At 36.8% G+C, this 72,089-nt stretch overlaps 2 protein-coding genes across 2 annotated transcripts; both read left to right on the top strand.

Annotated features, from left to right (window-relative positions):
* The first annotated feature begins 10,375 nt into the window (after positions 1 to 10,375).
* LOC145987022 (uncharacterized) lies at positions 10,376 to 11,299 on the top strand. Its single transcript, XM_083121483.1, has one exon. It carries the CDS (start codon positions 10,376 to 10,378, stop codon positions 11,297 to 11,299), a length of 924 nt encoding a protein of 307 aa, XP_082977609.1.
* Positions 11,300 to 34,305: 23,006 nt separating this feature from the next.
* Positions 34,306 to 35,151, top strand: LOC145987021 (E3 ubiquitin-protein ligase sina-like). Its single transcript, XM_083121482.1, has one exon. It carries the CDS (start codon positions 34,306 to 34,308, stop codon positions 35,149 to 35,151), a length of 846 nt encoding a protein of 281 aa, XP_082977608.1.
* The last annotated feature ends 36,938 nt before the right edge of the window (positions 35,152 to 72,089 follow it).

Genomic DNA, 72,089 nt, shown 5'->3' with positions numbered 1-72,089 from the left:
GATTCTCAATTGAAAATTTTGAGCTTTTGTAAGAAAAAAATTCCCCATTTCACTGTTCGTGCAGTTGATCGACACCAACAATGAAATGATAGCTTATACTTGTATTTCTAAACGTTATTGACAAGGTTCATCGTACAACTGCTTCTGGTATGTTACATTTCTCCTGTCGCCATAAATGTAACGTTGATCAAATTACAAATTAATGTCTGATGTGTTTTCTCCAGAAATATTATATCACTTTACATCTGAAAATTACAACTATAAAGAAATTTTATAATACATGCGTGAGTAGAAGTTGAATTAGATAAGCTCGGTCGCTATTTAATATTCGCAGTTTATTTGCACGTACTTATAACTAATTTGCACGGGTTTTAATTAATTTGCGCGTACTTAGAACTTATTTGCATGTACTTAGAATATTTTACATTTATGTATTTGTTTGTTTATAACTTTTTATGAATATATAATTATTTATTTTATGAAAAATATGTATATAGAAGGTAATTAGAGGTACTAAATGCTATGCATATGGTTTTATATTCATTACTGCAAAGTATGTAATGTATAAATCGATAATATTAATGTTTATAATATTGAAAATAAGTTTTCTATGGTTTATGAACCGCTATGAACGGTGGTAATGGTTGTAGGTACAGGTCCAATTACGATTGGGGACGGTCCCGGTACTCGAACCCGCGATATGTAATATTATTAATTAGTACTATGTAATAATGTATGTTATTATGGTATGAAACACGATGATCTCAGACGCTAGACAGAATACTGTCTCAGAATCTGAACTCCGCGCAGGTAGAGGAGAAAGGAATTTGGGGAGTGTGCGTTCAAGGTCAAATGACGTCACAACGTCAGAACAAACAAAGAACCCGATTGACCAATCAGAACCGGTTTTTTCAAGGTTAACCAGTACGCAAGAACAGGGGAAAGCTATGCAATACTGTAGGGCAGGGGAGGGATTCAACCAGACAACAAAGGATGTCTGGAAATGCGCAGCAAGGGTCAAATCTCTGAAGCTATGCGTCGCTTGTAGAACCGGTTTCCGCCGCCAATTAATATTCCGCTCAGGTTTGCCTTCAAGGCACAGGACGCTTTAGCGCAGGTTTTTTTTATCTGTACTATGAAGAAGGGAGAGCTATTAGGGACGGGGCCTACAGTTTTCACCATTTGCTTTTATCACGGGGTAACGAACCTAGGACCCTTTGATTATTGAATTAGGTAGTAAATGTATGTTACTGTGTGCTATTTAACTTAATTTTGAGTTTATTTTTTACCAAACTTTGACTTTATGTCAAACATTTTCACAGCTTATCCTTATTTTTACAAAAATAACACTATTTGTACTATTCAGGCAACATTTTTTATTAAATTTTGGACTCGCAAAGATATTTTTACAACTTTTTAACTTATTATTTTACAATTTTATGTTAATTTTTTACCAAAATAACACTATTTGTACTATTCAGGCAACACTTTTATTAAATTTTGGACTCAAAGACATTTTTTCAACTTTTAACTTATTATTTTACAACTTTAAGTTAATTTTTTACCAAAATAACACTATTTGTACTATTCAAGCAACATTTTTTATTAAATTTTGGACTCACAAAGACATTTTTCTCTACGTTTAATTTATTATTTTACAACTTTATATTAATTTTTTACCAAAATAACACTATTTGTAGTAATCAGGCAACATTTTTTATTAAATTTTGGACTCACAAAGACATTTTTTCAACTTTTAACTTATTATTTTACAACTTTATGTTAATTTTTACCAAAATAACACTATTTGTACTATTCAGGCAACATTTTTTATTAAATTTTGTATTTACAAAGAGATTTTTTCAACTTTTAATTTATTATTTACAAGTTTATGCCTATTTTTTTACTCAAATAACACAATTCTATCTGTTCAGGAAAGACTTTTAGTTACATTTCCGACACACAAAGTGTGTGTTCTCAACTTCTATCTGGTTATTTCACAAGTTTAGGCTTATTATTACCAAAATAACACAATTCAATCTGTTCAGGAAAGACTTTTAGTTATATTTTCGACACACAGAGTGTGTGATCTCAATTTCTATCTGTTTATTTCACAAGTTTAGGCTTATTATTACCAAAATAATACAATTCAATCTGTTCAGGAAAGACTTTTAGTCGCATTTTCGACACACAGAGTGTGTGATCTCAACTTCTATCTGTTTATTTCACAAGTTTAGGCTTATTATTACCAAAATAATACAATTCAATCTGTTCAGGAAAGACTTTTAGTCGCATTTTCGACACACAAAGTGTGTGTTCTCAACTTCTATCTGTTTATTTCACAAGTTTAGGCTTATTATTACTCAAATAACACAATTCTATCTGTTCAGGAAAGATTTTTAGTTTCATTTTCGACACACAAAGTGTGTGTTCTCAACTTTTATTTGTTTATTTTACAAGTTTAGCCTAATATTTACTCAAATGACACTATTTATATTATTCAGGCACCATTTTTATTACATTTTGGACTCTCAAAGACACACACACACACACACACACACACACACACACACACACACACACACACACACAGAGAGAGAGAGAGAGAGAGAGAGAGAGATTTTTTCCAAGTTTACAGGATTATTCTCTAGTTTACTCAAATAACACAATTTAGATGTGTTTTGAATTATATTTTGGATGCAAAAGTATGTTTTGACAAGTTCTACCCTTTTATTTTACAAGTTTAGGCTTATTATTACTCAAATAACACAATTTAATCCAGTCAGGAAGGATTTGTTATTATATTTTGGATGCACAAAGAGAGGTTTTCAACTTTTTTATTGATTTTTTGCAGGATATGTATTAATTTTTATTTATTTTGTTTTGTATCATATATACATTTACAAATTTTTAATTTAGAGTTTAGTATTTATTTAATTTTTTCAAAAACACTAAAAAAAAAGTATATTTAGCTAAAATGTAAGCCACAGAATATATTATTATTATTATTATTATTATTAGGGTTTACTGATTTCCACTATGCTATTTTTGGTTCTGTATTTCTATATGTATTTATTTAGGGCAGGTTACGCCTGCCACGTAGGAAAGTTTTTTTTTTTTAGAGTTTGCTGAGTATTTTGTTACTGCTATACTAGGTAAAAGTTTTCTAAATATACCAGATAGAGCTCTATATACTTTTGTTTTTGCTATTTTGGAGATGATGCGATCAGCACCACTCTCCATCTGCTTTTTATTTTATGTACCCAATATTATTTTGAGGCTTAGTGAATTCTAGAGCCTATTTATGCAGGAGAGAGGAGAGAGGACTTGAAAATTTTGATCTCAGACAATCCACAACTATTTGTCAGAGTATTTTAAAGGATATTTTATACTTATTATGTGCCACTAGAATATCAAAGCTTGCTTAATTTTTATGTCTGTAACGCATTTATTGTATTTCTAGCTAAGGCTTACTGGATAAAGTACACGAAATGTTTAACATTTCAACTATTTGCTTTTATACGAGGGCAATTTTTTAGTGTAACGAAAATTATGATGTGTCTATGAGGTCTGAAACCCCTTTACCGAGGGTCCATATTTGGACGCTTACTAATATTGTTATTTCGCCTTACATATAACAATTTAACAATATAATTACAATACGAAGTTAACAGACGGCTTAGGGGCCTAGGTTTTCTTTCCAAACTTTTTTACTATTCTAGAAGAATTATTTAGCTTTATAGCCTTTTTCAAGGTATTTTTGAAGTATTACTGGCTTCTTTGGGTGCATCAACACTTGGGTTATTTCCATTTGGTTTATTATACGAGGTTTATTTTTTACTCTAAGATCAATATATGTCTCCGAGGACTAAAATACATTTATTGAAGCTAAAAGCTTAGGCTGTAACTAGGGACTTAGCATGTATATCGACAATTTATAGGACAACACGAACCTTACAAAGGATTATAGGTGACGTACGACCACACGCCAGAGCTTTGTTAATCTGCAAGAAGCAGTTGCAACTAATGCTATGAGGATATAATGTTAATTTTTCATTGTTTCACAAGGAGGCTATTTTTTACACAACCAATATTTGCTTTTTCAAGTAACTACATGTACCAGAAGCACACATGCCAACACTAACTAGATTTTGATTTATACTATCTCAGGTGCTAAATGTATCAAGAACACTGATTGTATATATTTTTGAGAATCCAACTATATCAGGATTTTTCTATGTAAGTATATTTTTATTGACTGGCTTATTTAACAGATCAAACAGAAAGACGGCAAAATTCACTAAATGTAGGTGATTGCATGAAAATAACTAGATCAAGGGGTGACCAACAGTGAGCTGAATGTATATATAGAGGGTTGCGCTCTATTATTCTCACCTTCGCTGGATTGGCGAAGGAACGCACTTGTGGGCGGTAGAACCTGAACGGGCTCCACCATGGCATCGGAGACTCGAAGCAGATGTTTTGGAGGATGAACCCAAGTAGGGTCATAGGCTCTACGACCAATTTGGTCATTGCTTTTTATATGAGGAACCAATTTGGCCCACTCCCAAAATTAACTTAGATTGCTTATAACTTATGAAATTTGAAGTCTGCACAAGATCCGATGACAAAATCTAAAATTGTAACAACCCTGCCAGGGACTTGAACCCTGGACAGATAGGTTAAAAGCCTAGCGCTATACAAACTAAGCTACCTGCATTTTTAAAAAGTTAGTTATGTTAAGAAATATATTGAAACACCTGAGAACACTCTTGGTCTGGTTCGACAGAGAAGGAGACAACATTTCCAAATTTTTACAGACTGGGTGTATTTTTCCACTATAGAGGCCTTCACTATATGTAATTCGAAACGCTAAAGTTCAGCTAGCTTCCAAAATTGAGGTAAAAATTGTGTTTGGCGAGATTAACAAGTTACAATTACATCCAGTTACGGACAAATAAAGCTAAAAGTCTAAGATTTGCTGTACTAGCCAAGTTTTAGTAACATTTTCTTCACTTTAGTACAAATATCAAAGAAATAGGTATATTTTATTTATAATTTGACAAAATGTACTAGTATTTAATTCACAAAGTTAGGTAAAAAACAGTATTTTTTTAAAATATTGTTACTGCCTTCAAATTTTATGTTATTTAGCCACTAACAACTGGTTTACACTGCTTGGCATTCTTTAAATAGGAAAAGAAGAAATTATTTGTTTAGTATTTTTACTACTTTATATTTATTTAAGAAAACAATTCTACACTTTAACTTAATTTTAACAAATTGTTACTAATTTATATATCAAAGTTATGTTATTTACAGTGCATAAAGGCGTATAAAGTTAATATTTGTACTTATCAGTTCAACTAACAATTATATTTTACACACAAAAGATACAGTTAAATTACTTGAATCAGAGAATAATATTTTACAGTAATTGATTCATTCAGCACTAGTCAGTACTTTTATGCATCAGAAAGTTTTCTTAATTTTCTATTACGCATGCTATTTTGGGCTATTCTTAAAATGTATTTCTAGGGCAAACTGGTTTAATTTTCTGCTTATAATGCAAAGTTGACAGTTTTCGCACAATGCATTGTACATTTGTTATATTCTCTACGTACAATCCAAATATTATGCTTATTTAATGTATAACTAACTAACTCTCTACCCTTCTTAAACCCGAAGTTTCATGGCTGCAGCAACACATGCCTTTCATCTGTACCTGTCCTGAGCAAGATCTATATACTCCTTTCCTTCCCCACCAATTTCCTTTAGGTCCATCTCTACATTATCCCTCCATCTTTGTTTTGGTCTTCCTATTGATCTTTTACCATCAGGTTTCCCAACAAGAATCCTGTATACTCTTCTTTCCTCTCCCATTCGTACCACATGATCTACACACCTAAGTCTTCTTGATTTAATCATTCTAATAATATCTGGACATGAATACAAATTATAACCTTCTCCACTCATTTGTCTTCTCATCTGTTTTAGGCCCAAATATTTTCCTAAGGATCTTATTTTCAAATAGTCTCAATTTATGTTCCTTTTTCAATCTAAGGGACCAGGTTTATTTACTGTATTTAACTTTTATTTTTTGTAATTAACAAAAATTAAAAGCTTATACTGTAGTTATTATATCTTTTTCTATCAGCTTATTTTGAAATTAATATTATTAGTTATAGTCTTTGATTTATAACTATATTGCTTTTTTATCAATTTATCTAAGAGTACACGCAGACAAACACATGTGTACACACTTTTATGTAAATAGATATGCCTTTTTTCAATATTTTAGTATGAAGATTGCACTTTAGCTATTTAAGCAAGGGTAGGAAAGGTAGGATTTCTGAGAATTTGTTGCAGGATTTTGTTGTCCAAGTATAGATGAGAACTGAGCTGGGAGACTGTTTTGAACATTTTCATGAGAGTTTGCATGTGAACTGTATGCAAATTGAGCACTATTGACTGTGCATGCATCTTGCAAAGGATTATTACTCCCTACATCTACAAGTCAATAACAATTATTCTAAATAATACGAACTTGGACAAAATATAGTCAAATACACAACACAAGAAGGAAAATAATTACAAGTAAAACAGCAGACACTCAATATCTCAAAACAATCCGGTAAAAATATTCTACAACAAACTGCCTCATAACATAAAACTGCTAAGTCCCCAAAACATATACAAATACAATCAATAAAAACTACTTGAAATAGGAAAACTGTCTACAGTCTCACAAAGTTGATGTGAAATAACAGCAAACTTAGAAGCATGCACAGTCAATAGTGCTCAATTTGCATACAGTTCACATGCAAACTCTCATGAAAATGTTCAAAACAGTCTCCCAGCTCAGTTCTCATCTATACTTGGACAACAAAATCCTGCAACAAATTCTCAGAAATCCTACCTTTCCTACCCTTGCTTAAATAGCTAAAGTGCAATCTTCATACTAAAATATTGAAAAAAGGCATATCTATTTACATAAAAGTGTGTACACATGTGTTTGTCTGCGTGTACTCTTAGATAAATTGATAAAAAAGCAATATAGTTATAAATCAAAGACTATAACTAATAATATTAATTTCAAAATAAGCTGATAGAAAAAGATATAATAACTACAGTATAAGCTTTTAATTTTTGATAATTACAAAAAATAAAAGTTAAATACAGTAAATAAACCTGGTCCCTTAGATTGAAAAAGGAACATAAATTGAGACTATTTGAAAATAAGATCCTTAGGAAAATATTTGGGCCTAAAACAGATGAGAAGACAAATGAGTGGAGAAGGTTATAATTTGTATTCATGTCCAGATATTATTAGAATGATTAAATCAAGAAGACTTAGGTGTGTAGATCATGTGGTACGAATGGGAGAGGAAAGAAGAGTATACAGGATTCTTGTTGGGAAACCTGATGGTAAAAGATCAATAGGAAGACCAAAACAAAGATGGAGGGATAATGTAGAGATGGACCTAAAGGAAATTGGTGGGGAAGGAAAGGAGTATATAGATCTTGCTCAGGACAGGTACAGATGAAAGGCATGTGTTGCTGCAGCCATGAAACTTCGGGTTTAAGAAGGGTAGAGAGTTAGTTAGTTATACATTAAATAAGCATAATATTTGGATTGTACGTAGAGAATATAACAAATGTACAATGCATTGTGCGAAAACTGTCAACTTTGCATTATAAGCAGAAAATTAAACCAGTTTGCCCTAGAAATACATTTTAAGAATAGCCCAAAATAGCATGCGTAATAGAAAATTAAGAAAACTTTCTGATGCATAAAAGTACTGACTAGTGCTGAATGAATCAATTACTGTAAAATATTATTCTCTGATTCAAGTAATTTAACTGTATCTTTTGTGTGTAAAATATAATTGTTAGTTGAACTGATAAGTACAAATATTAACTTTATACGCCTTTATGCACTGTAAATAACATAACTTTGATATATAAATTAGTAACAATTTGTTAAAATTAAGTTAAAGTGTAGAATTGTTTTCTTAAATAAATATAAAGTAGTAAAAATACTAAACAAATAATTTCTTCTTTTCCTATTTAAAGAATGCCAAGCAGTGTAAACCAGTTGTTAGTGGCTAAATAACATAAAATTTGAAGGCAGTAACAATATTTTAAAAAAATACTGTTTTTTACCTAACTTTGTGAATTAAATACTAGTACATTTTGTCAAATTATAAATAAAATATACCTATTTCTTTGATATTTGTACTAAAGTGAAGAAAATGTTACTAAAACTTGGCTAGTACAGCAAATCTTAGACTTTTAGCTTTATTTGTCCGTAACTGGATGTAATTGTAACTTGTTAATCTCGCCAAACACAATTTTTACCTCAATTTTGGAAGCTAGCTGAACTTTAGCGTTTCGAATTACATATAGTGAAGGCCTCTATAGTGGAAAAATACACCCAGTCTGTAAAAATTTGGAAATGTTGTCTCCTTCTCTGTCGAACCAGACCAAGAGTGTTCTCAGGTGTTTCAATATATTTCTTAACATAACTAACTTTTTAAAAATGCAGGTAGCTTAGTTTGTATAGCGCTAGGCTTTTAACCTATCTGTCCAGGGTTCAAGTCCCTGGCAGGGTTGTTACAATTTTAGATTTTGTCATCGGATCTTGTGCAGACTTCAAATTTCATAAGTTATAAGCAATCTAAGTTAATTTTGGGAGTGGGCCAAATTGGTTCCTCATATAAAAAGCAATGACCAAATTGGTCGTAGCGCCTATGACCCTACTTGGGTTCATCCTCCAAAACATCTGCTTCGAGTCTCCGATGCCATGGTGGAGCCCGTTCAGGTTCTACCGCCCACAAGTGCGTTCCTTCGCCAATCCAGCGAAGGTGAGAATAATAGAGCGCAACCCTCTATATATACATTCAGCTCACTGTTGGTCACCCCTTGATCTAGTTATTTTCATGCAATCACCTACATTTAGTGAATTTTGCCGTCTTTCTGTTTGATCTGTTAAATAAGCCAGTCAATAAAAATATACTTACATAGAAAAATCCTGATATAGTTGGATTCTCAAAAATATATACAATCAGTGTTCTTGATACATTTAGCACCTGAGATAGTATGAATCAAAATCTAGTTAGTGTTGGCATGTGTGCTTCTGGTACATGTAGTTACTTGAAAAAGCAAATATTGGTTGTGTAAAAAATAGCCTCCTTGTGAAACAATGAAAAATTAACATTATATCCTCATAGCATTAGTTGCAACTGCTTCTTGCAGATTAACAAAGCTCTGGCGTGTGGTCGTACGTCACCTATAATCCTTTGTAAGGTTCGTGTTGTCCTATAAATTGTCGATATACATGCTAAGTCCCTAGTTACAGCCTAAGCTTTTAGCTTCAATAAATGTATTTTAGTCCTCGGAGACATATATTGATCTTAGAGTAAAAAATGGTAGGCACTGTGATTGAATATTGTGCATTCCTTGTGTATGATATAAATATCTGTATCATCTCAAGTAGTATGGAGTGTGTAAGGAATGATTTCAGTATCAGTCAATTAACGCTCCAAGAGAGGTTTTAAAATATGTAGAAAATTGTAGTATTTGTATGATATTTATGAATTTTATATAACTCAATGACCGCCCCCCCACACACACACATAATTTACCTTCATTTAATATTGTTCATTTTTAAAAAAATGGACTCGGTTTACAAAGCCCTCCCTGATAACCCGTGAGCCCCCCCGGAGATGTTCTACCTACGGGCCTTAGCAGATTGTTGCGAAATTCAAGCTCCAGATCGGAGTCCTCGAAGCGAACCAGAAATCTGCCTTGGCCGACTTTGGCACGAAGCTTCATGAATTGAAAGAGCAGTTCAAGCAACTGTACGTCGACGTGAGGATCAAACCCAGCTACGATGAGTTCGTTCACACCATCAGGGAACACCTGGAACCGGTGCTGAGCACATTGGACGATTCAGAATCGCATGATTTGTTCTCCGTCGAGATTGTCAGGCTTCACAGCGTTCCGAATGTTCGAGGGCATTGGAGGTACGAAAGCGCCGGTAACATTTACAAATTGTATTCTTACACCCAGTCTCACGAATTTTTCCTCGACGGTACCTTTCGGTTTCTCAAATTTAGATACTGGAAAAATGGAAAGCATCCCGAGGTGCCGCTCTTCACTATACAAAGAAAGAACGGAGTATTTAGAGCACTTCAAATACAGATTGCATATTGGGACGGCGCGAGCAACAAGTATAAAATACACGAGGACGAGCAATTATTTGTTTTTCACGTCGAAAGTGGAGACAGACTATTCTTCGAAGTCAAACAATTGTACCCGGAGGATAATCCGTTATCCGTAATTTTTTCCTTCCGACGAAATCTCTCACTCAATGTCTAGGCAAGCTATCGTGGACGAGCTGCACAAACTAGCACGTCGCAACTACGAACGCTTGCCGGTGGTCACCAAGGGCATCGACGACCTGTGGCAGGCGGACATCGTTGAAATGAGCAGCGGTAATTTGAAGAATTTGCACAAAGTCAACAAGGGTCACAAGTACCTTCTGACCGTCATAGACACGTTTTCCAAATTCGCTGAAAGCCATAACCGGTGCGTGCGTCACGGAAGCCTTCGACTCGATCTTCCGGGAATCCAACAGACGGCCACACTTCCTACAGACGGACAACGGGAAGGAATTCCACAACTCGATCTTCCGAGAGTTAATGCGAAAGCACAACGTCTGACACTACTCGACATTCAGCGACCTGAAAGCCAGCATCGTGGAACGCTGAAATCGAACTTTGAAACAGCACATGTGGAGACAATTCACACTCAGGGTAACTACAAGTGGGTCGACGTGCTGCAGGAACTTGTGAACGACTACAACAACTCGGTCCACCGTACGATACGCATGAAACCTGCCGACGTGTCCAAGTCCGATGTGGCGCGATTGATCTCCACTGTTTACTGTCCCAAGTACCGACCTACTACCAAGAAACCAAAATATAAAGTAGGAGACCAGGTGAGGATTAGCAAGTTCAAGCGCACGTTCGAGAAGGGCTTCACTAGAAACTGGAGCACGGAACTCTTCACCGTGGTTCGGGTCATGCCGGGAACGAGGCACACATATCTAATAAAGGATGCTCTCAACGAAATTTTGAAAGAGCGATTCTACGAGGAGGAGCTCTCGAAGACAAAACATCGGGACGCGTACCTCATCGAGAAGGTCCTGCGCTGGAAAGGAAAGAAGCTGCTTGTCAAATGGCTGCCACTCGAGGAAAGAAGCTGGATCGACGCGAACGAGGTGATCGTGTGACTGGTGCGTGGAATGTGGTGAGGCGACTGCCGCTCTGGGAACGTCAGACTAGGAAAAACGGCGAGCTGCTGCCCGACAATATTTGCTGCCTCGTTGTTGAACCTTCAGGATGCGGGAAGACAACTCTGGTTGTGGACAACTTTTTGCTCGCGCCCAACTGGTTGGATTCGAAGAACAGGCACCTGTATGTTTTCTCTAGAAGTTTGGAGCAACCCAAGTACCGGCAGCTGGCAAAACTGTACGAGGGACTGGGCATAGCCACGTTCGCTTCTGAAGTGATATCGCTGGACTGCTGCCTTGAAAATTCGGCAGCGGTCTTTGACGACGTGATCCTGGAAAACCAGAACGAGATTCACAATTTCTTCACCCAGGGTCGCCACAGAGGTACAGACTGCATTTACCTTGCGCAGACCTTCTCCGAGATTCCCAAACAGCTGCCTCGGGACGATTCCAACCTCTTGTGCTTGTTTCGTCAGGATGCCACCAACCTCAAGCACGTGCATGAAGACTACGTGGGTGGAGATTTGAGCTACAATGAATTTTCGAAACTCTGTGCGTCGTGCTGGAACCGGGATGACTTTGGATTTGTGACGATCGACATGGCGAGGAAACCGAACGATGGAAAATACAGGAATAAAATCAACGACTTTACAAACGTTGCAACGTCATATAAGATAACGTAACGTCCAAACGATGATGAAACGCAAACTTGCAGACTACAACCTGAAGCTACGCGACTACCTGGCAAACACTTCAAGGGGTGGAATCAGAGAATCGTGGAATTTACGAAGAGAAAAAACGTCAGGACCAACCTATCATCGATGCCATCAGCGGACTCGGTAAAGAAATCAAAGATGTCACCGAGGAAAACAAAGGGTTGATCAACGAGCTCGTACCGCTCGCTGCTCGAAATTATACCGTACCCACGCCGATATCTAGCATTCACACTACTCCGTTCGAACTCGCACCGTCGCCGAGACGTCAGGCCCTAGGTAGCACCTCTTCGGAAAAGCTAGTCGAGCTGGGTCCGTTGGCGAGAGATTAACTGAGCACTGGGAAATTCGACAAGGACGAAGTGTTCGGATTGTATCAGAGCGTGGAACCCAACGAGAGTGTAGTTTGGAAGATTAGAAAATCGAAAGTCACGTTCGAGGGTGACGACGTGAAAATATATTTGGGCGAGAAGAACAGCTCGACCAGGTATCCCGGCACGGTGGGACTGTGGGAGACCATCACCAAAAAGCAGCCAAGATATTACACAGATAAGGATTACCAAAGTTACACGCAAATTTTGAACATGACGGACGCCCTGTACCAAAACAACGACGCAACGCAGAATCGCGTCAAATCCAGCAGCGGGGAAAAGTACAAGAACCTAAGCCGATATGGAACCAGGGCAAAACAGGCAGCGGTGTCAAACTTACAACACTCTGCCCAAGGAGTTTGTGTGGGTGGACGATGTGAGGAAGCTCGTGGACAGTTTGCTGGTCATCGCAGGCGAAGAGAATGCTGACAACCGTAATTTCCACAACGAGAAGGTAGGCATCGTGGACATGATCAGCTCCAAGCTTGCCAACTTCATTGTGAACGACAGCAAAGGCATAGGGTACCTCATCAAGATCATCAACACCCTGCCTCCGAAATTTTGGAACGTGCCCGAGGTTCGAGATCTCGTGAACGACATTATCAACAAGCTGCCCTTCGAGATGCACCTGCCAGGTTACCAGTACTGTGACCCCGGCACTAAACTCGAACAGCGATTGGAGAGAGGAGACAAGGGCGTGAATTCGCTGGACGCTGCATGCAATGATTACGACATCGCTTACAACACTCACACCGATCTCGACGCACGTCACGATGCCGATAGGAAGTTAGAGCAACCGACTTTCGGGAGACTTGTCAGGAGAGATGCCTCGCTGGGTGAACGGGTTGCTGCGTTGAGTACGACCATCGCCATGAACACAAAACGAAAATTTGGCTGGGGCTTGTAAATAAATAACACCCCGTGAAAATGACGACTCGTATAACTGATCTACCACTAGAACTGCTGCATAAAATATTTATGTACATGTTCGAGGGAGGTGAGGATGTTGCGAAGCTCTTCGACTTAAGCAAAATAGCGCCAGAATTTCGTCCACCGTGCGAGATTCTTATGGACCATCTTTGCAAAAAAAGCGGTATGAAGAGCTTGCAGAATCCCGATGCCCTTTTTTGGGTTGCAGGCGAAAAGTTGGCCGATAGGATGGACGAACTTCATGAGGCGAGTGAGGAAGGAGACGATATACGGAAGATTGATATGAGTCGAACTCGGAAACAAACAGCATCATCACACACCTCATCGCATTGTCTGAGGCGCGAACTTTCTTCCTCGCCTCCCATGATATATAAATAACATGCCATCACCATGAAACCCAAGGGCCATACGCGAACCTCAAGTCTCTCGGTGCTCTTGATGGGTTGCTCACCAAGAAACAGAAGTAGAAGAAACGTTCCTGCCTGGTCAAGGGTCACGGAATGAAATTGCTGCTCAGTACACCTCAGTTAAGAAGGTTGCAGCGTTCGCGAAACCAGCAGAAGACATAGGGCCGGTTGTATAAACATCCCTAACTGGAGATCAGATTTGACCTACGATCCGGGAATGAACTAAGTTCAAGCTTCTATCATGTTGTATAAAGCTAACTGTCGATTTGTCGATCTGAGATCAAATCCTGATCTTGGGTCAAAGAAATACGTTTGGCAACGTGGCAAATCCAGACATGTCGCTAGTGTGCCTGTGATGTTGCCAATTGTCCAACACTGAACAGCAAACATTTTAAAGTCGGTTTCGGAAAATGTATGTATTTAATATTTGAATAAAGAATAAATCTGAGGTGCTCGATGTAGTAAATATTCGAACATGTTGCAAATTTAGTAACATCACGTAAATTAGATACTAAACGACCATTTATTGCTTGTGCACGTTCTACGTGGATGATTTGTCCTTGACAACGAAAGCAACTATTGGTTCTCGGTTGCAAAGGGGAAAACATATGCTTGCATAAATATAATTTTTTTTTTTTTAAAAAAAATGTATTTCTCTTTAATGCTAAAAAGAGATATAACAACTTTCTTATAATCGGATTTGGAGCTATTGTTCATGTAAGGAACAAAAGGTTTTTGGATATTGCCATCTATTTCAACAAATCGTCCTTCGCTCAGGTTGGTGCGAGTTATCTAGTTTTACAGACCAAATTGATAGTAACACGATGTAAAATATAATTGTTAGTTAGTATCTACAGACGGGGGCAAATAGCAAGCAGTGCTATTTGCACATTTCAACGTACAAACGACGTAATAATGAAACTGAGAGAAGATTTACGATTTCAAGACCAGAAAATTGGCATAAAATGAACAAAGCAGAAAAACCTATTTCATGACCTTCAAAACAAGTTTTGAGAATACATATGTGGTCGTCGGTTTGACATAATAATGAAACTAATTAGTTTTATTATTATCTCAAACAATCTACCACATATTTTCCACATTTCATATTAGAAGTTCGGGCAATAAGAGCATATCTCTGTATGTATGAGGGTGGAGAGAAAAAAAGGTCAATGGAGGCCACTTGAATCCACTGTAATAATAAAGATGCCTTAATTCTGTGTCCAGTGTGGTTTTTCATATAAATATAGTGGTTTATGATGAAATTGAATACCGAGTATAAAGCAGGGTACAGGGTGAGCTGTGATAGTGGTTATCTCACCATGTTTACGAGACTGGTTTGTCCCTCAACTGCAAGCCGAAGGACTTATCGATCGCATCTGGTTTCAGCAAGATGGAGCACCAGCCAATTACTTTATTGCCGTGCGAGAATATCTAAATGCAGTGTTTCGTAACAGATGAATTGGACGTGGTTCTCCACAGTTACCAGCACCTTTGAACTGGCCTCCCAGATGTCCCGATCTTTCATCGTGTGATAATGCATTGTGGGGTTATATCGAACAGCAAGTTGCCGGCACGCGTTGCCACACAACTAACGAACTGAAAGAAGCCGTTCGGCATGCATTTGCCACGAATACTCACACAATGCTGTGTCGAATTTCACACCGTACCTGGTAGTGCATAATTCTCTGTTATGAAAATGATGGTGTCCACACAGACATTCTGGACTAAATTGTTGTCTGTAACTTCATCAGCTAACATGTCTCGTCTCTTATCATACCCTATTCACTACAGATTCATAACCTTCCCTCGTCGCAAAATACATAGGTGGTAATGGAACTTTTGGCTCATCCTGTAGGCGCCTCCTGTTGTGGATAGTTAAAATATATTCGTTTAAGATAGGAAGAATGTGATCATGTCTGGTTAGGTTTAAAACATATCTGATACATGCATTTTGTGCAACGTGGATCCTATTTTTGAGTTTATTAGTGAGTTGCGGTCCATATAAGGTCACATTAATCAAACAGTGGCCAGATTAATGTTTGAATGAGTTTGTGTACATTTTGTGGGTATTTCGGTTTGAAAACGGTAGGAGTTTCTTAGAATTGCGTAAACTTTTTTTAGACTGTGCACATATCTGAACTGTCCAATCTAAAGTGTCATTGAAAAGTATAGCAATATTTTTTGATGGGTTCATACATGGAATTTTCGGATTGTTAATTTCTGGTTCTATGTTTATGTTGGCAGTAACATTTTGTTATTGTTTTGTTCTGATAATCACGCATGCCGATTTTCACCATTAATATTGAGACGGTTTGCTATGCACCACGAATAGAGATTATCTAATAGGTTTGTTGTGAATTGAATTTTAATTAAGACGATCACTATTTTATACAACAATGACTTTATGTTACGGATCTTAAATTTTATCACAATATAACGCTATTCCTTGTTAAGCAAATTTTATCAGAAACAAATTTACGGGCACTTTATTTACAGTGTTTCTGCTAAATGTAGAGAATGCATTGCACTCGATATAATGCAGCATCCATTCTAACATGCACCTCAAATTTGGAGTCGAAATTCGATGAAAAAGTACATATTAGATTCGAGCCCACTTTATACACTTCCGAGTTTTAAATGGTAGTTTTGAAACTATTTCCATCCAATGTGTCGTGTTTGTAACGTCATTTTAAGTATTGGGCATATTATATTCTTGTTAAATGTGCCAAATCGAATTTGATCAGATGTTTTATCAGACGTTTTGCGAAGAGCCAGACTCTGTCTGTGAGTAAGTTTTTAGTACATTTTTACTTTATAATGTGTTGTGTTTGTCTTGTGCAGGTCTTTACAACCTTGCATTTTTAATTTTTCCCAAGGGGTTTTTTACATTCCTTGTTTTAAATTTGTAAGTAAGAATTTTAGATAAGGGGACATTTTCCCGTATATATTGAAGGATGCAAAACGGCCTAAAGTGCGACGCACCTAAAACATTTTAATTGAATCAATCATATATCATACCATCTACTTCATCTTCATAAATTTGATTAAAATGATTAATAATTATCTATTTTATTTCAATGTTTAATGTTTTTATTGTTCGATAGCATATGGTGTCTCAAAATTTCAGTATCTCAATCCATTTAGCTTTCATGAGCGTAAACAGTCAGTCCACTGTGTTACCGAGAACAAAAGGCCAATACATGTTTTTTTATTTTTCTCTCAAACTGCAGTAATTAATTTGTCTCTTGTTCTATTCTTCTTTGCTTATAATTACTCCCATACTGATTGCTTCAATGCCATCAGCATTTAGTTTTTCCCCTTCCCTTTCACACACATACTTCTTCCCTTTCGAAAACTATACCCGAAGATTGTTCTAGAACATCGAGGCATAGACTGGAGTCTGTCAATGGAGGACAATAATTCGACATTTCCTCCGAAAGGAACTCCAGGGTGCCCATTACACGTAATTAAACGGGTTCAATTATTGATGGGAGAAATTTCCGAACCGGATCGAAAGTGTTACACATACCGCAAGTGAATTCAGCTTGCACTCGGTGAGGTATGCTACCCGTTTGCTTCCGTTACACTTTCCGATCTCAACTGTCCACTACTTACGTAAGTGTTCTTGATACAAAATTTTATCTTCGGAACTCAAAGCTCCATTTCGGATCTTAGTTTCCGTCGCAGGAATGTGAGTGAGTTTCCTCTCCCCCTCAGTGTGTGTAAGGAAACTTTCAGACCGATGAGACAAGCCACAAAGACACGTGTCACTTCGTCGATTGATTGATTGGCTATATTTTACTTCCATATATTGTCATTGTGGCTAATCGTGAAGATGAGGATGAGTAATATGATGAAATTGATGAAGGGACACTCGCAATGAACACCCATGCTCTGGCCGGGATTCGAACTAGGAAACCAACCTTCAGAAATAAATGCAGCCTTTCGAACCGAAGTGACAGGACAAGCTGCACCTGTCGCTCGGACTGGGCTCTTTTCTCTATGGATTTCAAGCCGAAGCGACAGGTGTAGCTTGGAGGCGAACCCTCAGTAATCAATGCAACATTTCAAACAGAAGAGACGAATATGTGCGGCACGTGTCGCTCGTGTTTCACTCAGACTGAACCGTTTTCTCTGTACATTGCATCGAGTCGTCTCAGCCAGTTGTTCGCGCATACGAACACACCGAAGCGACAAGGGACAGGCGACACGTCTGGCTTGAGAATTTCACCAATCGAGGCCAAGCTTATGTGGCCTGTCATGCCACTAAGCTGTAAAACGTTGCTTATGATTGGCTCATTTTCAAGCGGCACGTGTCCCCTGTCGCTTCGGTGTGAATATTCCCTTACGCATGCATCGTGTCGCTCCGATCTGAAATCCCTGTGTCGCTCGTCGCATCGGCCTAAAAGCTCCTGATGAGAGTGTGGACTAAAACGTTCCTCTTCTGACTGAAGAATTTCCATTGCATTTGGATGTTTGCTTGAGTGTGCGTGTGGGCAAATTGCAACCTGATGCTGATTATTTCATATTGCGTGGTTCATTCAGGGTCATTGTACGTCCCTCCTAAAAAAAACCTAAGGTAACCTAGCAAATCAAGCAACACCTATCCAAACCAAAATCATTATAAACAAACCAAGCCAAGTGTAAAGGGATGTAAACCAACCAATGTAATCGGACCAATCCTGAAGCTCCATCCACTTTCGTTTGATAGTCCTTGCAATAGTGCCAGCGGAAAATTAACATTTTTACAGTAAAGACAGGAACAAGTTGTTTCACTAAATATTTATCACGATTTCCTTATTTTAAGTGGCTACAAGATCTACCAGAAAATAAACTCACTCATTAATTAGGAATTCGAGACCACGACTTGTAGGCTACATTATGCCCATTCAGGAGGCAGTCAGAGTTAATTTCTTGCTATGGGTTTTACTTATAACATTGATAAATTTTAACAGACACTTTTGTAGCAACAATATAATATCTGTTGTGATTTATTGCTACGGTTTCCATAGATACCAAACCCATCCAAATTCTCAAGGAATCGAGAAAAACTACCAAAAGGTATGAATTACGTGTCAATTTTCAAAATAATGTCCATTTTGTTACATGTTGTGAAAAAGTATGCAAATTACCTACTCTAAACAATGTAGATAATGCAATTAACCAGTTTGTCTGTTAGATGTAAACTTACAATTTATGAAATGGTAGAACAGAATATTACGACAATCCACTTGAAAGTTTCTAGTCCTGAGTTCAATACTCGGTGGAGACACATTACACAGTAGTTTGGATACGACTTTAAACTGTAGGCGCAGTTCCGATTACCCTGTATGTGAATAAAGTGGACTTAAACTTCAACTTGAGAGCTAGCAGGTAGACCCCGAATGCTAATCTGAACATTGTAGAGTCTGAATTCTTTTTTATTTAATTTCTTCAGGTGAAGCAGGCGTTTGAAGAGAAGCGATGAACGAAGTAATCATGATTGAGCCAGGGAAGACGGTAAATTTATTTTCGTTCATTATTTTGAATACTATGTAACTATGCCAAACTTTGGTTGTTTCAATTGCCTTTGCTCATATTTCTTGAGCATAGTTGAACAGAGTTGTAGATATTCGTACGTGGGTTGGAAATTTAATCAAATGATACAAAAGAGATACCTCTCTGAAACGTTTACAGCCCTTCGATGTAGTCACCAACATTGTGTACAAACATTGCCAGTAATGTGGAAGTCGTAGTATATCTGTAGCATCGCCTGTTCTGTTGATGGAGCGGTCTACTTCCTGAAGAATCTCTGGAACAGTTCGAAAGTTTTATCTTAGGAATCTAAATCAAAGTCACAGGGGCTGGTAGAGCATCTGCCAGCCCCATCGAGCCAACAAATCAGCCACAGGTTGATTTACGATATAAAACACTAAAGGTAAAGAATTGATGTGTCTGTTAACAATTAACAGTGAGATGTTTCAGTATATCATTTTGCATGGTAGAAATGGTATGGTATTGTTCCCGGTAGATTTGCTTCATTTTGGTAGACATGAATAAATGAAACGGTCTCAAGCAGGCGAAGCTAGTATATAATATAATAACATAATGACTCATTTTCAGTATCAAGTTTATTTAAAAATAAACCTGAAGGACTTTAGACTGATTGATTGATTTGGTTTAATTTACTTTGCTTTTCTGTCACTTTTGGCTAATCGCAAAGATTCATGATATGGTGAAATTTATAGTAGTATAAAAGTATATACTACTGGGACACTTATAGCGTAGAAAAGAAGAGCTCATATGATTAAACAGCCCGATTTGCCCACACTTAAAATTATGCCAAGATGCCTATAAGCCCCAATTCTTCAAGTGTGATATGCTCTTAATCCTAAGAATTTTGAATCCTAGTGTAGAAAAGAAGAACCCCCCTCAGACAGATTTGCCCACACTTAAAATAATGTCAAGAGGGGGCATATAGCCCAATCGGCCATGTGTGTACATATTTAAATCTAAAGAATTTTGAATTCTAGTGTAGAAAAGAAGAACCCCCCTCAGACAGATTTGCCCATGTGTGTAAAAGCTACATCTCTCAGTTTGTTGTCCATAAACTTGTCAAAAATATGCCCCTCTTGATATTGTTTTGACTATACTTAAAACTAGGGCAAAAATGCTTATATTCTCATCCTCTACAACTTACAGATCAATACAATAGGACAAGGGCAGGCAAGCAAATTGGTTTCATGTTTTTTCTAATCTTTGATCAGTTTCATGTCCCGGCCAGCAATAAATTATGCACGCCTGGGAGATTTTATATGCTTGCATGCATGAGATAAAATCTACACTGTGCCCTTTCAGGGAAAATTCCCCATACATGCCATCATGTAATTGACTCCAAGGGAAATTCTTAGTAAAAAGAACATTGGCCTCTTGCATGTTGTCATATGTGCCTGAATTGGATTCAGGTTTTGCCTTGTTCTGATAATATATACCCGAGTGAGACTTGCAGAATATTCATTGCACAGTTCAAAGTCCAACTTTGAATTGTATTTAGCTGATATAGAGCTCATAACTCCTGGGTTCTGATGCTCAATAGAATATGGACATAGTCCCATGGCTTATTGCCTTGTAAAGAAGAGCTCTGGGTTTGAGTCCTGGTAAAATGTGTAAGATTGAAATACATGTGGCAAAATAATATCTCCACACGTGAGATTTTGAGAATATTCACTGCTAGTTGATAAACAACTGATAGCTCCCAGATCTGAAACCTGGTAAAGTGTGTTGTACAACAGCATAAAAGAGCAAAACTATTTTATATTGGGGATCACCAGAGCCTAGTTACTGCTGTTGTCTGGGTATAAAAGCACCAGCTCAGCTACTAACTGCTGTTATAATTGTTTTGTCATATTATCCATAGTTCTGTTTTTTTGGACCAAGAAATTTTATATAAACAAACAACAAAAATGCCAAATCAAAAATATTGCAATCAGTGTAATAAAAATATATTTAGTTCTAATTGGTCTAGACACCGGCATATTTGTGACCCTAAGAAATGCAGAAAGGCCACAAAAATGTGTCCAAGATGCCATAAAATATTAAGCACGGCTTATTGCAAATGGCATAAGTGTATTTGTTATGAACAGTCATCAACATTGCCCCCACAACCATCTACATCTGGTCTGAAAAGGAAGCATGAAACACCTGTTAATGCTGGACCGGCAAAGCAGCCACGCTATGCACCCATCCATAGCAGTTTTAATGGCCAACTTAGGGATTACCGGTTTGTATCAGAGCCAAAATGTGACATTAAGAATTTTTTGAACAGTATAAATTCTGATGTGCAGGCAATTCTAAATGCACAAAATGGCTCTTATAAGCTGTCCCTCAAATTGTTTACACAATATAAGAAGCCAAATGGCACAAAATTTACACAGCCCCACATAACAGAAACTGTACCGGTATATTCAAATGCAAATTCAGACAAAATAATAAGCAGTTTGATAGATCAATTGAATATTAAACACTCTGAATTTGCAGCAAAAGAGTCTGGATGGAGCCTATGCGGATCTCCACACAAGCTCTATGTTAATATTTCTGAATTCAGTCCATTACAAGGATCTACATATTTGCCATTACCTGCCAATATTAAAAACACAAGCCGTGGTTAATATAAAAAATAATGATGAGAAATGCTTTTTGTGGTGTATTTTAGCTGCTTTGTATCCAGTTTCAAGGCATCCTGAGCGAATAAGTTATTATAAACAACATGAAAATGATTTTGATGAAGCAATGGAGGGTTTAGAATATCCAATGTCTGTTCAGAATATTGATAAATTTGAAAAAAGGCCAGGAATATCAATGGTAAACAATTATCTATTAATGTTTTTATTTGTTCTACTGGCCGTGGCAATTGCTTGATAGCACCTCTCAGAATCAGTACATTTGATGATGATTCTGCTGTTCCGATTGATCTGCTCTTAATTGAAGGGGATGATACACACCATTATACTCTGATACATAATCTTGAAGCTTTAGTCAGAAAACAAATAGACACAACTCATAGAATATTCAAGTTGTGCAGAAGATGTTTGACTGTATTTGATGGTAAAAAAATAATAAATGGGGTTCGTGAAGTGAATGCATAAATTGCTAAAACAAGTTAATTGAGCATCTGAAATACTGTGGCAACCATAAACCTGTTCATATGGTGATGCCTAACCCAAATGAAAATGCCAAATTCAAAAAATTTGAAGCCTTGTTGGAACACCCAGCATATATAGTCTGTGATTTTGAATCAAATCTCAAACCTCTTGCATTCTGTAATCCAGATCCTGAGGAATCTTCAATTACACCATACCAGTTACATGAACCTTCTAGTTTTTATTACGTTGTTGTACAGGATGGTGTTGTTAGTAAAGAATATTTATACATGGGACCAGATGCCATCAAAGAATTTGCACATAGAATAGAAAATGAGTGCCATGACATAGCATCTAATGTCTTATTAAAATCAAAACCTATGTTGCCTTTAACAGAGAAACAGATTGAAGATTTCAACAATGCAGAAAAATGCCCGGTATGTGATTCTGAATTTTCAGATACAAATATCAAGGTGAAACACCATTCTCATACAGATGGTAAATTCTTAATGGCCCTGTGTAATAGCTGTAATATTAAGATCCAGAGACCAAAATTTGTCCCTATACTTTGCCATGGTGCATCCAATTATGATTTTCATCATTTGATCAGGTACGAGGGGTTTCACAAGCAGAATTTAAATATTTTAGCTGAAAATAATGAAAAATATATTGCCATTAGCAAAATAATTAAAGTTAATAGTGTTCCTATTCACTTAAGATTTCTTGATTCATACAGAATTCTGTCTGCTAGCCTGGCTACACTGGCCACTCAATTATCTGATGATCAATTCAAAATCACATGTGCTTTGTTTCCAAATCAGGAGCTGAAATTAATTAGGCGGAAGGGTGTATATCCATATGATTATGTTACAGATTTTTCTAAATTTGATGAGTGTTCTCTGCCACCACAACAAGAGTTTTACAGCAAAATCAGAGCATCTGGAATCACTGTTGAAGATTATCACCATGCCCAGTTGATGTGGAACAATTTAAAATGCCAGAAATTTGGTGATTATCACAAGGCATATTTAAAACTTGATGTGACCCTCTTAGCTGATATACTTCAGGCATTTAGAAAATCTTCCATGCAAAATTATAAGCTGGATCCAATGTATTTTTACAGTGCTCCGGGCCTAGCATGGTCTGCAATGTTTTTAAAAACTAAAATGCAATTGGATCTGATCCAGGATCAAGATATGTATTTGTTTATGGAACAATGTATAAGAGGGGGCATGGTGCAATGTTCTCAGAGATATGCCAGAGCAAATAACAAATATATTCCTGATTATGATCCAGCACTGCCATCAAATTATATACTGTATGTAGATGCCAACAGCCTCTATGGTTATGCTATGATGAAAAAACTGCCATATGCAGGGCTTGAGTGGGTTGAAGATTTCAATATTGAAGATCTTAAGGATTTTGATGACAGTAACTATGGCCTGTTCTTAGAGGTTGATCTGACAATTCCTGATGATTTACACAACACATTTTCTGATCTGCCCCAATTCCTGAGGTTGAGTGCTCACCTGGCTCTAAACAAAAGAAATTGATGATGACTCTAGAGCCAAAACAGGGTTATGTCTTATATTACAAAAACCTCCAGTTCCTAATAAATCATGGTGTCCAAGTGACCAAAGTTGGAAAAGTTTTGAGGTTCAGGCACTCAAGATGGTTGAAACCATATATTGATACAAACACAGAGCTTCGAACATCTGCAATGAGCCAATTTGATAAGACCTTGTTTAAATTGATGGTCAATTCTGTGTATGGCAAAACAATAGAAAATGTCAGAAAACATATTGATGTTAAAATAATTACTGACCCCAGCCGGAGCAAAAAATTGATTGCAAAGCCCAACTTCAATTACAGAAGAATTTATGATGAGAATATGGCACTTTTCAACATGAAAAAAACAAAGATTAAGTTTGATAAGCCTATTTATGTAGGGGCTGTGATATTGGAATTGGCCAAATTACACATGTTAAAATTGTATTATGATGTGTTGAAACCTTTTTATAAGGATCGTGTAAAACTGATGTACATGGACACAGATAGTTTTGTTCTTGATATTCAAACAGAAGATGTTTATCAAGATATAACACAGCCCGAATTGTTTAAATATTTTGATACCACTGAACATTCAAAAATTAAACCCCACAACAAAAAGGTGCCTGGCAAGTTAAAAGATGTGACACTTGGTGATGTTATTGTGACATTTGCTGGGTTAAGGGCCAAGATGTACAGTTTTGAAACATGTAGTGGCGCTATTGCCAAAAAAGGCCAAGGGCATTGGCAGAGTGACTGTAGACAAAGAGCTTGAATTTGAAGATTACAAAAATTGCCTCAAATCATGTAGCACAATCAGAACATCAGAATCCAGAATTCAGAGTGTGGATCACTTGTTGACTACAAATATTGTAAGAAATGTGGCTCTGGACCCACATGATGACAAGAGATGCATTTTATCATGTGGCATACATACTCTACCATGGGGTCATTGTGATTTGAAAAGTGGTAATCAATGCCCAATTACAGAGCATGATTTGAAATAAATAAACATGCCTATGAACTTATTTGGGTTCAAAAAAACAGGCTATTATGGACCTGCCAACACCACAACCCTCTTCTGATATAATATCTAAACTAAGTACTTTGTTAATTATTCATCTGAACAGCATACTTACAGATGTTGATGATGAAACAGGTAAAACATTGTACATATTTAACAATAATTTAAATTATTACCAATTACCTGTAGGTGGTCAATTGCAATTTATTACAACCCCTGAGGGTAATGTCAAGATTTCAGTAGGGAGAAATATTTATAGAATTTAGCACTCAAACATGGTTTCTGGCACTGTATATACTGTTTCTGCTGGTGACTGCTTATATATTGAGGTCCTGGGATCATATGACAAGCTTATACCTTTTTTTATAGAATTAAGAATCAGATATTCAATAATAAATAACCACTAAAACAAAATGCCTAATGATATATTTGGCCATACAAGACATGAAGATCACAGTGATGAGATTCTGATGCTTGATGTCCGAGTCAAGAAATTAGAAGTGATTTACAAGCTTTACAAACCACACTCAATGCCAGTCTTCAACTAGAAATTACAAATTTACAATCACAATGCATGGACCCTCTTCTTAAAATTGATTCTGAACTCAAATTGCTGCTTCAAAAATATACTGACTTGGCCACATTAGATAATTTTCAGAGTTTAGAAGAGGCTGTAGCAGCTCTTCAAGCCAAATTTAAGACCCAGGCCACCAACTCTGAGCAATTGAAACAACAATTGGAAGAGCAGATAAATAACGTCAAGACACAGCTCCAAACAATTGTCAAAAGCATAAAATCACAAGAAGATTTTGATCTAGTGATTTCCACTCTAAAGGAACAGATTCAATCACTCCAGATACCTAATCTGGACCCCTTGAACAATGCCATAGCCGAGGTTAAAGAAAAAATTGAGACACTTGAAAATTTTATGAACAACTTGCCATCTTCTGATGCTTTGAGTGCAATAACTCGGAGTGTTGCCAACATTAAGCTGCAACTTGAAACATATGAAGATTTTGGAAAAATTCAAAGTACCATAACCCATCTTGAGGGTACAATAGCAGCAGTGCAAAGTGATTTGACAAATGTACAAGAATCTCTAGAATCTCGCCTGCTTGGTATTGTAGACACCCTTGTCAGTGTCCAGCAACAGATCACAAAGCTTGAAAACCTCAACACTGAATCTGAGCTATCTCATTTTCATCACTTGATCGATGATATCCAAACAAAGCTTGAAATTTTACAACAATCAACACCCACTGAGGCTGATATAGCCCTGCTCCAAAAATGCTATGCAAAATGTGCTGATGCTTCTGAATTAAATAATGTGAAATTGGCACTTGAATCTTTGCAAAATACTGTATCAAATCTGCCTACATCACAGGAACTTAAAAATATTAAGAGAGCTGTGAATCGCATATTGAAATCAGAAGATATCAAGAATATCCTGACAGAGATCAAACAACTTACTCAGACAGTGGCCACTCTACCAACTAATCAGCATATTAATGAACTGCATGCCCTGTTTGAGGATATCAGAAGACAGGTCCATGATCTTACTGCTCAAAATTCAAAATTGGCAGTTGTTGAAAATTTACAGCAAATTGTAGCTAATATCAAGCAACAGCTAGGGACCATGGAATCCAATCAAGCAAATGCTCTGTCTGTTTTTGCCACCCAGCTACAAGAAATTGTGCAACAATACAAGAAACTTGTTGTGGACATAAAAATCAAGCCAGGCCATGATGATGTTGTTAGGACTATCAATGAGCACCTTGAATCTGTAACAAGTAGATTGCTTACAGCAGAAAAAGAAATAACCGGCATAATCGAGAATCCTAAACATACAATAATTCTTGAATTGTACAGCATCCCCAACAAAGCATATGATTCACCATTTACACCAGGTGGCAAAATATATATGCTGTCCCCTGCACAATTTTATTACCAGTTTTTTGTTGGGGGCACACTGAGACCAATCAAGATCAAATATTGGCTTCAACCACAGGCACACCACTACCCCACCTTATCAATAACAAATGCTGACAACAGACAAAAAATCACCAGTGTAGAGTTAGAGGATTTTACAGATCCCAATACATTAGAAACATCTTATGCTGAAGATGATGGCTCTCTGGAATTTCATATACAAATAGGAGACAAATTATATTTAGAAAATCCTGTAGTATCAGCTGCTGAACACCCTATAGTTGCAATATTCTTGTTTTCATATTATGTCTAGACAAATTATTGTTGATGAATTACACAGACAAGCCAGACATAATTATAAGAGACTGCCAGTAGTCACAAAAGGCATAGATGATTTATGGCAGTGCGACTTGATTGAGATGGCAAGTGGAGAGCTGAAAAACTTAGACAAAATCAACAAGGGCTACAAGTATCTACTCACTGTCATAGATACATTTTCAAAATTTGCCTGGACTGTGCCACTCAAATCCAAGACTGGAAAATGTGTTACAGAAGCCTTCAGGACAATCATCAATCAGAGTGGAAGATCACTGCGCTATTTGCAAACAGATAATGGCAAAGAATTTTATAATTCTGTGTTCCAACAATTTATTAAAAGCCAGTCAATACAACATTACTCGAGTTACAGTGATCTCAAGGCCTCAATTGTAGAGAGATTCAACAAAACCCTAAAAAATCTTATGTATAAACAATTTACACTTCAAGGTAATTATAAATGGCTTAATATTCTTCCAGAACTTCTACATAAATATAACAACTCGGTCCATTCCACAATCAACATGAAACCCTCTGAAGTAACTTCATCTGATGAGCAAAAATTGATCAGGACTGTTTATTATCCTAGATACCAGCCAACAACAAGAAAAGCCAAATACAAGGTGGGTGATCAAGTAATAATCAGCAAATATAAGCTCTTATTTAAAAGAGGCTTTACAAGAAACTGGAGCACTGAATTATTCTCAGTGGTTCAAGTTAAACCTGGGACCCTTAACACATATATAATAAAAGATCACCGAGGAGAAATTCTCAAAGGCCGGTTCTATGAAGAAGAACTCAACAAAACTAAACAGCCTGACACATATCTCATAGAAAAAATCATCTGCAGAAAAGGCAACAAGTTATTTGTCAAATGGCTAGGACTTCCAGAACACAGCTGGATCGATGCAGACAAAGTGATAATATGAGCACCTGGGATGTTATAAAAAGGCTGCCAGAACCTGAACAGCAGATTAAGAGAAATGGCAAGTTGCTGCCTGAAAATATTAGATGTCTTATTGTTGGGCCATCGGCTTGTGGTAAAACTACACTAATGATTGATAATTTTTTATTGGCACCCAACTGGTTAGACTTAAAAAATAGGCACTTGTATGTCTTCTCTAAGAGCTTGGAACAATTAAAATATCAGCAGCTGATGAAGCTATATGATGGATTGGATATAGCCACTTTTGAACCAGATGTTAAGCCACTTCATGAATGTCTCGATAATTCTGTTGTTGTGTTTGATGACATTATACTGGATAATCAAAACAAGGTTAGACATTTCTTTACACAGGGCCGACACAAAAACATTGATTGCTTCTACCTGGCACAGACTTTTTCAAAAATACCGAAGCAGCTGATCCGAGACAACAGCAATTTTATATGTGTGTTTCATCAAGATCATACCAACCTCAAACACATACATGATGAATATGTAGGTGGGGACTTGAGCTACAATGAGTTTTCCAAGTTTTGCAGTAGGTGCTGGAATCAAAACAGTTATGTGTTTGTCACAATTGATATGACAAGAAAACCCAATAGTGGCAAATACAGAAATAAAATCAACAATTTTCTAGACATTGAAACATATATAAATAACCATGAAAAGGCCAATCATTGATGATCTTAAATTAAGAGATTATCTTGTAAAAAGATTTAAGGGATGGAAATCAGAGAACCGAGGAATTTATGAACAACACAAACAAACAGAACAGCCTATTATTGATGCTATTAGTGAATTAGGTAAAAATATCAAAACTGTTACAGAGCAAAATCAAAATTTGATCACAGAGCTTGTACCTGTAGCTGCAAGGAACATATTAGATTATCCACTCACCCCACTTTCTAGTATTCATACACCTAGTCCTGTTGCTCCTCGAAGAATTGAAGCTAGTCAGGATCCTATTGAATTGGGTCTTCTTGCTCAAAAATATTTAAGCACACCTAAAGAAAACAAAGATGAGGTCTTTGGTTTATATGCTGACACAGAGCGTGATGGTAGCATCATACATAGAATTGGCAATTTCAGAGTAACATTTATGGGAGATGATCTAATTGTATATTCAGAATCTCATCTTGGAGAAAAAGGTGGTTTTGTTAAATATCCCGGCACACCTGGGTTGTGGGAACTGATGACGAGGAAAAGGCCTGGCAGCTATACAGATCAAGATTATGAGCATTACAAAGAAATATTAATAAAATCAGATGCTCTATACCAGAACAATGATCCCACACAAAAAAGAGTCAAGTCTAGCAGTGGAGCAAAATATAACAACTTAATCAAGCCCATATGGTCACAGATCAAGACTGGCAGTGGAATCAAACAATACAACACCCTGCCTAAAGAATTTGTCAGGGTTGATGATGTCAGGAAACTTGTAGATAGGTTATTGGTGATAGCTGGGGAGGAAAATGCTGGCAACCACAATTTTTACAATGAAAAGGTTGGAATTATGGACATTATAAGCACCAAATTGTCTAATTTTATAGTGAATGACACTAAGGGGATTGGATATCTTATAAAAAATATTAATTCTCTACCACCTAAATTTTGGAATATTTCGGAGGGTCGGGGGTTGGTTAATGACATTATAAACAAGCTGTCATTTGAACTACACATTCCAGTCTATCAGTATTGTGGTCCCGGTACAAAATTGGACCTTAGATTAAACAGAGGTGATCCTGGTGTTAATCCCCTAGCTGCTGCTTGCAGAGACCATGACATAGCATACAACACACATTCTGATCTTGACAAGAGACATGTTGCAGACAAGAAATTAGAAGAGGCTGCATTTGGTAGATTTGTAAGCAAAGATGCTTCTTTGAGTGAGAGAATAGCAGCTTTGGGAACCACCATAGCTATGAACACCAAACAAAAACTGGGGTGGGGGTTGTGAATATATATATAATAAACCTAGGATGAAGGCCAAGGGTGTTATGTATCAAATACCTTATGCAGGTCTTAAATCTCTTAAAACTATTGATAGTCTTTTAACCAAAAAGCAGCGCAAGAAAAAAAATTCTTGTATTGCCAAGGGCCGTGGTATGAAATTGTTGCTTAGTACCCCCCAATTAAAAAAATTACAACAATCAAGAAAAAAATCACATGTGGGTGGTTTCATATTTACTATCCCGGCCATCTTAGCAGCACTTGGGGCTGTGGGGAGCTTGGCTGGGGGATCAGCTGCCATAGCAAAAACAGTAATAGATGCCAAGAAAAATAGGGCAGAATTAGATGAATTGAAGCGCCATAACCTGGCCATGGAGAAACAAGGCAAAGGTGTTAAGAGAGCCATGAATAAGTTTAAAAAAAACAAGAGCCGCTTACAAACCAAGATATTGAAGCTTTAATCAAGCCACTGGGCATAAAAAATTTTAGAGGTGTGTACATGTCTGATTCTTTACCAGAACAACCACTCAACAAAGAGTGTGGCATTGTTAATTTGGATAAGTACAAAAATCAGGGCACTCACTGGATTTGTTATCTTAAATATTTAAAAAATGAGGCATTTGTGTTTGATTCATTTGGAGGTGTTCCACCTGAAAATTTAGTAAAATATCTAAAATCAGCTAATCTTTATTACAATAATGCCCGTGTTCAAAACTTCAAAGATGTTAATTGTGGACATTTGTGTTTATCTGTTCTTAGATATATCTCTCAAATAAATAAACCATCAATTGAAAATTTTCAAAAGGCCCTGTAGTATTTAAAACATCATGGGGGTATTCCATCTGACCAGCCAAAATTCAATATTGAAACTTAGATTACATGATGATATAGTATATCCCAAAACAATACCTCTCAGAGCATTTTATGGCATGTACTTGATCCCTAATATTACACACCACAACAACAAAATTGCAGTAGGGGATCAAAAAATTGTCATCACTCCAGGGCAATATAATCTGTCCACTCTAAATGCTCAATTACCCAGAGATATAGTATTAACTCAAAATTCTGTCACTCACAGAGTAGAGATTGCTACAGAAGCAGTGGATCTGGGTACTATAGGAGAGCTGTTAGGCTTTGAGAACAACACAAAACTTGAACCAGCCATCAAACACACTGCTATTAATATACCTAAATTCTTAGCCATAGAGACTCTGAATATTCACTGTAATGTGGCTGAGGGTATGATCACCAAATTAAATGGCATGGGCACTCACAAACAAACTGGCATCATTGCAACATTTAAACCTAATTCTGAATTTATGGAGCCAATCATCTACACTCCATCCCCAACATTATATTTTCCTGTGTGCCATAATAGAATAGATTATATTGAGTTGATGGTCACTAATGAAAAAGAAGAATTAGTTGATTTTGCTGGAGCCACAACAACTGCTATCATAGAGATTAATATTTAAATAAAAATACATACAAAAAAAATGGAAAATATTGAGAGTTATGAGCTACAATCATTCCCCCCAAACAGGAGGACATTTGCAAATTTAAATCAACCCAACACAGAAATTGAGGTTGATCTTGATGTAGGGGATGCCTTTATACACCCCCACAGAGCAGATCTAGACATCAAATTTGATGTTGTAAAGCTCGATGGTACAGATTATCCGGCAAATTCAAATATAAGATTGGTAGACAATTTTGTGCCGCATCTGTTCTCTGAAATTGAGATCAGAAAACATGGTGTTGTTATAAACAGAGTGGATTATCCCGGCATTACCTCCACAGCTTTGGCCACACTAAAATTATCCAAAACCGAGGCTTCTTACTACAAAATAGGTGGATTTGAGGCTGGTGATAAAATTATATCTAAGAGCCACACAGTGCTGTTCCCCATGCGCCTGTTGCCAGGATTCTTCTCAGATTACAAAGATATTATGTGGAAGGGTGGTTTAAGAATCACATTTAGAAGAGCTGCCAATGATAATAATGCTTTGATGAGGTACAGTACATTAAACTCTACAGGGGAAGCTCTGCCTAATACCCTACCTGATGAGGGCAAGTGCCTTATTCAGACTATGGAGCTAAGAATCCCGGTTGTTGAATATGAAGCCAGTTATGCTCTTAAATACAAAACACATATAATAAAAAATCCACAGATTCCTTTACAATTTTATACATATCAATGTGTACAGAAGCCTGCCGCTGGTACTTATTATGTGTTTGATGCTACAAATTCATTCTCCAGTATACAATATGACATGCCGGATTTTGTGGTGGTATTGTTTCAGACTGGAAGACACAATAATCAGGAAAAAAATTCAAGTAAATTTGATAACTGCAACATCAAGAACATATATCTTAAAAATGGCAGAAATGAGGTATTTCCTAGAGAAAATTATAATTTAGACATGTCCAAGGATGATTTCCTCAAATTATATGAAGCATTTACAGCATACAAAAGGGTCACTACTGGCAATACTGACATGTATTACACACCAGATGAATTCAAAGCACAGAGACCCATGTTTGTCATCAACACTTCAAAAAGGAAACAAGTTGTGGTTAATGACAGGACAAACATTAAAATTATCTGTGAATTCCACGATACACTCCCTGATGACACCATATGTAGTGTTATTCTCATAGGTGAAAAATCATATGTTTATGATGTAAGAAATGAGAGAGTCACAGAACAATTCTAGAAGATTTTTGCATATTACCGGACCGGAAGTAAATATAAATGGGTGTGGGTGGGTGAGAGTGGCTTTTTGCCTTAGTTTTAAGTGTAGCCAAAACAAAATCAAGGGGGGGGGGGGCATATTTTTGACAAGTTTATGGACAACAATCTGGCAGATGCAGCTTTTACACACATATGCAAATCTGTCTGAGGGGGGTTCTTCATTTCTACATTAGAATTCAAGATTCTTGGGATTTTGACAGAATAACACACTATAAACAATAAAATCATATGGGTACTTGACATAGTTTTAAGTGTGGGCAAATCTGTCTGAGGGGGGTTCTTCTTTTCTAGACTAGGATTCAAAATTCTTAGGATTAAGAGCATATCACACTTGAAGAATTGGGGCTTATAGGCATCTTGGCATAATTTTAAGTGTGGGCAAATCGGGCTGTTTAATCATATGAGCTCTTCTTTTCTACGCTATAAGTGTCCCAGTAGTATATACTTTTATACTAGTATTTATGAAGGGACAATTAGAAATAACACTCATGCCCACGCCGGTATTCGAACCTTGGACCTTGGCATCGTAGCACGCTATGTTAACCACTTTAAAATACAAGATCAGAGAGAGAAAACTTAGACAATACTAAATAACAAGCAAAGAAGTTACAGAAATTTAGCTTTTAACAATAAATATTATTAAACAGCTTCAGCAGCACTGTTCGTTTTCTATTTTCTATTTTATCAAACTCAACAAGATTCCTCATTACTTCAAACTCGACTTAATGTCTGCGTGATTGATTTATTTTTCTAAGTCCACTTTGTGCACAGTAAGGCTAATCGGGACTGGACCTACAGTTTAAAGTGGGATCCGAGCCACTGTGCCAATTGCCTCCACCGGGTAACCAACCCGAGATCCCTTGATTACAAGGCGAGACTTAATGTCTGTGTCCCTGGGCTAAGCAGTAGGAACTTAATTTCATCCAGAGGTTCACTCCTCATAGTTTACGTCATGGTCACGCCCCTCGCATTAACCATGCCATCTATCGGTAAAGCAATATAGTAACTCACATTCTAGTTAAAGGAGATGCATATGGTTACAAAACTCCGATATTTGATATTTTTCACTTCTTCCTTTGTAGCCACTTCTTTCCGTAAAGCCCGCACGCTGAAAGAACCAACTTGTTCTGTCCTTTTGTGTCATGGAGGATCACATAAACCCTTGAGCCAAACAGGTTGCTGCAGTTGCCATGGCGACAGGAAATTCTTACCAAACCTATGCCTCAGAGCAACAGTTCGGGGTTCAAGGTGCGGTTAACCCTAACGATCGCCACCGGTTAGGAAGTGAAAGGGTCTGCCATTCTTTGCCTCTCTCTGATGTTGGAGCGAAGAAGGGAAGGGTCTTTACAGCTGAAGGTGTCATTTACAACTGGGCGAAAATCAGGCATGTGGCAAAACCTTTTTTTGCACTTCGAAACTCCCACATCTGGAGACGAAAGCCCGTATAAGTTCTTTCATCGTGCAGGCCTTAGACCATTGACAACCTGACCAGTCACGATGCAGGTTTTATCTTTACAGGGTGGTGATGAGGCAGAGAATCTAAGTGAGGACGTGTGGAACACGCTAACGTGCGTCTCTTGCGACGACATAATGATGGGCCCAGTCCGGGAATGCCAAAAGGGGCATTCCATCTGCCCGAAGTGTAAAAGTTACTTCCCCGCCTGCCCATTGTGTGGGAACGGCTACACCGAAGTGAGAAACTTCTCACTGGAAACCCTGGTGAAGACAATACGACTCCCTTGCGTGCATCGGGCTCGAGGTTGTCGATTCTTCGGTTTCGTCGACGACAGGATCGCACACAGTCATCTTTGTAGCTTTCAGCCCTACTTTTGCCCTGTTAGAATATGTAATGTCTCCCTGAAGCTGGACCAAATCGTACCTCACCTAATAGTAAAATATAACTGGGAGATCCGCGAGATGAAGACGAAGGAGGAAACCGACCAATTTCAGTTCAAGTTGAACGTCGACTGCTTTACAAGCGAAAGGGATAAATTCTTCCCTGGCCGGTATGTGCTGGAGGCTAAGGGTTTAGGTCATTTCATTTTGCAAAGCAGGGTCAGGTCTGATGGAACTTGCGAGGTCCTGATTCAAATGCTAGCCTCAAAGGAAGATGCAAGCAGAGTCGACTGCTTAATAAAGGTCGTTTCAGCCAGCGAGAACATGCAGGCCGAATTTTATAGCTATGTGGAATCTATAATGGTGACCCCGGAAGCAGTTGTTGGTAAAGGAAACTGTCTATACACTCGTGGAGACTTTCTTCAACAATCTGTTCCTCGGGATAATCCCCAATTTATAAATACTTTCCTGTCAATATGGAAAAAGAGTAACCAAGACCAAGACTAAGGACAAATCCACATCCAAAAATCTTTATTTTTTTAAACATATATCACGTTCCCTGACACTTAAAATTTGGCATCCTTTGTAAATGTTTGTGCTGATTAAACTTATTTACTTTTGGTTATACTTATGAAATATTCATTGATTTTTATAATGCAATTTGTAAATTGCAAATTTGGTCTATAAAGTAAGCAAAGGACCAATATTGTATTATTTTCTTTTATGTAGCCTATGTATTTATTTATTACATAAGTTTTGGCTTCAGTGGTCTCCCCAGTTCATCATTAGGATCTTTTCATCCTTTTGATGAGAATGGAAAAAAGTATTTTTTTTTACCCATAAACATAATTACTACAATTTTATTCTTTCATAAACACTCATTTCAACAAAGGGATTTTTACTTGTTGCTGGGCATCAGTAAAAAAAATACACAACTATTTTGTACTTTTCAGCAGTCAGTTCACTTGTTTCCAGACATTTGACACTGCATTTCGACAATGAGTTTATCATGTTGCAAGTCATATGACGTTACTGCTACTCTCAAGCAGGAAATCAAGGTTGCGAATAACTGCCTACTGACCCAGTATTTTGTGCAAACAATGTTGCGTCTAACAACATACTCAAACTGGCCTTGTCATTAACAACAATGTAGTTTAGGAGAAGAAAACTTTCGATCTTCCATTGTTCAGTCGTTCAATAACGAATTGTTGATTACTCCGAAGGGATAAAGCAAAGAACATTTACATTTTATCTGGTTAATAGTTACGCGATTCAACAAAGAAAGAAATGAACTGTTACAATAAAGCTCTTTTCCTGATACAACAGTTGAATACACAGACAGGTATAAGTAATACAATGTTTTGTGACTATGCATAATAAAATCCGTATAATATGACAGAGCACCGCGGGCTACCTCTCGCGGCTTGCCGGTCGACTGGCTGGTAGAACGTGGTCGACGGATTGGACACCCCTGATATACAAGTACACACACATATTTAATGAATGAACAATTAATGAACTATATGAAATAAAACCGTCATAATTTCTGAACGGTTCGCGTGATGACGTCCAAACTGCGTGGCTGGCCACAGAGTATGATGGGTATGCGTATGCACACGCAACGTGTTGATGTCGGCCATTTACAAGTGAAAATGTCCTGGAGGAGTATTTTGGGGACCGCATTCTGGCTCTGGGGTACCCAGAGGGGCTATGTTAAGGACAAGGTGTACAGAAATAACCCCAAAACCATTGCCGAGCTGAAAACTGCCATTCAGGAGGTCATTGATGTTTCGACACTTCAGCGGGCCATGCAGAATTTTGCTGTTCGTCCGCCCCACATCATCGCCAGATGGCAGACATATCGAACATGTCATAACCTAAATCCGAATGTCTGTAGTGCCGTTTACATGTGCAATACAGTTTGTGTACTACGTGGTTTGTCACTAATTTCCGTTTTATTTCATATAGTTCATTAATTGTCACCCGTGGCCGCGGTGGCTCAGTCGGTAACGCGTCTGACATGTTCGATGCACTTTTCTAACGTTGGAAGCGGCCCCGGCGCCCACCCAGCGTGGAATAACATGGGTACCTGGGGGAAACCCTGGGGGGTAAAGGCGGTCAGGGGCGTGATGCTGATCACATCACCCCACTCACGACCGGGGGACGTTACCCCCACACCCCCTATACGCCTTCATGGCGTGGTGCTATGCACAGGGGAACACTTTACCTTTACCTTATCATTAATTGTCACCCTGTATATAACGCAGTATAATATATTAACATGGCTATATTGATGCACAGTTGGTTCAATACTTTGTGAGATTTAGAATTCGTTTATTTTACTTCGCTTTTCTGTCACTTTCGGTTAATCGCGAATATGAGAATGAGTGATGATGTGATAAAATTGATGAACGGACACTCAAAAACACCCATGCCAAGGCTGGGATTCGAACCCGTCGTAGCGTGCTGTGCTAATCACTCTGCCAACACAGAGGCCGGCAATAATTTGTTAGATATTGATGTAACATGACAGAACCACTTGTGAAAACAACGCCACATTTATAGGTTTACTTGGAAAAATCCAATGATAAATTTTGAACGATCCCATACATTTACTTCACTTGTGGAAAAGAGCATGACAAGGTTCAATGCAAAGTCCTGGCTCCCCTGGACATTCTAAACATCAGAATACAATGTTTTTCTCTATTGTTACAGGAAATGCAAATCGTAATGTTTAAGACTAGCAATGTTACAAAGAATAAAAAAAAAAAAAAAACGATTTCTTTGTTGTCAAATGATACCTTGATGCATGACAAATGGAACTATATAGCCTAATGCCATAATCAGTGTGCTTATTACCGAGGTGAGGGGGGAGGGTTGCCATGGATTACCCCCAAACAAAACATTTTATCCCCAGCAAAATAAAATTATTTTTAGCCCTGCCAGGATGTTGTTATTCCCCTGAAAGAAATATACAATTTTTTAACTGTTACAAGCACAACTGAAAAATCATTCGTGTCACGAAAAATTTCCATGCCGAAAATTATGCAGCCTTGTGGATTAAAGGAGGACCATTTTTCAACTTACCAATCTCGTCGAATATGTATTCAAGTGTTTACAAGAAACTTGTAGGTGTAAAGTGGATATTAAGTTTCAGCCTGATAATGGAGATTTAGACAAGTTTTTGCCTTTTTGGTGTTACTTGTTCGATAGCTGCTTTTTTTGTGTACGAGTTTGAGATTTGTTACAATATAAATACTCTAATTTATAATTCTTAAATTACGTCATAAATATCTTAAGTAAGATTTTATGACTTAGGTTAGAACCAATATTCAAGGTTAGAACCACACAGCAAATTGTTTAGTTTACTGACTGTTAACCATGGGTGCCCATCCTCCCCAAGGCACATTATGCACTCCCCCTAAAAAGGTAGAACACCCCCCATTTATGCCGAATTAATTACTCAAATTATTTTTGTCTGGTAAAATATGCGGAAAAATATAATACCAGAGGTGCAACCACGAATTTTTGTCTGGGGGGAAGTCAAGTACCAGGATAAACGTACCAATAATAATACTAATAACATTAATAATGGGTATATTATTATTATTATTACCACTACTATTACTACCAGTAGTAGTAGTAGTAGTATCAAAGACGTTATTATACTCATAAATTACACAAAAAGGGGGGTAGAAGTCTGTGCTAAAGCATTTGTTTGGAACAAACGATTTGAAATATTTTTTTAAGACCGTCAATTTCACATTAGCTAATAATGGAAATAACACACAAACTGTATTTTTGAATGGCAGAGAATGAATGATAAATGCATTCCGAAGACACATGTGTAATTTTCATGTACAACGTATGTTTTACACATATGCAACATGGAGCTACATAAAATAAGAAAATACATATGCAACAAGCTAACACTAAATTTTGTGCGTATTCAAAGCTTATTCAATACAAATATACAACACACACTATTTAAAAGCATTACATTACAGAAAACAAGTAGGAGGAGAGCGAAGGTAGCAAGAAAATCTTTAGATACAATTTTTTATATTGAAAACAGAGCGCAAATAATTTCACTGGATGCCATGGCATTGTCTCTTTTACAACTGTTTTTTTAGATCATTCAGCACCCATGGCCGACTCCCGCTGCCCCTAGCTACAGCTCTGAACTTGACAAAAACAAGAAAAGCAGATAATGCGAGCGAGGCAAGCAAGGAAACTTTACAAAATATATTTTTATTTGCATAAAATTTGAAATCGAAGGGGTAATTGCTCCTCTATGCGCCCCTGCAGGTGCCCTTGGCCATCAATGTATGTCCCCAATTGACCCCTTGAATTGACTTCCATAGAAGGTTTGGGGGGGCAATGACCCCCTGTGGTTGCGTCACTGTATAATAGACATATTTAAGCAATATATGTTACTTCAGATACATTAGGCTCACTGCCATTGTCAGTGTCAACCTTATTCTGCACAGTTTGTCTGCTCGACTAACCTTGTATTAATGCGAATACCACGCTCCCATCTCAATCCAAATCGGGCAGCCCTGCTGGTAACATTTGTACAAATTTGCACAGCTAAGAAACCTACATTCCAAAATGAAATAAATACGCGGTAAAACTATCAAAGCCAGGAATCCGATTTCTTCAAATTTGCAGGAGAAAGTACTTACGGAATTGAGTTTGTGTGTAATTTCGGAAGTTCGTAGAAGTGTTTCCTCGCATTTTCAATGTATTTGGCCGGTAATTCATGTTTTTTTTCTATATTAATGTCCGTTCGATACACGAAAGCTGTTGCTTGCATTTCCATCCATGTACTTGAACCGGATGTTGCGAGCATCTGATGACGTAATCCCCGGTAAGTGTTTCCAAACACACAGTTTTTTCACTATATTGCCCAACCTAAGCGCAACCTAATTTAACCTTACCGTGATCGTGCGTGGGGCTATCATGAATGTTGTTTGGGGCAATGATTTTCAACATCAAAAATTTTTGGTTCCATCATACCCACATGATGAAAATTCAGATTTTCGTAACCTAGTTTTCTCACCACAAAAATTAGGCTACAAATGCATTATTAGTCTTATTATAGGAATTTTTAAAATTTTTTGAGTGCTGATGTATTTTTTTCTGAAATCCTCATTATTTCATTGAACTTTGTGTAAAATTTCAAAGAGATCTGATGATTGGTTAAGGAGAAAAGAAATAAAATATAAGCAAGGGTATCTTGTGTCGAAAGTCTCCAGAGTGACAGACAACACTGATTTAATGACATTTCAAAGTGCTGTAAAATTCAAACCATTTGAGATAGAGTGAAAAAAAAATTAGGGGGTTTCTTTTAACCATAAAGGAAAGGTGTATACCAAATTTCATCGAAATCGGAGTTGGTGGGTGTCCTGACCTCGTTGAAATGGCGTGGAATGACCTTAACGTAATCTGAAAAATTTCCTGAAGGGGGCTCGAGCCCCCTGATCCCCATCTCGGACACGTGCTATTAACAATAACAAGGTTATAGAACATTCTCCGTCTTGCCTCGATAGTTATTTATCTCCTTAAATTATCGTCACATTTATTCAAGAACCCAAAAACCTAATTTTATCTAGTGTAAACTGAAAAAATTCCTAGGGGAGGGGCTCGTCCCTGATTCCCAACTTTGGATACGTGCTTTTATCAATAATAGGGTTACAGAACATTCTCCGTCTTTCCTCGATAATTATTTCTCTCCTTAAATTATCCTCCTTTTATTTTATTTCACAACACAAGGAACCAAAAACCTTATTTTATCTAGTGTAAACTGAAAACTTTCGGGGAGGGAGTAAGCCCCCCTTGGATACGTGCCTGAGTAAACATATATTGCTTAAATATGTCTATTATACAGTGACGCAACCACAGGAGGTCATTGCCCTCCCAATCTTCTACGGGGCAAGGGGGGACAAACGCAAGGCCACCTGCAGGGGGGCACAGAGGAGCAATTACCCCCTCGATTTCAAATTTTATGCCAATAGAAATTCATTTTGTAAAATTTTCTTGCTTGCTTCGCTCGCATTATCTGCTTTTCTCGTTTTCGTCAAGTTCAGATCTGTAGCTAGGGTCGGCGGGAGTCGGCCATGGGCGCCGAATGATCTAAAAGAGAGAATGCCATGGCGTCCAGTGAAATTATTTGCGCCCTATTAAATCAACATTATTTTCAATTGCAAAAATTTGATCTAAACATTTTCTTACTAGCTTCGCTCGCAATCTACTTGTTTTCTGTAATATATTTAAATAATATGTGTTGTATATTTGTATTGAATAAGGTTTGAATACGTACACAATTTAGTGTTAGCTTGTTGCATATGTATTTTCTTATTTTATGTCGCTCCATGTTGCATATGTGTAAAACATACGTTGTACATGAAAGTCACACATGTATCTTCGGAATGCATTTATCACTCATTTTCTGTCATTCAAAAATACAGTTTGTGTTTGATTTCCATTATTAGCTAAAAGTGAAATTGACGGTGTTGAAAAAATATTTCAAAATAGTTTGTTCCAAACAAATGCTCTAGCACAGACTTCCACCCTCTTTTTGCGTAATTTAAGAAGATAAGAACGTATTTGATACTACTACTACTACTACTACTACTACTACTACTACTACTACTACTACTGGTAGTAGTAGTAGTAATAAAGCCATTATTAATGTTATTATTATTATTATTATTATTGGTGCGTTTATCCTGGTACTTGCCCTCCCCCCAGACAAAAAATCGTGGTTGCACTTCTGGTATTATATGTTTCCGCAAATTTTGTCCGACAAAAATAATTTGAGTAATTAATTCGGTATAAACGGGGGCAAATGTTCTACCTTTTTGGGGGGAATGCGTCATAGGCCTTGGGTGGGCGGGATGGGCACCCCTGCCTCTTTTCCCCTGGCATTTCCTTCAGCAGCTGACCGATTTCTCGAAGATTTTACTGATGCTATAAGAGTCTCATCCCTTTTTTCCCAGCTTTGTAATTGTATCTGACAGAACCCTACCTAAGACCATGTCGAGCATATCTAAAATAGAATCTTTCCGAAATGAAGTAAAGAATTTTCTTTTGGCAGAGCAGAGATTGTGTTCAAATACTATGATGTAACTTGTATGTTTATGTTATGTATTTTGTCTACATGTTTTTATTTTTACTTATTTTTCATTCATTTTATTTTATTTTTATGTAGTTGTCTTTTCACAATTTTTGTATCATTTTATTCATACATTTATTACAATTATTTTATCAATAGATTTTGTAACTAAATCATACAGTTTATTGTACACTGTATTAATACTGTAATAACATATGTATAAGAAATGTAAATTTAAATGTAATCGATGACATGGGTTAGGTGGCAGAACAGCCTCAGGCTGAACCTCGCCCACGTAAATAAAGAATTTAAAGAACCATAATGTGCTAATAAGTAACGTTTTTGAAAGAAAAATAAGTATAATAAATAATAATTTTGAAAAGAAATTCTAAAATTTTATTGAAAATAGCAAAAAAAGGCATTAAAATTTTAAACGAATGGACAGTAGGGTACAAAATAGGCAAAATTTTAAAGCTTCTAAAACTTTAAGCAACAACATAAAAATTTATATCAAGAATAATTTTTATCAATAAATGCAGCAGAAAAAAATATATTTTGTCAAATTTCCGAGCTCTAGTGATGATATGATGAAGGGACACGCAAAGAACATCCATATCCGGGCCTGGATTCGAACCCGGGATCTCTAGCTTCGTAACGCTCTGTGCTAACCACTCCATCACGGAGGCCGGCACTCACGGGCTCGAGTCCTCACCGGAGATGGGTCTCCCTTCATCAGTTTCATCTAATCATCACCTTATTGTCTCGCTTAACCAAAAGCATCACAAGATATTGTATTGCGAAGTACATAGGCTAGTGATAATTTTTCATGCTTTATTTTCAGCATCATTATTTCGAAGATATATGCATATGTTTATGTTATGTATACACTCGATAGGCGACAAGCGACAGGTGCCACTTCGAAAGATGCCTTCAGAAGTAAACGCAACTTTTCGTACCAAAAGTTACAGGACGATGTCGCTCCTAGTAGGCTTGTTCTCCAATAGTGTACATCGTGTCGTCCCGGTCTATTGATCGCTCTTGCATAGTGAATTTCAGAGATAAAAAGAAAGATTCTTTAGTTAAAACTCTCAACCTAGAAATGATCAATATTATGATTGATCGTTTGGTAGCAAAATTGGGGGTCTTTCGGTGTAAGATTTCCCTGTCGCTTGTCACTTCGGTCTGAAAGTTCCCTAATAGTTTCGCAGGCACAGTAATCTTGCCGCGCGAAATTTGATGCCGGTTTTCTGCACCGTAAGCTGAAACGTGCAATACAACTACGCGTATTGTGGCCATGTCATGTGAAGACAATAATTCTAGGGTGTTCGGGAAAAGTGCCGTAAGTCACAAACGGCTATCTTGTGTTGCTTACAATAATTTTATATTAGGTATTTGTAAATGTTCTAAACAGTGGTGATCCTACATGTATATCATTCGTGTATGGCTTGTTATTAAAAGAATATACATAGAAACACTGCCTGCTGTAAAATTGCATTTTTGACAAAAGTGCCATTTCTCAAACGGGCTAGAATTATTCAGTAGACCTAATGTTTCAAGATTTCGCCACAGAACGAACACTCCATCTATCTACTGTTAGTAACTTATTAACTATAGCCCCGTCTAGTTCGCTATACTTTTTGACACCAGTTGTAGTGCAAGGAAATGTTGTTAAGCCAAGTATACCCTGTGCTCAATAGATTTAACAAATGCCTGTCTGCTGCTTTAAATGTACATTTATTGGTTAGCAAGCACCACGTGTTCATGCGATGAACGATATCGGAAATTTCATATCGCGATATATCGTCAAGAAAATATTGTCACAGACGATATGATTCGATATTTTTTTCCGTATCGTGATATTGGCGATATATCGTCTCCACGCTATACCGGGTGAGTCACCTAAAATTACCACTGGGAATATTTCGTGAACAACAATAAATATTGAAAAACTGCTTTCGCAGATATGTAGGTATGAGAGGGGCTCATGAAATTAGTGGACACCATACGTTCAACTACGTAAGGAAGTACGATTTTCAACACAAACAGCTTTTTTTAAAATGGAAACCCCATTTTATTTTTAGCTCATTTGAAAGTACGGAAAAATTATTTGAGAATGACGTTTGTTGTATTGTAATACGTCAAGTAGTTCTCAAGTAATTGTAACGTGATGTGAAGGCGCATTCCCACTAAACCTGTCGGCAGAGCCGAGCGCAAATGCCGTCGTGCATACAGTCTTCACGTCACGCCTGTGCTGCATTTTTCCTACACTCGCCATAGATAAATATCATCTCGGCCTTTTCAGAGTTTGAAAAAACGTATGGTTAATCCGTGTACTTTGTTACCCTCTTGCTTCATGTGATATAAATGATAAATAAATTAGAAAGAAATAAAAATGTACGAGTATAAGATGCAAAGTTTGAAAGTTAAGAAATCTTAAGATTTGTCATGACCAAACGAGAAGAGTTGATTGTTCCGGTGTACTAAAAATTATCACGTAAATGGATGAACGCCAATTAAAAATTAGAAAGATGTTAATGTACTCATCATTATGTATGTCACTGATTGTGGAATGTTTAAAATTTATACTTTTTAATGTACAAATATTTGTTAACTCAGAAAGATGTATCAGAACCTTTTAGATAATTTGTCAAAGCTTACTTATTTACAAATTACACATTTTATTGTAACCCGCAGTTGTTGGACAACTTTCCTAAGCACAAGTATGCAGAAGAGTAACGATAGACGAATGGCGTCAAAAGGGGGTGTGCATTTTACGACACACGAATCAACTTGTGATAATGTTTGTTTCAAGCGTCAACTTCGCCTCACAATTACTTGAGAACTACTTGATGTATTACAATGCAATAAACGTCATTCTTAATTAATTTTTCCGTACTTTCAAATGAGCTGAATATAAGATTGGGTTTCCATAAAAAAACTAAGTTTGTGTTGAAAAACGTACTTCCTTACGTAGTTTATCGTATTGTGTCCACTAATTTCATGAGCCGCTCTCATACTTTAATATCTACGAAAGCAGTTTTTCAATACTTGTTGCTCACGAAATATTTCCGGCGGTAATTTTAGGTGACTCACCCTGTATATCGCTAAAATATCGTGGTGATATACTATCGTCAACACGATATATTTGGCTAAATATCGTGACTATCGCCGACACGATATCAAAATATCGTGACGATATATCACCGACACAATATATATCGCCAAAATATCGTGACGATATATCGTCTAGTTGATATCGCCTGGACGATATTTTTCCAATATCGTTTTACATCTTCTGGGCAATATTTCGCCCAACACTGCACACCATACACCTCTCCAGAACGTAGCGCATACAATGCAGACACCAAATACAGTACGTGACACCAAATCAATGAGGTAGACAAGTTGGTGTTGCACTTTGTAACAAACTAAGCACACGGCCATGAAAATAGGCTGCTGGGGAGAATTGCGTTGGTCAAAGCGAGAGCGGAACAACAGTCGACTTCTCTCCGGGACATTTGTGTGTCATTCCTGACCTTTCGAGCAAATAATGTCAGTTTGTATCACATTTATTACAAGGACCAACACTACAACGAGATCTTTCCTTCTCTTAAACCTCCGAACACACGCGGTTGCGCTCCGACGTGGCAACAGCGCGAACTTCTGCCACCCGCCTAATGTAATTGCCCTGAGTTTAGGCACGTAAGTGCAGTGAACTAGATGGGGCTTCTTATTACATCAGCGAGAGAATAGAGGACCTTTCTTACTTCCGGTTATTTCTGTCAGTCACACGGAAATACAAGGTAGCTCGTGGTAAATTGATCCTTCGAAATTCCAATGTGAGTCCCATTTTCCTTAGCTTTTCCCAACCGCGGAAACAAATACTTTTTTCTTTATTATTAAATTGTTGTGTCATACTTGTTATAACATTGCAATGTTCCTTAAAGGCTTCCTTGTGACTCCAGAAGAAACTCCCAAGTTCTTATCTCAGTCAACTTGACACTAACAAGCCTTTGAAGATCGACAAATAAAGATCTTGAAACCATGCCGAGAAGAATGGCCACTGGCTGTCCTTAAGATTGAATTTCTTCTAATTTCAGCTTTTGATAAGAATAGTGAAGTAAGACTCCAAAGGTTAAATGCCATCTTTCTCCAGAATCGGCTGGTAACGGGATTCTTTCAAGTCCGATTTTATGGACCATCGTGCCTTAGTGTTCAGGGGGGAGGGGTATCTTGAGCAACTAATTTGGATATTGAATTGGCAAAATTACACTAGAGAGAAAATCTCTTAGATTGTTTCATTTATTTGGTCAATCTATGTACAATAAGTCTAATCGGGACTGGACCTACAGTTTAAAGTGTGATTTAAACCACCATGTGCCTCCACCGGGTATCGAACACAGGACCCCTTGATTACAAGGCGACGACATTACCACTGCGCCATAGGGGAGCACCCCCAAAAATGTTTAATGTAGAAGAACAACCACCAGTCACACGAAGTTCCAAAATACAGATGGGGGACAAAATAATACGAACACCTGTGAAAAAGTATGCCACATTTCACACCGGCAGTACAGAAGCACCACCTGGCACTGAAGTCTGCCACCTAGTGGCTGTGAAGGGGAAGGTATTAGTTTGCAAACAGCAGTCATTGGTGGTGCATTCGTCTATCATACGCTCTCAAGAGACACTGCAATGTCAGACCTGACAGAGTTCCAAAGCGGCATGATTGTTGGAGCACGTTCAGCTGGAGCCACGGTGACTGAAACCTCAAAGCTTGTTGGGTGTGCAAGGAGCACAGTATCAGCCGTTATGACAGCGTACACAACACAAGGTAAGATGGCGTCTTCAAAGCACAACAGTGGACGAAAGACAAAGCTTGCTGCTCGGGATAGGAGGGTGTTGAAGCGCATAGTGGCCCGAAAGCACAAGGAATCGTTATCCGAGATAACATCTGAAATGAACAGGCATCTCCAGGAACCCATTTCAACCAAAACTGTCAAAAGGGAACTCCATGCTGCAAACATTCATGGCCGAGTGGCAATTCGTAAGCCATTGGTGACATCACGTAATGCTGTCAAGCGACGCCAATGGTGCAGAGCTCACAGAAGTTGGTCCCCACAGCAGTGGCAACAAGTCATCTGGTCTGATGAATCAACATTCACGTTATTTCAGACCACGGGGCGCGTTTATGTGTGGAGAACGCCTCGAGATGCATTTCATCCTGACTGGCTCTTACCAACTGTGTAGCATGGAGGTGGGTCCATTATGGTATGGGGCGCGATATCTTGGCATGGTGTGGGACCACTTGTTTTTCTGCATGGGAAAATCAATGCCAGTCACTATCGCAGCATTCTGGGGGATCATCTCCATCCTTTTGTCCAGACTGTATTCCCTGGGGACCGACCGCTTTTTCAAGACGACAACGCTCCTATCCACACTGCTGGGTCTGTCCAAACATGGTTTGAAGAACATGACGATGAAGTAGGACATCTTGAATGGCCCCCACAGTCTCCTGACCTGAACATTATAGAACATTTGTGGGGATATTTGGAGTCCAAACTTCGTGCTCGAAGTCCGCCTCCAGCCACACTTTCGGAATAGGAGACTGCTCTGGAGGAAGAATGGCTCCATATTCCCTTAAACATTGTGCATGACCTCTATGCGTCCATCCCACGTCGCATACAAAGTGTACTTCAGTCACAGGATGGTCCAATCCCCTATTAATAAAGATTTTCTCTACATTCACAGGTGTTCGTATTATTTTGTCCCCCATCTGTATTTACGATGGCACTTTTTGCGAGACTTGGCTCGTACCTCTTTACAGGTGTCAGCAATGGCGGCAATTAGGTGCGGGGCCAAGAGGGGTAATTGCCCTCACTTCTGGCCACTTTTGCACCACGTTAACCTTATGTACCAAGGGAAATTAAACTGTCCTTGTCCCACGTCACTTTTTCACCTTGGCCCCCTAATTTTGGAACCCAATCTCCGCTGCTGGGTGTGAGTGATACAAATGGTTTCTACCAAGGAATAAATATCTGCAATTTCAAATTGATAAACGTGATGAACATTTTAAGTGCTCCTTGACCAGTTTAGAATATCAAAGTTGACAACGTTGACTGCGTGATTCATGTATCTGGAGATGGTGCAAAAGCGGAATGAGCGTTCGCTGAAGATAATCGAGCTTCGTCTTGCAAGGCCTTCCAGTTACCCGTGGGTTTTCGATGCTTAACGGATCAAAACCCAAGTCTGTAGGTTTGCTCGCCGCTCGCCAGCCAGGCGGGCCTAGTAAGCGAATATGGGCGATGTCCACAGCACACTACGATTGTCTCTGTAATCTGAGATAGGAATTATTTTTTTTCAAAGAGATCTGGAAAGAGTGATATCTATCCCGAGGGACATCTTTAACCGCTTACTAGTCAATCGGCCCGAATTTTTACCTGTCAGGAAGAGAAAGTGCATTTTCAGAAGACTTCCCTTAAATCGGGACAGACTATAAAATCATTAGGGGCAGTAATGAGTATTAAGAAGACAAGTCTTTCTTTGGTGTTCATGTCACGAAAAATTTGGGAACAGTGTTTCAAACTGTAAGCAAATTTTACTGAAGAACACATTTGAAATATTTGCCATTAATTGAAATTTCCAGTAATATGCAGAAAAATTTGCCGGGGCCACGTGCCATCCCGAGTCCCCATAACGACGTCCCTAAAATTTTGTAAATATAACTGCAAAATTTTCCAATAAAACCACTGATGAGAACCCCCCCTTCCCAAATCCAATATCTCACAGTGACAAAGGTACATCTAGGTTTAGCAAATCCACTGGTACCCTCTATCACCACTCGGCCGATGTAGATTGTGTAATTGCAACTACAAAATTTCCAGCCAGCCGTTTTAGATCCTGTAATTGCAACTACAAAATCTCCAACCTATGTCATTCAGTGAGAACCCACCGATACAATGAAGCGTGAAGGTGGCAACAGCCGGCGTCGTAATGGCCTAGAACCACAATGGACACCAATGTCACTATGAGAACCCACCCAAACCCATCCGCGCATAGTGACAAAGTGACCTTTTATAGTGGATCAAACACAAGAAAATACCTGGATATATTCTTAGCTCGATCCACTGATACACGCGCATGTGAAAGGAACATCTGCATTATCCCTTCAAATTTTCAAACATGGTAACCTTAACATTAGGAAAACAATCTCAAGCAATGACCCTTTCGTACTTTATTATTATTTAATTAAATCGCCAATCATCCAGGAAGCGATATTTTCAGACTGCATATTGCAATGGGTTCAATTCCAGAGCTACCTCAACCACAAACTATCCACCATATCTTGCCAATAAGATCGACGCCAGTGCAACCCCGATTAGTAACAATCCACTGTTCAAATGCTCGCCTGCGAACAAAATACGTTAAAGATAGATTTGTCCTTTGCGACCGTTGGGAAGATGGTCGATATTCACCTAACTACCATCGCGCGACGACAGAAATAATGCTATGTGTAACAATTTAAAATGTCAAAGTTTACCATTGTCAACGTGTGTCCTGCAATTTTCGATTGGAATATTTCGAATTGTGTCTAAGTGTAAACCATTTCCTAAATATGTCTCATTTCTGAGCAATAGACTGTGTTGGCATTTTCATGTCAGAATTGCTAAGTCAACTAGAAAATGGCGTATAAAATTAAGAAAACCATATTATTGTTGCAATATGTTAACTGCCAATCATTGTTACAAATGGTTAGTAGCTATATAATTTAGACTAATAAGTAGGGACACAAATTTATGGTAAATAAAAACTGAAGAGAGCGGTAAATAAAATGTTACATCAGCGGTTTATACCAGCGGTGAAAATTGATAAACTACTTCATTTTTATATACTGTACACATGCAAAAGTACTTAGCTGTCCAACCAAAAAGAAAACATCAACACAAAATCACTTCATTTCTAAATTGCATATCCCAAGTGATTTATTCATTGTATGTATTTAAAGGATATCCTTTCTGTCCAACAAATAAAATAATCACTACTGCACATACACAAACACATGTTAAAAATCACATAATGATAAACAAAATTCATTCATGACTGAACACCAATGGCACCATTGTTTCCCTTTATGTGCGGGAACAGACTAATCTTATCGCTGCTACAGCTAGCAAGTGCAATGAAACTCGAAGTTGAGCAAACATTCGGGGGAAGAAAGGAATGCAGCTTGACAGGGAACGAAGTTTTCGAACTGAGATTATGTGCATGGGAAATCCCAATTTGCAGCGTCTTCCTGATGTGATCGAAGATAAAACGTTCTTCAGCTGCTAATGGTAGGAAACTTTAAGCAAACGTTTCGTTACAAATCGACAGTTTGCGCGCGCAACCTCGATTGCCGGTTTTTGCGTGTTTCCTACTTAATTTGATGATATTTCACGGTTATTTCGCGAAAAAGCATTCATTTCGTGGAAAAGCACACATTTCGCGTTACTTCGCGAATAAAACTCATGCATATTTCATCATTGGGGGTGTAGTTACGTGCAGAATGTTCAAAATCGAATCTTTTTTTCACATTTCGCGATTTCGCACATCGCGAAAATTCAATGTCCCTACTAATAAGGTAACCATTAATTGCGTCAGACTTAATACTTTACCTCACACTCTGTTACGAATAACAAGTTTAATAGTTTTATGTTTTCTTCTGTGACATATTGATTTTAAAATTGATGAACAAATGCACTGTACTATTATTTTGAAGATTATATACACTTTCTCAAGAATTAGACAAACACGTCTATAATTTCAGTAAATAAATTCATTTAATACATACGATAGGCAGTAATCTAGTCAAACGTCACCAACAGCACTGAACTGGTACATAAGTCCATGCTCATGCAGATCAGTGCTTGCTTGGCTTCTGATGTGGGAAGTTGACTTCCATGGGAGTAGTGGTGGGTTTCTGGGTATGGGTGACATCTGGCTATGATTCTGGAGTTGGTGGTTTTGAAAAGGGCCGACAATTTGTGTTACAAGTGCCGAGTAGCTCTTCAGGTTGGTGTGCTATGACAATTGTTACTTCTAGAGCTGGATCTGTATGGCCGTTTTGCAACCTTCCTACAGGGAAGTTCATCTGGCATTAGTTGGCTGGAAACTTTTGGAAACCACCATCAGTTATGAAGTGTAGGAGGACCTTCATCATGTACTCCCATTGGTCGGCGGATCCTGGGCTTGCTACAGTTTTCGTCAAGCTCTTTTGATGTGATCAAGAGCCAGACTTTTCCGGGGCTTTTGGAGGAACCATTGGATGGTGTCCTTACCTTCTTCACTGATCTTCTAATCCCGATGTGGAAAGTGAAGTCTTGTTGCAGCGGCATGTGTGTTGGTTGCCCTCAGTTGTTTGTGCGACGTGTACTCGTTCTGTCTTTAGAGGCTGAACTATGGTGGTCTTCTTTTGGAGCACCCATAACATACAGCAGCCCCTACATTGGCTGGGTGTTCTGTCTCGCAATTGCAGAATTTGGCCGAAGCTGGTGATCTTACCTTCTGCAGTCGGCTGTGATGTTGCGAAGAGCAATTCACACAACAAAGCGAAGCCTGCCAATGTCATTGTGCATATCCCATCCATGGCACTGAAGTACTCCAGGATATCTATGTCACGTACCTAGATGGTCCCATTGAGGGCTGTCTTAATGTCCTCCGTGGGCGTATCAGTGGACATCTTTCGGAGTATAACTTTGACTGGCCTCTCTACACGGGGAGTGTCCGTGGCATATGCAATGCAGCTTACAAAACTGAATGACCTGTGCGTAGGACATGTTGGTCTTAAGCTGCACTTTCAATCTATGTATGAAGAATTTTACCAGGTGCCTGGTTTATATACTAAACATTTATTTCCGTTGCTTGGCAATACACAATTATTTACAAACAGTTCACATTGTTGATTTCCATTCTCAATTAGTCCACGTTGTAGTTGCGTCTTCTTGTTGCAATAATAGACAGGATGCTTTTCTTTCGTTGGCATTTATATTGTTTACTACACCTGTACAATAAATTTTCATTTCCTAGAAACAGAGAACTACATACAACTACATGGCGAAGTTTCATCGCCAGAGGCAGCAATTTTCTTCCAATTAAACACTCTCCAATAGCATGATGGACCATATATGTTATATAACATTTTAGAAAAATGATTCGACGGGACTCGGAAGAAAATGAAATCTCAGGTGGAACACTAAACACCTTCGACGCGGCATTTTCGGGTGAATGTAGTCAGTCTTATGTTTCTAGAAGCCAGAACTGATAACGTGGCAATCTCTTCCGTATTCGTCAGTGATCTAGTTCTAGTACTATCATATACTCTAAAAAGAATTATGACAATTTGGCATACACTTGACTGAATTATAATTCTGCATCAAATTTGACGGGGTATTACTCTAATTTTGACATCAACGCCTTGGAAAACTCGTATGCATATGTGCTTAAATCAATTAAAGTTATGAACTTGGTCGAAGCATGGTGCTGATCACATCATCTCCAAAATAGTCGAGATTGAGAATTTCGTTATTCTATAAAGTCTACATCTCCCATTGGATATCTTTGGACAATTTCTGTTTAAGAATAAGCTAAAAAAATGAATGTGTATTGTATCGCGTTTATTCATACACCATCACTTTACTCTTCATAAAGGTAAGGTATTGAAACGTGACGTACGTACAACGTGGAAGCAGGAGAAATTTTGTATGCTGAAATAATTGCTGAATATATCAGAATTCTTCTTCTTTTATAGAATTTCGAATTGTGGGCCTCCCGTAAGTTCATAGAAATACCCAGCTATTATAATGTCTTCGGAAATTCACGGCGTCAAGAGATGTCAGACAACAGAATCAACTCGTCACATTAGACGAACGTGTCAGGAAACTTCACATACATTTGAAAACTTTCCAGAACACATTAAATTTGAGTTTATAGCCATCAAACCAAATTAATTAACCTAATATTGAAAATTGAAGATGAACTTACATCTTTATTACAGAATTACGTTAATTTAGCTTCTATAGAAAGTGTGCAAAATATTCAATTGAGTGTAGGTTCGCTACAGAGCAAATTACTGAAACTACAGCAACTTCAAACTAAGAGCAAACTTCTAACATACAGATAATACTGACAAAACTCCTAATTTAGTAAAAAACATTAAAAATGATTTTAATGTCGAACAGATATGAGGAACTTGAATCTTACCAAAGAAAAACACTCTGACTATAGAAATATTCGAAGAAAAACTTCAAATGGAAGAAGTTCACAGTACTCTTGCAGAAATTAAAAATAAATTTTAGAAGATTTCATTACCAACTTACACGCCTCGGAAGAATCAAAAGAAATCAGTATGAGTATGGCAAACTGCAATTGGAGACGTAGGGCCTCCCCGATGGCGCAGTGGTAGTGTCATCGCCTTGCAATCAAGGGATCCCAGGTCCGATACCCGGTGTAGTTACTTAGTGGTTTGGTTCTTATTTTAAACTGTAGGTCCAGTCCCTATTAGCCTTACTGTGCATAAAGTGGACTCAAGACATAAAGAAAATGGAGACGTACGAGGATTTTGGACGTGTCCAAGCAACGATTGCAAATATTCAATCAGCTTTGGGGTCGATGAATGATGAAATGAAAACTATCCATGCTTTGATCAAAACCTTACAAGATCAGTCGTCTCTGTTGATCAGTATTCAAGAAACGTTAGGTACGTTTCAGCAAAAGTTTGTTTATTTAGGAAATTTGAACGTGGAAACAAATCTCACTAATTTTCATCATGTCTTAGACAATATACAGTCGTGACCTTGAGACTTCGCAAACATCTGTCCCACTCCAAGATGATTTAGCACAATTGAAAGCAAATGTATCAACATTATTCGTTATTCGTAACTTGTGATGTACGGTAGTTAGTATCAGATCGTCCTTGACCACATTTGAGACCACAGGATCTAATATTCCTATCTTCGAAGATTTATATGTTATCAAAACAAATATTGCACACATACTAATGCAATTAGTATCAGAAGCAACGAACACAGAAACAATCTAATATATAAAAATGGATGTGTGTGTGTGTGTGTGTGTGTGTGTTTATTTGTTTATTCCAGCATAACTCTCAAACGCCTGGAGCGATTTCAACCAAACTTGGTACACGTATCACTTGCAATCTCGAAATAAATACTGTGGGGGTAAGAAGACACCCATGGCACCCCTAGGGGTGTGGGTGGGAGGGGGTGACATGTAAAAATAATCGAAAACGACCGATATTAGTGTCTAATCCATAGTTTTCGGGGTCGCTAAGATGAATATTTATACTCGCAATGCCGTTCAACCACAAGGCATCTTTGGCACCTTTAGGGGTGGGGGTGGAAAAGAGCGACGTAAATATAATCGAAAACGACGGATATTAGTGTGGAATCCATAGTTTTCTGGATCGTTAAGATATATAGTGACAATCCTTATGCCGATCAACCGCAAGGGGGGGAGAGGGGTGAAAAAGAAAATGTCGAAAGTGACCTACATTAGTGTCGAATTCATACTTTTCGGAGTCGTTAAGCTGATTGGTGACATTATCAATATCATTTACCTGTAAATAAAATTAATTACATTGGCACCTCTATGGGCGGGGATGGTAAGAGGGTGACATGTAAAAATAATAGAAAACGACCTATATTAGTGTGGAATCCATAGTTTTCGGGGTCGCTAAGATGAATAGTGATACTCCCAATGCTGTTCAACTCTAAGGCACCCCTGAGACCTCTAGGGCTGGGCTGGGAAGAGGGTGACATGTAAAATGACCGATATTAGTGTGGAATCCATAGTTTTCGGGGTTGCTAAGATGAATAGTGACACTCCTAATGCCGTTCAACTCCAATACATCACTGGTACCCCTACGGGTGGAGGTGGGAAGGGGTGACATGTAAAACGACCGATATTAGTATGGAATCCATAGTTTTCGGGGTCGCTAAGATGAATGATGACATTCCCAATGACGTTCAACTCCAAGTTCATCATCTATCGGCATGGGGGTGAAAGGGGGTGAAAAATAAAATGTCACAAATGACCTAGATTATAGTTCAAATCACAAACCCTGACACCTTCTGTAAACAAAACCACCTGCATGCAGAAAGCATTGCAAACTCATAGAAGTAAAATAATCCACACGAAAATCCAGCGTTGTTACAGGATTCATTACGTAAGGTAAAACAATGGCAAATTTGTAGTATGGGATACGCTGCCGCAAATGACGTCTCACTTTAAACCCAATGCTCTTTCTTGTTTTACTTATTGCTTCACCTTTATGGTTAACACTTTGCACCAGTAATCATTTCCCATAAATTTGGCTTCTTTCTTTGAATATATTTTACTTGCATTTTTTAGACAAAATGATATAACATGGTAATGTATATTTCTAAGGTTTGATATAGATAGGAGTGTATTTGAAATTTGTTTGTACATTTTATGTAAATTGTATCTTACGTAAATAAAATATATAATGGGCATAAACAGCCATATGCATTGCTGTAAGTCCATTCATTCATTCATACTTTATTGGTTTTAGCTGTTATACCAGCTCTACACCAAGTGTCCTAAAAATATGTCATGCATGACACTGTTACACAAATTACAAATTTTGAATATATACAGTTTTCTTATACATAATTTATCTACATCATTATCATACAAATTTAAAATTGATAATAAATACAATTGTTATATCTGGTGACTATATCAAGTTACACATTTTGAATATTTACAATTTTCATATGTCTATATTAATATCATGAAAAAATCTACAAATGATAAATACAATTGTTACATCTGGTGACGATATTAAACAGGATAAAGAAGTTGGAAGAGGTATTCCTTTCTTTATTAGATTCTTGAATAACATCTCCCTTTGAGTGGTATAAAGTGGACATTGAAATATAACACGATGAGCATCTTCCTGATCTAGATTGCACTTGCACATAGGTGAATTTACTAAATTAATTTTATATAAATGGTGATTTAAACGTATGTGACCTGATCTCAATCTTAGTATTAAAACTAAAAACTTTCTGGGTATATTAAATGTATAAAACCACGGAGTCTTATTGTTTAAATTTAGTACATTTTTATATGAATGACCCATATATGTAAATTTTTGTTTGACCCATATCTCCCAATCTTGTTGAATTTTGTTTTTAACTCTTGGTAACATATCTGTATATGATAATAATATATTCGTTCTGTGATCCATAAGTCTTGCTTCTTTAGCATTTTTATCTGCCAGTTCATTATAATGAAACCCTGAACGTGCTGGTATATATGCAAAATGAATTGTCCTTCCCTCTGTAGTTAACTTAACATACAATCTTATTATGTAAAGTACCAATGCTGATGCCTTATATAACTTTTTATATGAAGATTGCACACTGTACAAAACACTTTTAGCATCTGTTAATATTAATATCCTTTTATCTGGAATATTATTAATGTACATCAATGCACGATATATTCCATATGCTTCTGCCGAGAAAATAGAACACTCTCCAGGTAGTCTAAACTTTTTAATATTTCCATTTGAAGAGTCAATAAAAGCACATCCTACTTCTTCTTTATTTTTTGATGCATCTGTGTATATGAATCTATAATTCTCCCAATTTTGTAAATATAATTGAATATTTTCATAACTTGTTAATGAAATATTCCTTACCGGTATTTGATCATATGAAATTTCATAAATTGGATGTTTGCTATGCGTTATTATTGTAGAAAATAAATCTTGAAATTCTATTTTACATTGTAGGAAAGTTGAATATTGTCCCTTTATTTTGTTCTCTTGATATAAAATCCATTGGTCTTGCATAAGTTTATTTACTGGATGTTCTTGTGTTTCCCAGCACTTGAAAACGAATTTATTTGTAATCCATTTGCATCTATACTTAAAAGGTTTTTCTATGGATTCTAAATAAACTCCTACATTGGGAGCTGAATTCATGAGACCCAATGATCTCCTCAAGACTTTTCTTTCTAAACTATCTATCTTAGATAGAATTCTTTCTGTAGCATTTCCATATATACTGCATCCGTATTCGAGCTTAGGCCTAAAAAAGTTTTTGTAAAATAAAAGCATTATTCTTGGGTGAGCACCCCAATTAGTATTTCCTAAAATTTTAAGCATGTTGAAAATTTTTTCACCTTTAGCTTGTAAATACCTTATATGATCCATCCACATTAATTTTCTATCAAAATTAATTCCTAAATATTTTATTTTATTTTGAAATGGAATACCAGCAATTTGTGTCAACGTATTTGGATATTTATGTTCACTTTTGTTATTAAAACATACAGCTGCTGACTTGTACTGTGATATGATAAAGTTCATTCTCTCCAGCCAACATTTCACTTTATAAAAATTATTTTCTATTTTCTGAATACCTTCATATGGATTACAAAATGATCCTAATATACACAAGTCGTCTGCATACTGAATTATTTTTATTGTAGAATTATGAAATTGAAATATTCCTCTCATATATATATTAAATAATAATGGACTCAGTGGACTTCCCTGAGGTAATCCTTGTGAAGTGGTACGGGGCCCACTAAGTGTGTCCTGAAACCAAAATAATATTTTCCTATTTATTATCAAGTTCCATATTATCTTCATAATTATTTTCGGACTATTTGTCTGATTTAACATATCAATTATTATATGAGGATCAACGCTATCATATGCACCTTGTATATCTATAAAGTGAGCAAATGTATATTGTTTCTTATACATTGCATTTTGAACATGCAATGTTAATGTTGATAATGCATCAATACAACCCTTGTTTAGCCTAAAACCGAACTGATAGGGATAAAAATATTGTTCTTTCTCAAAATACCACTCTAATCTTTTTAATAATAATCTTTCAAATATCTTCTCAATTGTAGGAGCCAACGTAATAGGTCGATATGATTCAGCTTCTTTCGGATCTTTAGTTGATTTAAGTATAGGTAGTATCAGATGTGTTTTCCAGTTTTGTGGCACATTTCCACTTCTCAGAATATTATTATAAATATTTACAAGTACTTTTAATGCATTGTCCGATTGATGTCCTATCATTTCATACGTTATTCCGTCGTATCCTGGAGCAGTTGATTTTATATTACTTAGAGTTTCTCTTAATTCTTGCAATGTTATTTTTGAATAAATGTCATCACTGGAACTTATATTATTTATAATCTCGGGTATTTTATTTCTTACATAACTAGGTGTAAACTTTTTTTCAAAATGTTCTTGCCAAATTGTTGTTATAGGTGAAACTCTAATTTTATGTCCTTTTTTAAGAAAATTTATTTTTTTCCAAATTGTGTTTGTTTTAACAGATGGTGATAATGATTCACAGAATTCTTCCCATGCTTGCCTTTTTGCTTTATTAAAGATACGTTTTGCTTTAGCAATTACTTGTTTTAAATTTATCCAATTATTTGGCAAAGGTTGTTCAGCAAATATTTCAGACAATTTTATTCTTTCTTCTTTTGCATCTTGACACTCATCATTCCACCAACTTATAGTAGGAAAGTTGTTTTTATTATTAATTTTCTTCCGTTTAGCTACAATATCCATTGCATATGTTATTAATTGTAAATAACGTTGACACGTTATGTTTTGTTCCTGTTTAATATCTTCCATTGAGATATAAGAGTCCAAAATTATAGAATATAATTCCCAATCGATGTTTTTAACCTGCCACCTTCTAATTGGTAATGAATATATTTTAGGTACTGAGTGTGCATCATTTAACAGTGTAATGAAAATTGGCAAATGATCACTACCCCTATTCACAAAATCTACTTCCCAAAACAATTTATTTATTATATTATTTGACACAATAGTTAAATCTATGGCTGTTGGTGATTTACCATTCCATGGATAATGAGTAGCTGACCCATCGTTCATCAAATGTAATGATCGATCACTAATCCAGTCCAAAATACTACATCCTAATGCATCTCTATAATTACAACCCCATGCTTCATGATGAGCATTCATATCACCTGTGATAATGACATTGTCGTGGACATAATATAATAATTCATTAAAGTGTGTGACTTTAATATGTTGAGATTTATAACTCGATGGAATATAAATTGAAACTATTGTACACTCTAATGTGTTCATCTTAATTTTCACTGCTATTAATTCTACATTAAATAATTTTATCAACCCTAATGATTCTGGTAATGTTACTCTTTTAAATTTTATACTTTCATGTATATATAAACCTACACCTCTTGTATCTTTAGTATGTAAATTAGATATTAACTCGTAATGAGGTATTTGATAATATTGATGCTGTCTACCACGAAATTCGGACAAACTCAATATACCTGGATGATGCTCATCTATAATTTGTAATACTTCTAATCTTCTAGCTGTAAATGAATTTATATTCCATTGCACTATAAAAGACATACCTATTGATCCTCTTCTACAAGTTTAACTTTCTGATAATATTGCAATTATCTTTCCTATAATTTGTTGCATTGAAATTAAAATCTTCTGTTTCTTCCTGGAATCATTTAAATCACGAACTGATTCAATCATGTCTGGTAAAAGGTCCAACAATGATTGATATATTTCCTTTTGTCTACAAGAAATTGATTTACGATCCGAATATCTTCTGCAATTTATATTGTCCATATCTTGTTCTTGCTTACTATAAGGGGATTCTCTCAAATATACTGGATATTTGTATTTTATTTGTTCTTTTTCTGTGTCTGATGAGGATGAAGAATCCACGTTCACATCCTTTTTGTTTTCCCGTGGGAGTTGTACAATACGTCTTGTAGCCGTTTTCATAATCTTCTTTGGAGGTGATGTAACAACTTTGCTGTATTGTAATCTCATTTTTTGACCACTATTCTCTTTTGCTATTTTCTTTTGTTCCGCCATTTGAGTTACAAAACTCGCACAATAACTCTCTCTGCCCTCCTTGCAACTATCACTTGTTGGTGCATTCTTCTCATTCACATAACTCTTTTTGATGGGAGGGAATTCCAATCCGCTTCTTCGAACAGTTTCATGTTGAAATTGATCCCTAAATAATTTAATTTTTTGTTCACATGATATATTTTTTGAATTATTTCCCGTCACAATACCTTTTGCTTCATAGTATGAGATGTTTTTCTCGGCCATAAAAATTTGAATTTGCTTTTCATCCTGATATTTTGAGCACATTTTGTTGCAAGCATTATGATCTCCTTTGCAATTTATACATGTTTCACTCATTTCGCAGTTTCCTTCGTGATAATCTTGGCCACATTTATAACACAATTTTTTACCCTTGCACTGTTGACCTGTGTGAGCAAATCTGAAACATCTATTACATTGCAACACTGGTTTCACACGTGGCACTACCTCAACTATTTGTTTTCCAACTGCTATGTATTGTGGTAAAACTGTCCCCTTAAAAGTTACACATAAGACTTGAGTAGGTTCAAGCTTAAATGACCCATCATTCCGCCATATTTTCTTCTTCATTCTTTCCATCTTAATCACTAGCACTGGGCTTTCTATACTGCTTTCCAAATACTGCATTTCAAATTCTGTGGGTATTCCAAACACAAGGCCTTCCTTCTCCACTAAAGATTTAGGAATTCTGGCATTTACTCCTAACTTGTCTAATAACACTTTATTTTTCACAAAGTTATTAGCTTCTTGTGACGTGTTGAATAATGCTCGAACTCTATTTCGTCCACTTTGATCTACATACTTTACTTTCACATTATTATCCATCAACATATATCCAACTTTAACTGGATGCAAATTTCCTAACTGTTGGTTTCTACTTTCTATTATCACTAAATAGGGTTCGTTGGCACCTATGTCATACTGGTATATTTTTTCTTCATGATTGGTAGTGTGTTCCATCCTAGAACTTTTGTTACCCATTTCATTTTGTATTGTATTGTTCTTTCTTTTATTCGGCCCATTTACTTTGTGTGAAATGTCCATGACATCATTTACATCATTTTCTTCATGTTTTGAATCAGATGATATTATATCAATATTATCACTGGTTATAGTATTATTGCATATAGCACTATGTCCGTCCTCAACAATATTGCTTCCCTTTTGATCCATTATGATAAATAAACGAGACAGTTAAAGCACATCTCTAATACAATCCAAAGGGATATTGAACGTCTTAAATTGTAATAGATTTGATTATTATGAATCAACTTTTGTCCTTTTCTATCACAATAGATAATAATCTAAACACTACTTAATCTTACTACACAAGTCCTTCAATTAAATCCACATAACATTCGATTCAATCTAGCGAATAATCTTGCTTATTGAACCAATACGCAATTTTTTCACTCAATCGCTGTAAGTCCAATAAATATATTGATGATGATCAAAACAAGACAAAAAGCAAGGTTATTAGAAGACAAAAAGTTCGTAAATTTATTGCGGTTGGAAACTTTGACAAGCATCCTAATAACGATTTTTGTTCCGCCAAATATAGTGCACTTCGTAAAATAACTTGGTGACATGGCAAGGCAAGATAAGTGTGAACATTTTGTAGTAATATAACTTTCAATGAGCTTAGAGATTTGTGTGATATTTTATAACATTGGTTATTTTCTAAAAATAATCATGTGAACAGGAAGGAAGTAGTGCAACTTAGTAATAATGCCTGACTTAGCCTTAGAAAAATAACATGCCGAGTTCTATGCGTGAGGGAAAGTCTCCGTTTACTCCGAGTTTGTTTTCAAAACACAAGCAAGGACAGTCTTTGAAAAGGGGTGAGAAACAGATTCTACTTAATATTTATGTAACGTTCTGTCAGTAGTATCCTGAGAAACCAGTAAATGAAGTGGTTAAGTTGGTATTCCAGTGCAGTGGTGTGTCAGTGTCTGCAGTTTTAAGGGTTATGAAAGAGAGAATGACCGGGAGAGTAACAATGTATGCGGCTGCATATTCGTCTGATGTTTTGAGAACGGGTTCTCACATTCAGAGGCTCTTGTACAGAGTGTCCGAAAAGTCACGCAACCCGGTGTTTACGACCGTATAACGGAATAGCGAAACGGAATGAGAATAAACGCTTTCTGCCAAGAGAATGCCCTGTATATTGGGAAAATTTAGAGAGACAAACATATGTAAGAACATACTTTTTTTAATAACAAATAAGCAAAGTGTTGCCAAAGGCGGAAAAAAAATATTTGCAAATCGTGTATATTGATGCACAGAACTCACTCAGGTAAATTATTGCAACATTTCACAATACCAACGAACAATTTGGATGGCCATCTAATGAATTTGACAGAAAAAGAACTTTGACGAAGTTTCAAAAACATTGCAGAAGGGAATAAATGGGCTGTTCCAAAAATCGATGTTTTCACAATATTACGAGGGACACTGGCAACACTGTTGGTGTCACGTGTCACTAACAGACGTGTTTCACCTCAGGCTATCACACTAAGGCACTTTTAACGACAAAGGAGAAAGTTGGTTATTCTCGAACATATGCAATAAATTACATACACCTTGCAACCCTGAAATGTGGTTTCAATTGGGTAGGCATGTCAACAGCCAAAATTCCAGGCATTGGTCGACAGAAAACCCATATCAGTTGCATGAACTACCCTTGCACTCTCCGAAAATCGGTGTATGGTGTGGAATATCGCGACGTCGTATTGTGGGACCGTTATTCTTTGAGACAACAGTGGATTCTGCTGTGTACGGGGATCTCATAATGCAATTCGTTGCTCTCCTGGAAGAAGACGGACGTGATGTTTGGCTACAACAAGATGGAGCAACTTGCCATACATCTGATGAATCTCTTCGTATGCTGAGAGAATTTTTGGTGATCGTCTAATATCGAAGGATTTATGCGCCATTCGCTCGCCCGATTTTTTTTCTGTGGGGTTACTTAAAGGGGAAAGTATACCAAACGGGACCCAGAACATTGGAGCTGAAACGAAACATTACACAGGAAATTAATAATATCGGTGCTGCAACCCTCAGGAAGGTATCTGAGAACATGATCAAGTGAACCAACTTATGTATCTGATAACCGTCGCTGCGCTTAAACTTGCAGAACGATTATCAATGCAAATAAAATTGCGTAATTAACGATAACCGTTATATTTAAGATAAATACAATACAGGCGCAGAAAATCTCACAACTTCCATCACCATTTTTAGTACTTATTATTTCTCGTTGCTATGGTTACAGCAATTTGATTTCTTGTATTTTATACAGCGTGATAAGATGATTATAGGAATATATGTATAAAACAAACATGCATAAGTTAAAACGACATCAATAACATAAATAATATTAACCTCGAATATGACAATTTGAGAATAGGACAGTCTCAATCTCTCCCCTTCTCCTGGAAAAAAAATGAACATAACATTTTTTTTTTTTATAATATATAAGATTTGAGTCCTGCTTTTAATATACACTCGTCAGGATAATGAAAGAGTTCACTTGACATAATGAACCAATTCACAAATTTACAATACTCTTTTTACTAAAGTTCTGAAAATGTCATCTTAGTGTTCGAATTTACAGCTACTTATGCATTACTTCATAACAATTACATTAGTTTAAGCAATTCTTCCTTTTTCTCATCAGAACAATTAAATTTCTTGATATTTGACAAGTTCTGCCTTGTTGTTATCTTATTTCCGTCCATAGACATCAAAATTGTATAATTGTTTTTCACAACATCAACTATATAGGGTCCAAGCCATAATTCCATAAACTTATGAATTTTCTTGTTAATTGCACTACTATGTTCATGATTTTTCACTAAAACAATATCACCTGGGACAATCTTCAATTTATTAGCATCACACTCAATAGTTTTGGGCTTATATCTTTCCTTAATACGTGCTTTGGCGATAAAATACTTATGTTTCCAGGGCACAAACTTTAAATCATCTGGCCAGTTAATTTGACTGATAATTGAATCCTTTAATTCGTGATGAAGAAAAAGTTCACTAGGTGTGAAACTTGTTATTTCCGAAACGGAATTATTAAGAAGTCCTGTTACATGATTCAAATATTTTACCCAGTCCTGATGATTTTGCGAAGTATATAATCGTAACAATCGTATTAACTCTTTGTTGTACCTTTCCACAGGATTTGCGAAAGGGGAATAAACTGACGTGGTGATATGTTTTATGTTACAGTCATTCATATATAACTTCCACTCTTGTGATTTAAATTGGGAACCGTTATCTGATAATATTACCTTACATGCTGGATAGTGGTAAAAATACTGGAGCTTGAATTTGTTAATAATTTCACGTGACGTTGCCTTCCTTAACGGATAAGCCATTAAAAATTTGGACATCGTGTCAACTATTGTTAAGATGTAACTATATCCTTGTGATTTGGGTAACGGTCCAACAAGATCTATTGATAACATATCATGTGGAGTAGTAGAATATACATGCAATTCATCCTTACTAATTTTTGTGTGAGCTTGTTTAGTTTTTTCGCATGTTAGACAGTCGTTCAAATACTGCTTGATACTAACTTTCATTTTAGGCCAATAATATAAACTTCTGCACTTATTAAATAGTTTATAGTATCCAAAATGACCTTGTAAGTCATGTAATTTATGAAGAATTTTGGGTACAACAATAATAGGTACTACAAGTTTCCACTTGTCTTCTTTCAAATGTTTCAGGAATAATATATTATCTTGAATCGAATATTGCCTTTTTATATTCTGTGACAAATTCCCATTTTGTAACTTTTGTACAATGGCACTGCAATAAGAATCCGAATTTTGACTTTCTTGCCAAAATGTTACACTATCTTCGTCAAGAAAATCAAGACTTATGTTATTTACATATAGTTCCGATAGAGTTGGAAAACCTGTACTTAAATCAGGATATCTGCTTAAAGCATCTGCAGCTTCATTAGATTTTCCCGGCACGTGATATACATTATAATCAAACATTTGTAATTTCAAACTCCAACGATTTAATCGTGGATTCAAAGTTTTAGTAGATTCTAGCCAAGATAAAGATTGGTGATCGGTAAACAATTTCACCTTAGTTCCAGCTATGTAAATGTAGAATTTTTCGAAAGCAAATAATATCGCTAAGCATTCAATCTCGTGAGTATTGTATGATAACTCATTGCCTTTAAGAGATCTGCTAACATATTGAATTATACGTGGTCCTTCTTCAGAATTTTCAGTTGAGTCTTGCCATAGAACAGCTCCTATTCCTTTCTTCGAACCGTCTGTGTTGACATTGAAAGGCTTCGTGAAATCTGGTTGATACAAAGCCTTTGGGGATATCAGTGACTTGCGGAGGTTTTAAAAAACTGAAGTATGAACATCATTCCATTGCCATTTTGATTCCTTTTTCAACAGATCATACAAAGGCTGTGCCATTTCAGCAAATCCTTCAATAAACTTTCGCCTCCAATTAGCTAATCCTAAGAACCTTCTCAAGGAGCGTTTGTTTGTTGGAATTGGAAAATTAATAATTGCTGAATTCTTTGCAGGATCAACCATAATTTTATCACCGGACACTATGTGTCCAAGGAAGCAGATTTCTTTGTAAGCAAACTTACATTTGGAAAATTTAATAGACATATTGACACCCTTTATCTTTTGTAAAACTAGTTCTAAATGTTGCATATGTTGAGACCAATTTTTGCTGAAAATTAGAATATCATCCAAATAACAAACAACAAAATTTCTGCAATCGGTGGAGAATATTTTATTCATCCTGTCCTGGAAAACTGAGACTGCTGAACGAATCCCAAACGGAAGATAGCGGAAAAGATATTGTCTGCCTCTATAAGAAAAAGCTGTGTAAGGATATGAATCTTCAGTCAACGGTATTTGAAAATAACCACATGATAAATCAATTGAAGAAAAATAAACACATCCTAGGAACCTCTGTAACAGTTCGTTGATTGCTTCTACTCTCACTTGTGGAGAGATAACATGTTGATTAAGTTTCCTAAAATCGATCACAGGTCTCCAAAGACCTCCTTGCTTTGGCACTATATGTAGCGGGTTAAGATATGGTGAAGAATCTTGGTAAATAATTCCCCATTTCTCCCACTTGGAAAGCTCTTCTTCTAAAGGTAGTCTCCTTGATATTGGTATGGGATAAGGTGTGCTTGTAATAGGTGTTACAGTATCTAATTGAATCTTGTAAGGTTCAACAATTGCTTTTCTAGGTTTATCTGAAAATTGTACGTGATAATACGACAGAAGTTTGTATAAATCAGCTTTCTGCAAATTGTCTAAATTATCATTTCTAAAAACAGACTCATAAATGGACTTCTTAGCTGGCATATATTCTACATCATCATTCAAAGTTGACGCATCGCGTAACAATCTACATGAATAACTTTCATTATCATTTAATGTATCTTCGGAACAAAAGTTACACTTTGTACAATACTTCAAATCTTCTGTAGAAGAACATTGCCGAGTTAAAACAGAGGAAATTTCCTTTGCTTTATCATTTAGCAAACTTACATTCCCTTCTTTAAAATCAATTACAGCTTTATATTTCCTCAAAAATGGAACTCCTACAATGACATCGGCATTCAACTCTTTAAGAACAAAAAATTCCATAGAAAAGTATTCGTTCTTTATCTGTAGATTAATAATTTTACTGCCAACAACTTTACACTTCTTGGATCCAGCGAAACCGGTGAGTTTTACATCTTCCACGTTATCCAGTTTAATGTTGCCAATCAAAGACGATAGTTTACACCAAACGTCAAAATTTAGAACATTTGCCTGACTTCCAGAATCTATAATACAAACTACAGGTATTTGACAAATAATTACATGAATAACTGGAACTTCAGTTAATGGAACCGGAATATCATAATCACTAACAGTCCACTCAGGTTCTTCTTCAAACCATTCCAATAAAAAATTCACTTGTAGTGGTTCCGATATTAAGTCTTTATCATCACGTACATTCATAATTTCCTGTGTTTGAAATGAATTTCGTTTGTTCAAATTTGGCCTCTCTGAAAGAAAGCAGAGTGAACGAGGCACTTCCATCCGCTCCTTTAATTTAAATTTGTTGTTGATTGGTAAGATGTTCCAATACCAGATTGTCGTGTAAAGGTCCTTGATACATTTCTAGAAGGAGAATTTGATATTCCAGAAGTTGTAGATGCATATTGTGGTTGTAATGAAGTCACATTAACAGGTTGACTGTAAGTAGGAGCGAGAGCAGGCTCACTTGTATACTGCGCTTGCCTATTGTAGAAAATCCTCCCATTCTGACTACTGTTAGGTAACTGAGAACTTACAGCATCCTGATTGTAATGCCTATATGTAATGTCACCGGAAATACCAGAGTATGCATTATTTCTTTGGAATCTGAAATTATTTCTGTTATTATATGAAAATCCTGAATAGCCACGATTATTTCTACGTCCTTAAAACTACCATTGCTACCTCTAAACTGTCCATATCTTGAATTAGCATTGCCAAATTCATTAGTAAAAGGTACTTGAGCATCCATCGACGAAGTCTGAGTAGAAGATGAGCAAGTGTTTTTGGTGTGTTTAACATTAATTTGCTTGACACTAAATTTTGATTTCATACTGTCAGGATTTTTGTTGGGTTTAACCTTACTACTATTATCGGTTTCTTCCGGTAGGAAAATAAGTCCTCTTCTACTAGTTCGGACAACATCTAATTTCCTTAACATAGTTGTTAACTGGTCCATAGAACGTATCTCATGACAAGTTATGTTATTAGCTATATTATTTGGTAACTGGCTAATAACTAATTGAATAACATCCAATTCGTTTGGGTTCTCAACTAAATTGCAATAATTTGAATATGTTTTCAACGCAAAGCTTTCTAAATCACCATGTACTGTAGGATCATACTTCCTGTTCCTTAATACTGATAACTGAGACTGTAGTATTTCCGGACTTGCAAATTGTTTCATGAATTCCCTTTGAAAATGATCATATGAAGAAAACATACGTTTGTGAGTTCTATACCAGTACGCAGCTCTGTTGGTGAAACACTGCTGAATACTCTGTAGCCTTTTGTTAATTGGAATGCCCATAAGATCAAGCATAGAATTAAGATGTTCTAGATATTCTCGAGCCGATTGGTCTTCTATTTTCCCAGAAAATTTGGGTAAATGAGACAGTTCATTTATCTTCACATATCTGTTTCCTCTATCCCCAACAGTAATTACAGGTAAAGACGTTGGAGAAATACAACGATCAAACTGACTTTGTGGATTATCACAGTAATTGTTATTTGTATTTGACTCATTAACACCAATTTCAGCATTTGGACAACTTGTGCCAGTCATTAAATTTGCATTACGCCTTTCACCTTGAAACCATGGTCTGCAAGCTTCATTCTGCAAGGAAGAAATATGACGAAACCCAAACGTTTCACCAGGGACATTACTATGATGAACGACAGGCAGGTTAGGTTCTTGCGAGTATGTAAATATTTGATTTATGTAACTATTTTCACCATCAGCAGAACAACATTGTTGAACATTGGAATGTTTATCAATATTTGTAACGGTAGAATTCAATCTAGAAGGTGTCTGCATATTGTTAATCCCATAATTACTTGTATCCTTAAACTGTACACTGTTAGGTGACATATTAGTTCGATAATGTTCCTCATTGCAGGTTGGAATAAATCTTTTGTTTCGCTTCCAGCGAACACGATTTCGAACATGCGGTTCATCGAACGTTGTTTTCACATGGGTTGTTAAAGATTCATCAGATGAATAAGTAGATGAATTAGTCACCCCAGAGTCAACTGCATTTCTAGCCCTTTCACGTGATGTCTTAGTTTGAGAACTATTTTGTGCAAGGGGAGGTTTCAAATTTCCTTTTGTGTTGCGTTGAGAATTTGCATAATTAGTTTGCAAAACATCAATACGAGATTCTATATGTTGAAACCTGTTATTACAATCAATATGATACGTTCCAAAATGTACATTTTCCTTACTAGCAACTTCCAACGATGATAATCTATTATTAATATCAGTTATTTTGGATGAACATACTGTAATAGATTTATCGTATTCACTAATCAAATCTTTATTTATTAAAATTTGTTGTCCTTGAGCGTCTTGTTCTGTTCGGATTTGAGAAATATTGCTATTTAAAATACTTCCCAAATGTTCATTTTTCTTGACACATTCAGAAGCTATTGAATCAAGTTGTGTTTTAACATCGGAAGTCAAATTGTCTAATCTTTGGTTAACAGTATTAATTTCTTCATGAACCAATTCAAATTTTGAAGTTAGGTTACTATAAATATCCAATTCCAATTGTTCAAACTGAGACTTAATATTCTCATTAAACTCTGCAAATTCTTGATTAGATTGCTGTAACTGTAATTTCATTTCTTGGTTAGCAAGATCCATTCGTGTTTTTAGTTCTTCATTAGACTGTTCTAACTGCAATTTCATTTCAGCATTAGACTGTTCTAACTGCGATTTCATTTCAGCATTAGACTGTTCTAACTGCGATTTCATTTCAGCATTAGACTGTTCAAACTGCGATTTCATTTCAGCATTAGACTGTTCTAGTTTCGTCTTGAGGTCTTCATTAGAAGCGACCATAAGCAATTGAATACTCTTAACAGTACTTAACAAATCACCAAAATTCGGGTTAAGAGTTTCTAGATAAGCTGGCAAACTAAAAGGATCATAATCTGGTTTGCAACCTTTACAATAATAATTTTCTAGTGTAGTCGAATAAATTGTCCAGTGAGTGACTGTAAGTTTGAGACAAGATATGTGATGCCATGACGAGCACTGTGTACACTGAACATACCTCAAATCATTGTCTGGATCATTACAACAAGATAATTTGTCGGGTTTTGTAGAACAAACATCATGTTCTGTAGTATTCGCATTACTGGAAGCGACTACGGGATTACCAGCATCAAAGTAAGTAGTCATTGTATTAGCCTGAATGTTTGTTTCTTTACGCGACGATTTAGATTTACTTTGCTTTAACTTATCAGCCATTGTGATCTTCACACATATGACGATTCACTTAAGAAGTTACGTTATACAAGCACACTGAAGATTGTGACGTAAGTCTTACTTCAGCATATGACAAAAATTCTGCTCCATTACAACAGACATTCTTACCACTGTCAGAAGATTGCACACTTTTTGAACAATCCTGGCTGGGTCGCCACTCTTGATAACCGTCGCTGCGCTTAAACTTGCAGAACGATTATCAATGCAAATAAAATTGCGTAATTAACGATAACCGTTATATTTAAGATAAATACAATACAGGCGCAGAAAATCTCACAACTTCCATCACCATTTTTAGTACTTATTATTTCTCGTTGCTATGGTTACAGCAATTTGATTTCTTGTATTTTATACAGCGTGATAAGATGATTATAGGAATATATGTATAAAACAAACATGCATAAGTTAAAACGACATCAATAACATAAATAATATTAACCTCGAATATGACAATTTGAGAATAGGACAGTCTCATATCCAAGAAAATGGTGGACACTTCGAACATTTGCTTTAATTTGTAGTGATACCACATTTCAGGGTTGCAAGGTGTATGTAATTTATTGCATATGTTCGAGAATAACCAACTTTCTCCTTTGTCATTAAAAGTGCCTTAGTGTGATAGCCTGAGGTGAAACACGTCTGTTAGTGACACGTGACACCAACAGTGTTGCCAGTGTCCCTCGTAATATTGTGAAAACATCGATTTTTGGAACAGCCCATTTATTCCCTTCTGCAATGTTTTTGAAACTTCGTCAAAGTTCTTTTTCTATCAAATTCATTAGATGGCCATCCAAATTGTTCGTTGGTATTGTGAAATGTTGCACTAATTTACCTGAGTGAGTTCTGTGCATCAATATACACGATTTGCAAATATTTTTTTTCCGCCTTTGGCAACACTTTGCTTATTTGTTATTAAAACGTGCATGTTCTTACATATGTTTGTCTCTCTAAATTTTCCCAATATACAGGGCATTCTCTTGGCAGAAAGCGTTTCTTCTCATTCCGTTTCGCTATTCCGTTATACGGTCGTAAACACCGGGTTGCGTGACTTTTCGGACACTCTGTATAAAATGAATAGGTGCGGCGAACTATGAGTGTAACAGCAGATGATTGCGGTCATGGATCAGCTGACGCGGAGTGATACATCGAATCGGTGAGACCGTTTGTTTACAGAAGGTCTCAGGGATGGTGATTTAGACCTTAGTGTGGAATCCATGGTTTTTCGGAGTCGCTAGGCTAATTTGTGACATTCACGATGGCATTTAGAAATAGTTACATTTTACACTATAGTTAGAATTCATTATTTTCCTGTCTAATACATTGGACCCCTAGGCGTGGGGTGAGAAGGGGTGAGATGTAAAAATAATCGAAAATGACAGATATTAGTGTGCAATCCATAGTTTTCGGGGTCGCTAAGATGAATAGTGACACTCCCAATGCCGTTCGACTCCAAGTTCATCACCTATCGGCATGGGGGTGAGAGGGGGTGAAAAAATGTCAAACATTACCTAGATTAGAGTCGAATCCATAGTTTTCGGAGTCGCTAAGCTAATTGGTGACATTCACGATCACATTTAAAATTAGTTACATTTTACACTATAGTTAGAATTCATTTTTTCCTGTCTAACAGAAGACTGGGATAAATAAATACCCGGGCAACTCCGGGTAATCAGCTAGTTCAAAATAAAATTTCTACGCTTCGAAACGTGGTATCCACTTTTGCTACGACTCAAAGTATGACAGAAATCCATGCTCAGTTTACGGAATTGAGAACCCTAGTGAATGATCTCAATGAGAAAAGTTCTAAACTGAATATTGTGGAAAGCCTTCAGCAAATTATTCCCGATGTCAGAGAACAGGTTGGTAGTCTCGAGTCAAGTGCTTGCCTTGCATGAAACAACACTAGATGCGTTCAGTGCTAAATTACAAGAAATCAATGAGAAGTATAAGAAATTGAATGTGGAATTAAAAATCAAGATATCATTTACAAATATATCTAACCATATAGTTGATCAGCTGAATCCCATCAAAAATAAACTCGGACTAATTCATAGTAATCTTATTCATATCGTAGATGCTTTCAAACATGTATTCAGTTAAGACAGGACACCGTGATATCTGCAGACAGAAAAAGGAAAACAGAAATTTGAAATTTCGTGTTCAGTAAACTAATGCAACAACATGGTATCAAACATAATTCTACCTATAGTGACTTGAAAGCCAGCAAGATCAAGCGCTCCAATAGAACATTAAAACAAC

The sequence above is a fragment of the Lepisma saccharinum genome, chromosome 4, assembly GCF_977018435.1.
Source record: "Lepisma saccharinum chromosome 4, izLepSacc3.1, whole genome shotgun sequence".
Classification (NCBI taxonomy): domain Eukaryota; kingdom Metazoa; phylum Arthropoda; class Insecta; order Zygentoma; family Lepismatidae; genus Lepisma; species Lepisma saccharinum.
The sequence above is the reverse complement of the archived record's forward strand: the minus strand, read 5'-3'. Positions and strand labels throughout refer to the sequence as shown.

What these genes read in the sequence shown, in the direction of transcription:
- LOC145987022 (XM_083121483.1), top strand. Translation starts at nt 10,376, where the DNA reads ATGTCTAGGCAAGCTATCGTGGACGAGCTGCACAAACTAGCACGTCGC.
- LOC145987021 (XM_083121482.1), top strand. Translation starts at nt 34,306, where the DNA reads ATGCAGGTTTTATCTTTACAGGGTGGTGATGAGGCAGAGAATCTAAGT.